This window comes from Culex quinquefasciatus, chromosome 1 (genome assembly GCF_015732765.1).
Source record: "Culex quinquefasciatus strain JHB chromosome 1, VPISU_Cqui_1.0_pri_paternal, whole genome shotgun sequence".
Taxonomy (NCBI): domain Eukaryota; kingdom Metazoa; phylum Arthropoda; class Insecta; order Diptera; family Culicidae; genus Culex; species Culex quinquefasciatus.
Window position 1 is genome coordinate 70,329,780 of NC_051861.1, and position 72,089 is coordinate 70,401,868.

The 72,089-nt window shown below is 38.7% G+C and overlaps 3 protein-coding genes across 3 annotated transcripts; 2 read left to right on the forward strand and 1 right to left on the reverse strand.

The window, feature by feature from the left end:
* Positions 1 to 18,347: 18,347 nt before the first annotated feature.
* On the reverse strand, positions 18,348 to 40,613 carry LOC6041885 (fibrous sheath CABYR-binding protein). The gene is made up of 4 exons (XM_001851029.2): positions 40,125 to 40,613; positions 21,030 to 21,636; positions 20,162 to 20,955; positions 18,348 to 19,543 (listed from the first exon to the last, which is right to left on the reverse strand). The coding sequence occupies exons 1-4, from the start codon at positions 40,227 to 40,229 to the stop codon at positions 18,662 to 18,664; spliced, it is 2,388 nt and encodes a 795-aa protein (XP_001851081.2). The 5' UTR covers positions 40,230 to 40,613; the 3' UTR covers positions 18,348 to 18,661.
* A 4,385-nt stretch (positions 40,614 to 44,998) lies between these two features.
* LOC6041884 (probable 60S ribosomal protein L37-A) lies at positions 44,999 to 50,215 on the forward strand. Its single transcript, XM_001851028.2, has 3 exons — positions 44,999 to 45,122; positions 45,539 to 45,674; positions 49,864 to 50,215. The coding sequence occupies exons 1-3, from the start codon at positions 45,120 to 45,122 to the stop codon at positions 49,998 to 50,000; spliced, it is 276 nt and encodes a 91-aa protein (XP_001851080.1). The 5' UTR covers positions 44,999 to 45,119; the 3' UTR covers positions 50,001 to 50,215.
* A 5,611-nt stretch (positions 50,216 to 55,826) lies between these two features.
* LOC119770316 (vegetative cell wall protein gp1-like) lies at positions 55,827 to 68,026 on the forward strand. Its single transcript, XM_038264980.1, has 12 exons — positions 55,827 to 55,965; positions 61,723 to 61,809; positions 61,868 to 61,981; positions 62,040 to 62,153; positions 62,212 to 62,325; positions 62,384 to 62,497; positions 62,556 to 62,669; positions 62,728 to 62,841; positions 62,900 to 63,012; positions 63,071 to 63,184; positions 63,243 to 63,329; positions 66,258 to 68,026. The coding sequence occupies exons 1-12, from the start codon at positions 55,827 to 55,829 to the stop codon at positions 66,261 to 66,263; spliced, it is 1,230 nt and encodes a 409-aa protein (XP_038120908.1). The 3' UTR covers positions 66,264 to 68,026.
* The last annotated feature ends 4,063 nt before the right edge of the window (positions 68,027 to 72,089 follow it).

Consider the following 72,089-nt stretch of genomic DNA (forward strand, 5'->3'; position numbering starts at 1 on the left):
CTGGATATTAGCTCCTGAAAAGTGCTAAAAAGTGCAAAAAATGCCTAACGGCAAGAAAAAGAGGCGGTCCTCACCAGCAGGATCGGCAGATTTGAAGAAGCTAAAGAATGCCGAAGCGCTACCTGCAAAGCCAGGCAGTTTGAGCAAGGACGCTCAAAATTCGTCTGGAAACCAGTTTGCTACCCTCCCTGTGGACGTGAGCGAGAAGGAAGAATTTGAACGACGGGAAAAGTTGCCACCCATTTTTGTGAAAACATCGTCATCGGATTCGGTGCGAAAGTGGTTGACCGGGTTTATCAAATCTGGTGCTTTACGAGCTTCCATTTGCTTGTGTGCTGATGGACTCAACATTCTGCTACCTACCAGAAAGGATTACAACTGCGTTCGGGATTTCCTGAACAACACAAAGATTGAATACTACAGCCATGACGATCCAGGTAAACGCCCCATGAAACAGGTCCTCCGAGACCTGTACGACATGGATGTGAGTGTGCTGAAAGAAGAGCTCAAAACTCTTAAGTTGAACGTGATCGAAGTCTTCAAGATGACGAGACACAACAAGGACATCAAGTATCGTGATCAACTGTACCTGGTTCATCTCGAAAAAGGTTCGACAACGCCGTCTGACCTGAAGACAGTTCGGGCAATTTTCAACATCATCGTGACTTGGGAACGTTATCGTCCAGTGCACCGTGACGTGAATGCTTGCAGTTTGGACATGGTGGAAGGAACTGTTTCATCAAGAGTCGTTGTGCAACCTGCGGAGGTGAGCACAAAACTCAAGCTTGTAACACAATCAACGAGAACATTGAAGCCAAATGCTTCAATTGCGGTGGCGACCATTCGACTAAGAATCGAAGCTGCCCAAAACGAGCTGAGTTTGTAAAAATTCGGCAGCAAGCGACGACGAGGCACCAACCAAATCGTCGCAAAACACCACCAACTTTCACGGACGTGGATTTTCCTGCTTTGGCGTCACCTGGAGCGGGATCTGTTCGAGTGGTTCCAAATCTGCAGCCATTGCCGTTGAATCAGCGACAAAAAGATGCAGAGAATACAACACCTCCAGGCTTCAGTCAGCAACCGAGGGAAAACCAACCAGCATCAACGGATGAAGGCAGTAATGACCTGTTTTCACCACAAGAACTTTTGAACATTTTCATCGAGATGACAATAACACTGCGTGGTTGCAAAACTCGTGCGGAACAAGTAAGAACGCTTGGAGGAGTTATCTTAAAATACAGTTCGTAGTTTACTCGTTCTAATGATTTTGAATATTTCAATGAATTTACTTTTTGCCTTCCTCACTTTACTGAGGAAAGGCTATAAAATCACTCGAAAAACGAACTTTTAAGTTAGACCTCCTAGACCTACCTTCATTTGTACATATCGACTCAGAATCACCAGCTGAGCAAATGTCTGCGTGTTTGGCTGTATGTAGACATGTGTACCGAATCAATGTCACTGGAATATCTCGTCACATGCTTAACTGATTTTGGCCGGAACGGTTTTAATCGATCCGTCTTAACGTCCCCTAAGTTGCTATTTAAATTCATGCATTTTGATCATGTATTTAAAAAGTTATGCTAAAAAAACTGTTTCATATTAAATTAAAATTATGGTAAAAAAGGGTGGTTTTTTCATGAAACCCTCACATGTTATATATTTTCAGAAAGCACCTTTCTTGTGGATTAAGAATTTTCAAGATCTGACTTACCTATTTAAAATAACAAGCAGTTTAAAAAATTGTCTGAATTTACATAACCTCAAATGGTCCCGTCTGATCGCCACGAAAAATACTTGTAGAGGGATGCCATTTTCCTGAAAGGCGGTGTCTGTATAATCTTGAAAAAAGGTCTGTAGGGAGTCTGTTTGTTTTGTTACTCGTCACTTATTTTTATTAGGTCCTCTTAGGTGCTGCGATCACGTTAGGGGAGATCCATAAACCATGTGGACACTTTAGGGGATTGTAATCACTCTATAAATGAGAGGAAGGCATTAACTACCTAAAGGTGGATTAAGTTACGTTTTTTAGTTTTAAGTTAGGATTAGTTGTAAAAGTGATTTTTTTCTTTTTACCCAAATGTATTCGATTCAATGCAACAATGTAAAACAATTTGAAGTAAATAAATTATATGTGATCAGTTAATAATAAAACGAAAAATACAACAAAGATGAAGAGCATTAGGCCATACCACTTAGCATGTAGAAGAAATGTAATTATTATAAGAAAATGCAATAAAGACATATTTAATTTCAAAAAGAACATTTCCTGCAGTTGACTCCATTTCTCAGACTCCACGAGAAATCCACGGGAAACATCAATCAAAAGACCTCCTTTAGCGGTATCTTGTACAACCTGATATGAATAAAATGAACTAAAAACTTGTAATCCAGAGATATGCATAAGAGTGACAAGAAAAAAAAGTTCTATATATTGCTGAATATGCGTGACTGCTTTTTAAGAAATAAAAATCCAATTGATATTAACTTACATGTTCAGTTCTGTTACCTCTTCGTAGTTTTCCAGCTAATGTAAGGTATGCACTTCTTAAGAAACCGGTCAAGAAAAAAATCAAATGGGCAGCAGCGGTAGCCAAAGCAAGCCAGAGAGGGTGAAGAAAAGCCCCAAGAAAACGTTCCCTCTCTTTTGTCCTGCCATTCGTAAAGCTGTTTCTTGACCCCGTTCCTTCCGATCTGCAGACTAGCCTTAAAACGAGAAAAGTGTCTCCAAATTTCGTACATCAATGTTGTTTACGATCGAATAAATAAAGCGTTCGCGTTTCACCAGCGCTTCCTGCAGTTCTTTGATTCTGGCCACTTCGGCTGGCAGTTCCAATTCTCTGAATATCTACAAATGAATGGTTAAATATTTTTTATAAAGTTAACCCTCTAACGCCCAGAGCTGTTTGCTTATCGCAAACATAGTAAATGGCAAAATTTTGGTACAATAATGCAGGAAATACTCTACTTTGACCCACAAACATCGAATTGGTGCAAAAAAGTTGAATTTGAAGTGGTGCACCATCAGGAAGATGAGCAACTTTTTTTTTAAATCAGAATATTTTGTTTGAAGAAAATCTATTGGTTCAGTTGTTTGAAAATGCTTCGAAATGTGTTCAAACCTACTTATCCTTTGCTGTAAGACCATATATCTGTAGTATGAATTACAAGATTTCTTTGATTGGCTCATTAAAAACTCACAAACAACCATTTTCATGAAAAATAAGGAAAATAATAAAACCATCGATCTAATAACAATGTTTTGTTTTGTTTATGAATAGTCAAAACGTTTATAAACTTTTGTTACGATAAAAATAAGCTTTTTATGTAATTTAGGAAAAAGTGCTCCTGAAAATTTAGTTGCTCATATGCCTAGGTGGTGCTCTGGTGCACCAAATGAAAAAGACTGAAAAACACTCAAAACCGGTCCAAACTCACAATGTTATTCACAGGGGTTCTTGTCCAAGGATTTTTTTCTAAAACATCCTTTATTTTTCTATTGCATTGTAACTTTACAAAATGCAGGCACCACACACGACGACATCTACTCCCTACGCTTTTTAACAAATGTTCAAATAATCCTCAAAATACTTCTTCACTAAACCTTTCGAATTCCATCTAAACCCTCTTATGCTCCTCTGGAAAATAAACAAATTGAAACCGGGAAATTTATCCACACAGTAAGCGACACAGCAAGCCACATCGCAGCCCTTTGGGGGGAAACTTTCAGTATCAATACGCCAGAAAAAAGATCATCTATTTGCTTAGCCGAAACTGCACACCTTTTTCGAAAAATTCCAAAAACCCAATCGTGAATTTCTTTCCCGGCTACACAACTACGAACTCGATGCAGATTAGTGTCTATCTCACCACAAACTTCACAAATTTCATTTTCCACTCTTCCTATATTATAATGTAATAATTTGCGCTTGTTTGGTACAATATCGTTGAAAAGTAAATAAAGTTTAGATTTATCATGTGATAAAAGATATGGTTTATTCATTAAATTCCAAAGTATGTTCCAGTTAATTAAAGGAAACTCCGAGGGAAACTCTGTTTCAATGCGTGGGGTGAATTTGTATTGATCAATGAAAGTACGGTAAAGTTGTTTAGTACATTTTATTTGAATATTGTCGTTGATTAGCCTATTTGATTCTTCTACCCATTCCCTGCCATTTCTCGTCAGTCTTTGTAAATGATTAAAATTTAATAAGTATTTTTCATCTTGAGAGTTGTCATCTGTTTCTTTTAAAATATTTTTTATAAATAATGCTTTGCACTTGGTTTCTGGATCAATGAAACCCAATCCACCGCGGTCCATATCTAAATATAGTTGCCTTTTGTCAACTCTAAAAATACAACCTTTCCAAAGAAACATTCCCGATATTTTCCTAATTGAAGCAATGTGCTTATTTTTTGGTGGTAAAACTTGTGAGAGATATCACAATAAGAATAAATGTGTTTAAATATCAATTTTTTTGAATTAAATCCATTGTTCAAAATTTTTTAAGTTGATCCTATATTTTATCCCATTTATTAATTTTTCGTAGTTATAATCAATAGTATTGCTCCAATTGCTCTTAAAGGTCACCCCGAGCAAATTTAAATTTTCTGTTTCCTTAACCATAAAGGGACCTCCTATACATTTATTTATCCTCCAAAAACATGATTTATCTTTGTTTAACATTATTTTTGAACATTGAGAGAAAGAGTCAATAATATTGAGGACAATAATAAACTCTTCATTGTTTCTAAGAAACACATTTAAATCATCAGCGAAGGCAATCTCTGACTTTGAGGAATTTATTAAACGTAAGAACCCCGAGTATGGCCTGATTAATATTCCTAATAAGAGCTCTTAACCTAGGTTCTATATATAAAACAAATAAAATCATACTAAAAGTACAGCCTTGATGGACCGAACACCTAATTCTATTCTCCTCCGTAAGAAAGCCATTAAACAATATTTTAGAAGAAGCTTTTCCATATAAACACTTCAAGCAACTAATCAACTTATCTGAAAATCCAAACCTTTTTAAAACAATCCATAGAAAATTATGACTAACTTTATCAAAAGCTTTTTCGAGATCCACACTGTTGTGATATAAACGAGGTGAATTAATCACAACAAAACTATTAAAAACTTTATTAAAACTTGCTTCCAAAAAATGTAGAGAAAAACGTGGCCTGTTCGGGCAGTGGCCTCAAAGGAAGTGGTGATCGACGATGACTTGCTCCACGGGATTGAAACTCGTCTGAAAAACCTGTATCATTTTCTCAATCGAAACAGTGGCGCCACGTGGTGGTAGCTGCCCTGTTTATTACACTGTGAAATTATCCATAGCCAATCCAAGGAATTAGAAGGTGATAACAGAAATGTCTGTCCAAAAGAGGTGCTGCAAAAAAACTTATTATTTTCAACAAATTTTTGAACAAATCAGCAACGAATTACATGTTTGACAGTCGAACTACACTTGAAAGTTAGTTTTGTTATTTGTTTTTTCAAAACCGCATATTTTTAACGAAAGTGCCAAAAATATTCGTAATCACCTTTTGCCTCTTGGTGCTGCTTTGTGTTAGTATGTGTTTGGTCGATGTTTGCGGACGTGCACGCAGAACACAGAACAGTGAGAACTAGCGAAAATGCCTCACTTTCTTCTGATACAAGTCGCCATATTGAAATTGCTTGAAGATTCATACCCGTGCCCCACTGCTTTTAACACTATTTTACACCTCCTGATGACGCTGGGACTGAAGTAATGGACCGGTTTAAGGTCTACTATGTTAGGAATATATTTTGGGCACTAAGAATTGATATCTTGATGAAAATTTACATCTTTTTCTAGATTCTAGAGACCGAGATTTAAGACGTATTTTTGAGGTTTTAGCTGATATATTAGGTATTTTAACTTCAAATTGAGGTAAAATCAGTTTTCACCGACAGAATATTTTGGGATCGATTTTTCTGACTGAATCAAACAGTTGAATCTGAGAAATATTAATCGAGAATATACAAAAAAAAATTCAAATGTTTTTTTTTAAATAAGTTTGAACCAACTATATTTATGTTCAAAAATGACAAATGTTTATTCCAAATAATACGCTGAATTGGCAACTTTTTATTGGTACTGCAGTCAAAAAAAAAAAACTAGAGCAACACGAGAAAATGACGGAAAAACATTTTGTGTGTGTGGTCCAATCCAATACCCGCTGGCCGGCGGCAGAATTATGGAAAAGTAGGTATAGTTTGTATCAGACTTGGTTTATCTTGATACAACATATCTCAGTCCCATTTCAGAATTGCAGAGATCCTAGCGGCCCAATTCCGATGTCATTGGGCATTGTCTGGCCCCGCCTAAACATAGGACAAGAACCAGACGGGTCCTCGACCTATCTTTAAACTTCCAATCCCATTAGGCAAAACAGGGGGTTTTGTTAAATAGTTACCTGATGGATCTAATTTAGCAAAATAGTTCTGGCTATCAAAAGGCTTATGCGCTCTTTTCAAATCATGCTCCAGAAATATTTCTTATTCAAAGTTTGTTTAAAAATGGGAAAAAAATATATCAAACTAAATTAAGGCCGTTGCAAATATTTTTTGAAGTTTATGTCCCTCGACTCTGACCAAAGTCGAAGGGGGGCAAAATAATTAAAATTGAAATTACGAGCCATGGTTTCAACATTTGAATGAAAAAAGTGTTTTAAAATGCATCATACCCTGTCCAGTTGTTTTGCCGTCATTGTTTTCCAAAATCCTATCTGACCGATTCTTAGCGAAGCTACACCAAAATGTCACATTTTTCAATTTTCAATATGATTTTTAATATGAAAAAAAATCTTTTTTATTATCATGCAATAATTGCAATGTGCTTTAAATGCGTTTTCTTACCGTAAAAGCCAAGAACATTGACCAAAAGTGGTCTGCAAGCCATTGTACGGGAGAGGAGTTTTTTCATAAATCTGCTCCTTTCGTTGTCCCGTCACGAATAGAAATGGCTGGCAAAAACTCAAATTTCATCCAATTCTTTCAGTTCAAGGAGCAAAAGATTCGTTTTTAATTTGTGATAATGTGTAGAAGAGCAAAAGTTTTTAAAAATCAAACTGGCAAAACTGTAGCGATTTTTGTAGTGTGCCTTTTAAAAGTCCAATTTTACGATGTTGTCCCGTCACGCTACATTTTTATTTCAGGTGAAGCACAGGTACTATATGTTTCATTCTGCATGATATTTCTTTGTAGGAAAATTAATTATCTTTCCAAATATGTAATAACATTGGGGGGTTTCTTTTTTTTATTTTGCCACTACAGCCAAAACGCTGAAAAAAACTTGGAATTTTTTTGAAAAGGAGCCGAAGAATCGGTCATCTAAGTATTGACAAAAAAATTATTTTCTGCATTTTTTTTTTTGCGGTGCTGTAAATTGGAATTGCATAAAAATTCAAAACATTTTTAAACAAACCCAAACATGCTAAATATGATTATCAATGCAGAAAAATGCATTTTAGATTGTTTTCAGTTGATTAGACTTCTATTTTCATGGAAATTTTGAAGTTTTTTGGAAAATTATTTTTTTGCCCCCTGATTTTTCAGACCAATTTTGAAGGGGGGGGGGGAGGGCGACATAAACTTTGAAAAATATTTGCAACGGCCTAACTTCATGAACGGCACTTTACCAGTCATTGAACAATTTTCAAAAGACGTCGCGGGTCGGATGAAATTGTTACGCAGGCCGGAGGTTGGGAAGGCCTGAATCTAATCTTATCTAACCCTAGCGCAGCCAACCTTTCGGAAGCATCCTGGAGAATGTCAGGGTGATTACTTCCAGCATCCTTCTTTTCTAAACGGCCAACTGCGTAAAGTTAACCCAAAGATGGAGAAACCCAAAGAGGAAGAAACTTGGGGATCGTCCGCTCTCGTTCCTGTTTGTTAGAGCAATAAATCGTTGAGAACATCATTTAAAATCAATCAATAAGGCAATAATAGATATTGATAAATTTAATTCAACTAGTTGTTTATGCAACAAAGTAGTATATTTGTCCAACAAGTCTCTGCCGATATTTTCATGGCATATAGGGGAACAGCATCTAATTCCAGCGTGCCTCTAATGTTGGCAGGTCAGAACTTTGACATTCAATTAAAGCTCATTAAAAGCGATTTCAACAGAAATCGAGTGATAAATAGCTCAATAAGAAGTGAGCAAGCAAGTTTCTATCAAAAGTTTAGCAAAACTAGTTGTTTAAATAGTGAAAATCAGCAAATTGGATGGAGTTAGGAGCGAGTGCTTAACCTGCCAAAGATACGAGAATTTCCCCTATATTTTTTTTATGAATGTTCGAAGCCTTGCCTTGCGTTTACAATTATGGGCTGCCATATTCTCGACGCTGAAACAACGCAAGCCGTCCTATTTTTAGATCATTGAAGAACAAATAAGCATATCGTTTATTTTACAGTCACAGAAACAAATTGCCCTCAAACGGATGGGAGGTGGCACTATACGGGAATAGTGCATAAACACCGTGCTTCTTTATCGAATGATGGTTGATCAAGGTCCTTGAAGAAATGTGTGCATAGAAAGTCTTGAAACAAAATACTTTTAATAATTTTCAAATTTCACGAAAATTCAACAAATGGTCCCTAAGATGCCTTTTCTTATAACCTTTATTATCACATCTGATATGTACTTATGATAAAGAGGTAAAGACACTGAGCAGATAGAAAGAGAGAGAGGGTCGTTTACAATTATTTTTAGTTTTCCACACACCACTTGAAGCGAGTCAATTTGGTCGCCTTCTAAATGACTCACTTCCTTCAACGTTGCCTCCGGTGGCAGCGCGGAGGCCAATGCTGATCACCATAACCACGTTTTGCGTTCATTGACAAGATTGCTCTTTTCAAAAAAACAAACACATGTCGTGTACAGTGCAGATATTTGATACACATCGCACATGGAAAGACAACGGCATTTTGAACATTAGCATACTGTCTCGTGTACAGGGAAGGCCAGAGCATCGTCACGTATTTGTTTCGTAACTTTTTTTAGATTCTAGCGTTTATTTTGTAAACTGCCTTTCGTTAAAATTAAGTTAATAATTGCACCAATCCTCACTGAAATATTCAACTTATGTATGTCGAACGGCTGTTACCCTGATAAACTTAAAATTGCTAAAGTCACTCCCGTTTACAAATCTGGTTCTGCTTCATTGTTTAATAATTATAGACCTATATCAGTTTTATCCTTGCTCAATAAAGTTTTTGAAAAAATCCTGTTCACTAGACTAAATAACTTTTTGTGCTTAAATAAGTTCTTTTGTGCTCAGCAATACGGTTTCAGACATAAATCCTCTACCGTCAGTGGGGGTGACTATGGGTCAAAAAACGAAACACCTCTCGAAATTTCTTAATAACAAAAACAAATTAAATAACATCGAACATCTTTTAACGTAGATTTGTTCTTAGATAGTTTACTAACATTTTCCCAAAATATGGTCGATTTTGATGAACACTACCTTAAATGCCAATTGTTTGAAAATTGACCCAATCTCACCCCTTAGAGGGGGTGACATTGGGTCAAATGAAACTAAAATGATGCTGAAATACAAAGATATGGTAAAAACAAGTCATCCAACAGCGTTTCTTGTTCGAGGGAATCGTATTGACACGCTACAATGTTTGAAGTGGAGATTTTCAAACACTTGGGTAGTTTTCGAGCAATTCTAACAAAAATATTAGAAAAATGATTTTTCGAGAGGTCATTTTTGGCCAAAAACGTACCCCAACTTTAGACATCTGCCAAAATAACAGGATATGTTCTAGGAACGATTTTTTTTCAGCGAAGTCATCCCCTACACAACCCTTTTAACAGAATTCAGTTTCATTGAAAAGAATCTGAGAAATGGTAAAATCCGTAAAAAATCACTTTGACCCAATCTCACCCCCCAGACCCAATGTCACCCCCACTGACGGTACTAAAAATGCTGTCATTGATCTTGTTAACAAAATTCAAACTCACTTAGATCAGAAAGACGATGTTTTGGGGCTATTTTTAGACTTATCAAAAGCGTTCGACACTGTTGATCATACAATTTTGCTAACAAAACTTAACTTTGCAGGTGTAAGAGGGGTTGCATTAGAATTGTTCAAAAGTTATCTTTCTCATAGGGTCCAATTTGTTAGTTTAGATTGTATTGATAGTTTAATAGCTTTGATTAATGTAGGGGTTCCTCAGGGTTCCGTCTTGGGTCCACTTTTCTTCTTAGTTTACTTAAATGACTTAGCGTTACTGTCTCTTAAACGCGATTTAAAATTGTTTGCTGATGATTCATCTCTTTTCTACTCGATTGATTGATTGTTTGTTTATTTGATCAATTTTCCTTGGACAGGAAAAGCCACTAGAATGCTGGCATAAAAACCTGCTTCTTTTCGGTTAAAAAAATACAATAAATAAATACAATTATGAAGTAAATAATAAACTGCGGCTGAAGACAGAACTCCATCGGTGGAAACCTTTACAGGAGTTCGGAACTGGCTGTTACGGGCTGGAAAGAAAATAAAAGAAAAATAGAACCTACGAGATGAATGTGGCAAATGAAAATATAGAATGGACAACTGTATCGGAACAATAAAGGAAACATGAAGTAATAATTATAAAATATTGTTTAACTTAAAATGTCAATGGATTTAATAAGTTTCTCAACTATTTCAGGTTGAGCTAGATACAATTTCAAACGATCTTTGAAAATGCTTAGGGATGAACATAAGCCAAATTTATTAAAAAAGAAATTGAAGTAATTAGCACCTTTGAAGGTTCGCCAGACAAAGTGGAAACATTTGGACGTTTAAGCAGATTATGATTTCTTGTACCATGTTGGTGAGAAGAAAGTTCGAATTTTGTATTTGTATGAGTTTGGTTAGATAAACTTTTATATATAAAAGAACAAACTTGAATAATGTAAATTCCTCTGACAGGCATAATGTTTTCTCTTTAGTATATAGATCAACGGTATGACTTCTAAGTGGAAGGTTGAAAATCGATTTAAGAAATTTGTTTTGTACTATTTGAAGTTTATTTAGAAGATAATCGTAAGTATTCCCCCAGACGGCAGTTAAGTAAGACAGTAAAGAGTTGAATAAAGAATGATAGATCAGAATAAGAACATTTCTTGGAAGCTTATGCTTTATTTTAAAAACAATACCGGTTATTTTATTAAGTTTTAGAATTAACGAGTTAACATGTGAAGACCAATTAAGCCTGCTGTCCAAAAGAATACCCAAATATTTAAATTCAGATACAATATCAATATCTGGAAACTCAATTTTAGTTTGAATTAATGGGTTAGGTGTAGAAAGGCTGGAATTTTTGATATTGATGATATTTGTTTTATTAATGTTCAATGTAAGTTTATTTATTCTAAAATATTCAGAAACAATCAAAAGGTCATGTTTCAAATTTAAATCATTTACAGAATTTAGTCTACTGTTATAAAATAAAGAAGAATCGTCGGCAAATAATCTAAGATCCCCTTTAAGAGGTAAACGAGAAAAGTCATTAAGATAAATAATAAAAAACAAAGGACCAAGTACAGAACCTTGAGGGACTCCAACATCAATTAAATTCATTAAACTACTTATTCCATTAAAACAAACAAATTGAGAACGATTTGTAAGATAACTTTTGAATAAGTCTAAAGCAACACCGTGAATACCTGCAAATTTAAGTTTTTCAAACAAAATACGTCTATCTACCGTGACGAACGCTTTGGACAAGTCCAAAAACAGTCCCAACACGTCGTCACGATTATCAAGATCATGTTGAATTTTATTAACAAGATCAACAACAGCATTAAAAGTTGATGATCTTTCCCTAAATCCATATTGCTGATGGCAGAAAAAATTATTACTATTTAAAAAGGTAGTTAAACGGTTGAATAATAATTTTTCGAAAACTTTGTTTATTGCAGAGAGCACAGAAATAGGTCTATAGTTGTTGAATGAGGAAGTGAAACCAGATTTATGAATTGGGGTCACTTTCGCAACTTTTAGTTTGTCAGGGTAAACACCAAGGATAATACATAAATTAAAAATTTCAGCAAAGACAGGAGAAATGATATGATTTATTTTTTTTAATGTAAAAGCATTAATATGATCATTACCGCAAGCAGTGTTATTTTTAAGTGAATTGATAATGTCAAAGATTTCAGTTTGACTAATGGGTGTAAGAAAGAAAGTAGAATTAGGACGTTTTAAAGTTTTGAATTTATTGATATTGTCATTAGGAAAGGAAGGAATTTTGTTTGCCATTTTTCTCCAATAGAGGAAAAATAATTGTTGAATTCATTAGATATTAATTGAGCATTATTTATTTTTCATCATTTCCAAAAGCATCAGTAATAAGCATTTCGGTTGGAAGTTTGGAATGAATTTTTCGTCCAAGAATATCATTAATGTTTTTCCAAGTATCTTTCGCATTAGTAGCGTTAGCAAATTTATTAGTGTAATATTGAGTCTGTAATGTTTTTGAGTAAGTGCGAATTTTGTTAGTTAAATCATGAATTTTTGAATCAATTTCGGAAGTACTTTTACCTGCAGCAAAGAGCTTATTTCTTTTTTTGCGCAAATTTTTTGAAGAATTTAATAATGTTTTGAGACCGTCCGAAAACCATGGACAAATATGTTTAGATTTCGATTTTAATTCAGTTATAATGGTACTCTCCTGAATAGATTTAGTTAAAGTAGAAATAAAATAGTTGTAAAATTCATTGGGATCATCAAAATTTCCCATATAAACAGGATTAAATCTCATTTCAAGTAACTGTTCTAAACGGACATAGTTGGTTTGATGTTTGTATGAAATTTTAGCTGATGTTGAAATGGGAGTAATGTCGAATAAAGATAAGAGGGCTTTTGTTAATTTGATTTGGTTAACCGCGGTGGATTTTCTTGAAATAATTCGAACTGTCAAAAATCCACCAAAGCATCTACCGGTGGATACTTTTCTACCACAGATTTTTGTGCGATCAATGTGGTAGATGCTTTGGTGGATTTTTGACAGTTCGAATTATTTCAAGAAAATCCACCGCGGTTAACCAAATCAAATTAACAAAAGCCCTAAGATAAAATTATGATCACTGTCAGGATTAGTTATAGTTTGTCTTGACAGCTCGCCCGTCTTCTCTCAGTGTGTGTGATGTGTGTTTTTAAATTGAGCGTGAGCACGTGTGAGGCAGCAAATGAAAACAAAACAATTATGATGGAATTCAGGAATTCTAACGATGATCCACAATCCAGGCTTTAGGCTAGTTTGCAGATCGGAAGGAAAGGGGTCAAGAAACAGCTTTACGAACAGCAGAACAAAGGAGAGGGAGCGATTTCTTGGGGCTTTTCTTCACCCTCTCTGACTTGCTTGCGTTGCCACTGCTGCCCATTTGTTTTTTTCTTGACCGCTTCCTTCCGAAGTGCGTATACCGCTTTTGCTGGACAAGATTGGGGCAGTCTTGGTCAGGGTCATTTGAGCGGCTGACTAACGAGGACATACCTTTTGCCCCACTATTAACCCGGGAGGCCTCCTCAACAGCCCGCCGATGTTGAGGAGCCCGATACTGCGGAGGAAGCCGGATCCTATGGTGGAGTCATCTTCTTCGGAGCAACCTGATGCTTATCCCTCGTGGACTGCTGCTCAGATTGCTGCTGCTGGTCGTCCTTTTGGCGAGGTTGCGTCGATCGTGGGCGCCGCTCAATCTTCTTCTACAGTTGAGTTTCTTTGATTCTGTTTCGATGTATGATTTTGTGGTAGCGTTTTTAGGAATCTTTGCGACTTTTGTTGTTTGGGGCAACTTAACTGCTCCGTGGACACGTTCCCCGCGGATGTTTCCAAACGCTCATCACGGGGACCAATTCTGGTAGATTTGAATTGGATTTTTCCACTACTGGTGTTTTCGTGACCAGGGGTATCGAGATTTCGGAGGAGGAGGAATCTTCGACAGAACTTGGAAGCAACGGGAGGACCAGTTTTTTAGTCTCTGTCGTTGCGGTTGTGGTGCGTCGTTGCTGATGCTGCCGCATGATTTGGCACATGAAGTTCTGCCATTGGAAACAGAACCAACCGTGGAACCGACCCACCGTCATCTTCGGCCATCGGTGTTGATTTTTATGTTTTTCATCGGGTACTGACTGGACGATCAGCAACAACAAAATTATTTCGATCAGCTGATTATGTTTACAATCGTTATGGCTTGATTGTCTCACGCATACATTGACATGATACATGACAGTGATGGGTTTGTATAGAGGTTTCTACGTGGCCATGTATTGCGTGTACGTACACAAAAAAGATTGAGGTTAAATTTTGTCCGGCCAGCAAAATCAGATGGTGCGCTAGTGTGCGTACGCGAAACGTCATAAAGCTCTATAGAGATCTCCACGGATTCTGTCACGCACACCATGTTTCTGTGTTAGTATTTGTATTTAAAGTATTGTTTTGGTTTTGATCGATTGTGATTGGCTGAATTCCAAGCAGCTGATTTTGTTTACACTATTTTCACGCAGACATAGGCAAATCGAGTAGACAACCCGCCTGTAAAAACCAGCTGTTTTCCACGTGCTCGTGGTATAACAAAGGACACAGCTGATTTTGACAGACGAATCATTCTACTCGATTTGCCTATGTCTGCGTGTAACTAAACTCCAAACTAACACACTCTCGCGCGTGGATATCTCTATTGGTATGTTTGGGCTGCGCTTCGGCATCAGCTCACTAGGCAGCGCTGGCGTCGCCGTGATTTGGTGGTTTGATGAAGGACGATGAATTTCAATAATAATTTGTATGGAGAGTCACGTCTGTTTGTCTGTGTTAAAACTTTTAAATGAGTTAGCAATGAGATTTTCAAAAACTGTAGCAGTAAAAGTTTTCATTTTCAAAACAAGAAAAAAACTTTTAATGTAGAAAATTTTAACCACTTATTAATTCAAAAGTAAGTTACTTTTGTCATTACCATAATATTTTTTTGTGTGAATTGATTATACTTTTCTTGTTGAATGAGATTCGCCTGAGAATTTTAGATGGCCATTAGTAATGCAATTTCTTCGGTTCTCCGTGACAGAACGATTCGCGGTAACCAACCACGATGGAGGAACAAACCTGTACACGGCCAACTCTTCCTTTTGTTTGCAATACCGGACACACCGGTGAACTATTTTCCAGAGCTGCAGGAGGAAGAGTTCGCTGTTCTTGTCCAGGAATGTTCGAAAATAAGCCGGAACATGCCGGAATCGTAATCAAATGCTTGTACCGTTCGCCAACTCCTTTTGTTTTCAAATTTAGTTTTGATCCGCCAAAAATTAGCTTTGTTGTTTACCATCTGTCACCTCAAGGTTGAAAATACACGGTGGGAATGCTTACTTCAATTTTCGTTAAAGTATTGACCAGTATATTGATTTCAGCGTCAATAGATTAACGAAAAGTAAAAACTTTAACTCTGTACACCCCCTAGGAATAAAGATAATTGTGTCGGAAAACTAACTTTTTAAACTGAGTTTTAGAAGGAAGCAAAAGTGAAAAAAGAAAGAAAAAAAGAAAAAAAAAGATTGGAAAACAAAATAGTCTACTATGTAACAAGAAAATCAAATGATTTAAGGATGTGTTCAATGATAGTGGGTTCATTCAAAAAAGAGAGCAATTTGTTTTTAAATATTGATACGCTTTGACAGTCACCAAATCTATTCCAAAAATAATTATATACCTAATTGAGCACCTTTGAAAGATATGCATCTTTCGCCGGCTAATGTTGAAATATTGGGTCGGTCTAATAAATTATGGCTTCTGGTAAAGTGTTGATGGTTAGATAATTTGAATTTTGTATTACTGTGAGTTTGTTCATGTAAACATAAATAAATGAAGCAACATGTTTGAATTACGTAAATAGCTCTGACAGGAATGATGTTTTTGTTAATGTTGTACAAATCGGCAGAGTGACTTCGCAGTGGTTTTTTATACATTATTCTTACGATTTTATTTTGGGCTATTTGAAGTTTGTTAATCAAAATACTACAGGAGTTTCCCCAAACTGAAGTTATGTAAGATAAGTGAGAATTAAATAGTGAATGATAAATTATCAAACGTACATTAGCAGTTAATTTGTGTTTAATTTTATAGATAATTCCAATAATCTGGTTGAGTTTGTACAATAAATAATTAATATGTGACGACCAATTCAATTTATTGTCTAAAATGACACAAAGATATTTACATTCGTCTACTATTTTTATATCAGCAAAATTAGTTCTAGTTAAAGTTAATGGATTCACCGTTGAGCGATTCGAATTTTTAATATTGATTATGTTGGATTTATTTATGTTTATGAGCTTGTTTAATCGAAAATAGTCAGTTAACAATCGAAGATCATTATTCAAATTTATATCATTGATTACCATAGATTTGTTAAAGACAGCAGCGCCATCAGCGCCGGGTGAGTGGATGCCGAAACAAAATTGCATTTGAAATAACCGTTTTAGAAGGACGATGGTTCGGCATTCGAGTGTCCCGTCTGTTTGTCTGTGACATCATAATGATTAGGCATGTTTGTCGACCGAATTTGTGTGGCTGTGCTGTATATATACAGTATACTAGATGGGGCTGAAAAGTTTGCCACGTGCTTTGAGATTTCAATCAATCAGAAGGTAGGCCGAAAATAGGCACAAAGAAGTTTGTATCCCAGGAGCAATATCCCCAAAATAGGGACAAATGTTTTAGTTTCTCGGGCTCAAACAGCGATATAATCGAGTCTGTGACCAGCAGAGCAGCGAGTCAGACGTGCGTCCCTCACACACCAGAAAAATGCAAAAAAAAATGCCTCACGGCTAGAAAAAGAGGCGGTCCTCACCAGCAGGATCGGCAGATTTGAAGAAGCTAAAGAATGCCGAAGCGCTACCTGCAAAGCCAGGCAGTTTGAGCAAGGACGCTCAAAATTCGTCTGGAAACCAGTTCGCTACCCTCCCTGTGGACGTGAGCGAGAAGGAAGAATTTGAACGACGGGAAAAGTTACCACCCATTTTTGTGAAAACATCGTCATCGGATTCGATGACCGGGTTTATCAAATCTGGTGCTTTACGCGCTTCCATTCGCTTGTGTGCTGATGGACTCAACATTCTGTTACCTATCAGAAAGGATTACAACTACGTTCGGGATTTCCTGAACAACACAAAGATTGAATACTACAGCCATGACGATCCAGGTAAACGCCCCATGAAACAGGTCCTCCGAGGCCTGTACGACATGGATGTGAGTGTGCTGAAAGAAGAGCTCAAAACTCTTAAGTTGAACGTGATCGAAGTCTTCAAGATGACGAGACACAACAAGGACATCAAGTATCGTGATCAACTGTACCTGGTTCATCTCGAAAAAGGTTCGACAACGCCGTCTGAGCTGAAAGCAGTTCGGGCAATTTTCAACATCATCGTGACTTGGGAACGTTATCGTCCAGTGCACCGTGACGTGACGCAATGTTCGAACTGCTTACAGTTTGGACACGGTGGAAGGAACTGTTTCATCAAGAGTCGTTGTGCAACCTGCGGAGGTGAGCACAATACTCAAGCTTACGAAACAATTAACGAGAACATCGAAGCGAAATTCTTCAATTGCGGCGGCGACCATTCTACCAAGAATCGGAGCTGCCCAAAACGTGCTGAGTTTGTAAAAATTCGGCAGCAAGCGACGACGAGGCACCAACCAAACCGCTGCAAAACACCACCAGCATACACGAAAGTGGATTTTCCTGCTTTGGCGTCACCAGGATCAGGATCTGTTCGAGTGGTTCCAAATCTGCAGCCATTGCCGTTGAATCAACGGCAAAGAGTTGCAGAGAATACAACACCAGGCTTCAGTCAGCAACCGAGGGAAAACCAACCTGTATCAACGGGTGAAGGCAGTAGTGACCTGTTTTCACCACAAGAACTTTTGAACATTTTCATCGAGATGACAACAACACTGCGTGGGTGCAAAACTCGCCAGGAACAAGTAAGAACGCTTGGAGCATTTATCTTATAATACAGTTCGTAGTTTACTCGTTCTAGTAATTTCGAATATTTCAATGTTTTTTTTAGTTTTAAGTTAGGATTAGATGTTAAAGCGATTTTTTCTTTTTTACCCAAATGTATTTGATTCAATGCAATAATGTAAAACAATTTGAAGTAAATATAATAAATGTGAACAGTTAATAATAAAACGAAAAATACAACAAAGTTGTTGTTCAAATATTTAGATTCCGCTCATTCCGCTTCTACGGTATGTCGTTTGTTCGCTAGCAATGGAAAAGAAAAGTTAGATCTTTCAAAGATAAAAAAAAGTATAGAAGAATTGCTGTTTGTTGTCCAAACTTAATTCAATATATATTTCCGTTCATATTGTTTGTCTGCTACAATAGATCTGAAATTTTACATTTCACATAAAAAGTTGTACACGCTTTTCTGCATTTGAAAAGCAATTTTGAGGATTTACATCAAAATCGCACTCCATACTTGTAGTTTTGTTTAATTTCATGATTATTTTTTTAAAAGAAAAGTTTCAGTGCAGCAAAATATCTCGCACCCTTCGGCATCGTTAAACGGGCGGTCATAGTTTGTAAAACAACTCAAATGGACACAAAGTTACTAGTACACATGGCCGGCCACCTAGAGACTGTCCTCTCCTAGCGGTGGAAGATCGGGCGATCGTTTGCGGTTGTGTCGCCCATCTTCCTCGCCATCTTGGTCCAGTTGGTCCAGAATGCCATCGTCGTCGGAAATGTCGTCGACATCGTCCAGCGAGGAGAACGTCTGATCCTTCCTTTCAGGCGTTTCTGGCGGCGGTAGTGGTGGTGGTGGAGGAGATTTTTCGACTTGGGATGATTCTGGTTCCGTTTCCGGATCTGCTTTCGCGGTTAATTCCTGTGGCTGTTCCGCTTCCGGCTCAGTTTCCACTTCTGGTGGTTCGTGTTTCTCGTTAGGCACCGATTCGACTTTTTCCTTCTCCTGATTGCTTTGTTCATCCGTTTGGCTCGGCTCAGAATCGGAAATTTGCTCTCCCAGAATGTTGTTGAGGCATTGCTTCACCTGTTCGATTTCATCTTCCTTGTCCGACGCTTCAAACTCTGTTGTGGCCGCCTCTTGTGGGATGTCTTCCCTTGCAATTTCTGGTTCCGAGTGTGGTTCGGTGTGGTTCGTGACCACTTCAGTTGGGCTTTCTTCCTTCATGTCAACATCCTCCAGCGCTACTTCCGGAGGTGTGCGGGACTCGGCCATTTCAACGTCTTCGGGTGATTTCTCCGGTTCCGGTGTGGCTTTCATTTCCGCGTCGTCCGTTTCCGCCGGTTGGATTTCGTCTTCTTTCGGTGCTTCATCGATCGCCATTGGGGGCGCTTGTTCTTCAGTCGTGTCCATTGGAGCGTCTTCCGTGCCGGTTTCGCATATATCCGCATCCAGCGAACTAATGGCAGCTTCGACAGATTGCAACGTATCTGATAAATCGAGCTTCTCCGCTTCGTTTGCGCTGCCATTCTCGAGCACGGCTTCTTCCTACAAGTAATAGACAAAAAAAAAAGGTGCAGGTGGTTATGTTCTACATGACCAATATGACAAAGAACTTTGTACAAAGCTCTAAAAAATCATTCTATTTTTATTTATTTTTTTAAATTCTTAAATTCAATTTTTTTTTTTCAATCATTGGCAACTCTGTGGAAGTAAATTGCCAAAACACGAAAATATTGCCAAAACAAGTATGGTTCGGAAAATGTACCCCCGGTAGAACCTTCCCCAGGGCCATGGCCACTCCGGCCATGATCCTACAGTTTGCTCCCAACCCCCTTGCCCCGAATCATTTCTGTATTCCGGTGACCGTCCTGGCAATCGTTAATAACTTCTTGGAACTGCTCTCAAGTTCGTGCACTAACTGTGTCTTTCAACGTGTGTGTGTGTGTGTGTGTGTGTGTGTGTGTGTGTGTGGCTTAAATAGTTGGCACGGCATGTTGCAGCTTCCACGCAACAGAAACAGAATGTCACGCCGAGGGCATGCGACGGTAACGCTACATTTTTGAAATTTTTAGCATTGACACCGCAGATAGAGCTTTAAGACAAAGTCCTTTGTCAAACAAATTGTAGGCAATAACAGTTTTCGAAGTTCCGGACTGATATTACCTTGTCCTTTTCAGGTTGCTCCTCGGATTTTTCTCCGTCACTGGTCCTAGGTTCATCATCCTTTTCGTCGTTTTGTACGACTTCGGCATTTGTCGAACACGCATCCGTTACATCATCTTTCTTTTCACTCGAATCAGTGTTGCCCTCTTTCATCGGCAAGCCGTCCTCGTCCTTTTTCTCCTCCTCCGCTGTAAAGTCCTTCACCTTCTTGGGTCTGCCCCGGCGCGGTTTGCCGTTCTCCGGCGTTGCACCGCCATTTTGCGCTTTCGGGCTCTTCTTCTTGGCCGGTTTGCTGCCTTCGTAATCGGCATCCTCGCTGTCGTCATCGTCGTCGTCGCTAAAGTTCACCTTTTCCACGTATTTGATGCTGGGTGAGTCGGAAAATTTGACCTTCTTTTTGGCCGAGTTGGGACTTTCGATGCGGTCCGTCACCAGAATGCTCTTCCGCTTCCCGACCGAGCAGATGCTGGTGTTGTTTTGCTGCAGTTCGACCACGTCTTCCTCGTCCAACCCGATAAACTCCTCCTTCTTGGGCTTTCGTGGATGTCGCGAGGTTTTGTCGTGCGAAATCGTCCGGTTCAAGTAGCTCGACAGATCCACGTGCTCTATCCGAACAGATAGCGGACGCAGCTCGACATTGAAGATTCGGTTCAACTCGTTCATGGACGGATCGCTCGGAATGGATATGCTCGGCGAATGGGGAGCTTCATACGTGATGCGGTTGGTGCGGTTTTTTTTCCAGCGCTGCTTTCGCGGGCCCGGAAGCTTGATGAATATTTTGCTGTTGGGTTTGCCTGAAAGAAATGAATTTCAAACAAACGCTAAGTAAACATCTCAACAGTTCAAACCAAAATATTTGATTCCTTACCCTTTCCGCCCTTCTTGCTGGAGCTCGCGTCCGGCGAAAGGCTCTTCTTGCCGGGTCGTCCTGCTGGCGTCATTGTCGGAGTCAGCTTTGTCAGCATGACCGGCATAACGGAACCGTCCTCTTTCTTGGACCTCTTGGAAGCATTCTCCTCGCGACCGCCCCACGATCCTCGGCCCCGCTTTTTGCCTTTTTTGCCACGCCCTCGGTTGCCCTCAAAGGTGGCACAAATGTCCCCCAGCGAATCCAGATCGATCTTGCCCAGTGCAACGTTGCAATCCCGAATGGTGGCAAAATGCTTGCAGAAGCGCTGGCCGTTGGCGTAGTTTCGTGCAAGCTTTTCGTACTTAATGGAAATCTCCAATAGGTACAGACACGTCGTGCATGCTCTGACGGTGTCCGTGTTACCAATATCGATGGTCGTACATTGCTTGAGCAGATAGTCGACGACACGGTCCACGCCCGGTTCGCTTACGGTGTTTTCCGACTTGCAAACGAAGCAACTGTCCACGTCAAAGTCGGAACACCGGTCGATGCTTTGCTTAAACTCCCGGATGCGGCCAACGTTAAAATGACACTCGATGCAGATGCGGCATTCGTCGGTCGGAAGCTGTGGGAAAAAAAGAAGATATTGTAATCTTACGTTAGCAACACTGAATAAAATGCGAAAAAATAAATCTGTGAAACGTCAATAATTCAGTGACAAACCTATTCCTGCAAGCGGACATGCGATTATTTTTGCCTTCCTCACCTCGATGAGGAAAGGCTATAAAATCACTCGAAAAATGAACTTCCTTATTCGACCTCGTAGACCCACCTTCACCTATACCTATCGACTCAGAATCAAATTCTGAACAAATGTCTGTGCGTGTGTCTGGATGCACCCAAAAAAATGCACTCGATTATCTCCGCACTGGCTGAACCGATTTGGACCGTTTTGGTCTCATTCGATCCGTCTTGGGGTCCCACAAGACCCTAGTTAATATTATGAAATTTATTTTGATGGAAAAGTTGTCCGGATAGGTCGTTGGATTGGTAATCAAGAAACCCTTCCAACGAGCTCAAAAGATTGAAAATCTGACAACCCTATCAAAAGTTATAAGTTCTTTAGTGTTTTTAATACATTTTTTCAGGCCGGATTCCAGATATTTTGTTAAAAATAAGTGTTATTTATACACTTTTTTGAAGCTTTGTAGTGTATTTACTTTATGAATGCGAGAAAGGAACTAACCACCTAAAGGTGGAATAAGTAACGTTTTTCTGGAGGCGTAAGATTCAATAACCTAACTCGTAGCCGATTTTACCAACTATTCTAATCTAATAACCCTAGCTGCTAATCTTTCTAAAGCATCCTTAGGTTGATTAATGCCTAGCATTATTCTTGTCATTCTTAAAATTAGCAGTGCAATGCATTGGGACATCACAAACAAGCCGAGTGCGTAAAGTTACCCGCAAAGATGATTCGTTAAATTGGATTGTGTTTTAACACGGAATGTTCAAACAGAAACACAGTTCTGAATCTACAGAAGAGGAAGAAATAATAAGTGTTGGTTCTCCGGGATCCTTCCGGTAGGTACATGCCAAAAAGCCCTGAACAATTTGATTTTTTAAATAATTAAATAAAACATTTTTGAAAAAAAAAAGTTAGATTTTGTTTACCCTGTGATCAATACGTCAATTGCTGTATCAAGTAGGCCAATATCTGTTTTACCCCTAATCCGACAAAATGTTAAAATGTTGTTCTAAATGGGATTTTTGCCTTCCTCACTTTACTGAGGAAAGGCTATAAAATCACTCGAAAAATGAACTTCTCAATTAGACCTCCTAGACCCACCTTCATGTATACCTATCGACTCAGAATCAAATTCTGAGCAAATGTCTGTGTGTGTGGTGGGATGTTGATCAAAAAATTGTCCCTCGATTATCTCGAGACTGGCTGAATCGATTTTGTCCGTTTTGGCATTCGATCCGTCTTAGGGTCCCATAAGTCGCTATTAAAAATTATGCAGTTTAGTTAAGTACTTCAAAAGTTATGCTAAAAAAACCATTTTAACAAAAGTCCGGAAGATTGTAAAAAGTTTTTGTAAGAAAACCCGTCATGCTATACATTTTCAGAAAGGTTTTTAAAAGACCAGGACCAGAAGGCCAGGAGGAAAAAGCGGGAATCGAACCCGCGCCTTATAGCAACTTAGGGATCGGCAGCCGAAGCCGCTAACCACCGCGCCACGAGGCCCACCAATTTTGAGTTTGAAAATTTACCCGATATCACCTCTTAGAGGGGGTGACATTGAGTCAAATGAAACTAAAATTATGCTCAAATACAACGATATGGTAAAAACAAGTCATCCAACAGTGTTTCTTGTTCGAGGGAATCGTATTGACATGCTACAATGTTTGAAGTGGAGATTTTCAAATATTTGGGTAGTTTTCGAGCAATTCCAACAAAAATGTTAGAAAAATGATTTATCGAGGCCAAAAACGTACCTCAACTTTAGACAGCAGCCAAAATAACAGGGTTTGCTCTAGGAACGAGATTTTTTCAGCGAAGTCATCTTAAGATGTCCCCAACACAACCCTTTTAACAGAATCCAGTTTCATTGAGAAGAACCTGAGAAATGGTAAAATCCGTAAAAAATCACTTTGACCCAATGTCACCCCCACTGACGGTTGTAAAAAGTTTGTTAGAGAAAAATCGTAAATCTATGAGAAAAACTGCGATTGGCCAAAAAGTTAATTCCGTAGGCTTATACTGCTGTTCTACGCATAATTGTCTCATGTTTAAAAAAGGCCAACTGAGAAAAACGCGGTTGAAATTTTTTAAACGATTTCTGTGTTTCTACGCATAATTGTCCCGTTGGTCCCTATTCGCCCTATATGTCCCTAATCACCCCGGTTAAAATTTTATCATCCTTATTTGTAATCCTCTTGCTATACAACAGGTAAACAAGGTACAATGCGTCGTAAAAGTAATGATTTCGTGATAGAAAATGCTTGGTGGGACAAATATGCGTAGAAGTTCAACGATGGGACAAACAGACTTGGTGTTGTTTTCAATGAGTTTCTGAACAAAGTACTAGATTTTATGTGTTTTTCTGAAAGTATACGGCAAACTAAACCTAAAGATTATAAAAGTCAAAATCGTCCAAAAATGACTTGGGACAATTATGCGTAGAACGGCAGTCCATGAAATTACCTAACTTTTGACCTAGAGGAGTATGGGTTTTGGAGGCTGTTGCAAAAAAAAAAATATCAAGGTTAAAAAAAAACATTTTAACAGTAATTTGCAAAAGCTATAAAAACCCATCTTAGATTTACAGTATGTAAAAAAAGTATTTACACCCCTTGGGCACTATGCACATTTTGTGATGAAACATGTAAACAATTTAAAGTTTGACAGAAACCCAGTTCTACGTTTTGTTCAGAAACTCATGCCGAACATTTTCGCAATTCGCAATTTTCAGTGTAAGAACGGGCCATGACCGATCTTATGCACTAGGTTCCCGACGAACACGCACTGCCCTTACACCTACATCTCACCCTTGCTCTGAGTCAGTACGAGCAACACGCTAGAACACGCTTTGAGTGTTCGTGCCAGGCATGCACACCTTCTTTTCCGGTTACGCATTTTAACTCGGCCGGGGGTGGTACATTACGTAGGGTTCGATGTACAGTATGTAAAAAAAGTATTTACACCCCTTGGGCACTATGCACATTTTGTGATGAAACATGTAAAAAATTTAAAGTTTGACAGGAACCTAGTACTACGTTTTGTTCAAAAACTCATGCCAAACATTTTGCTAAAAAAAAGCTCATGAAAAGATGATTTCTATAAAAAGTTATATAACAAATACTATTACGAAAATAAAAAAGGTACAAAAAAAGTTTGTACACCTTTCGAAAAATTAACATAAATAATGTTATTTGTTGACAAATCACCATAAATCCAGTCTCCCAACTCCAAATAGGCATCCTTGACTGATTGAAAAAATAATTTGGATTGAATATAAAGTTTACTAACTACTTAGTATAAAAGTTTATATAACTCTGGAAATTCTATATAAAACTTATCTAAACTTAATTTTGCAAACTTTTAATTCAAATAAATGTCAATTAATTACCATAGAATTGCTAAATAAACATTTTGGAGTGGGTATAACACCGTTTTGGGGTATTTGTATCGATAGAATAGATTTTCGTTGGAATTTCGTACCAACCCGGAATTACGTCGTCGGAAAATCCGCCGGCATCTGAACCGATCCTCAATTCACAAGTCAACCTATGTGGCATCAGAAAGGGCATAAAATTTCCGATCTTTTGATACCCATACATCCAGGTTTTCTATAAAACCCACGTTTTTAAATACCTAAGCAAAAACGTTGTTATGGTTTCGTTTGAGCAACCTGCCAAAAATGTATGGAATTTCGTAATTTTTGTTCTCGTGGATCAAACTTACTTTTGCCCAGGTATTTAAAAACGTAGGTTTTAAAGAAAACCTAGATGTATGGGTATCAAAAGATCGGAAATTTTATGCCCTTTCCGATTCCACATAGGTTGACTTGTGAATCGTGGACCGGTTCGGATGCCGGCGGATTTTCCTACGACGTAATTCCGGGTTGGTACGAAATTCCAACGAAAAATCTATTCTATCGATACAAATACCCCAAAACGGTGTTATACCCACTCCAAAATGTTTATTTAGCAATTCTATGGTAATATATTGACATTTAGTTGAATTAAAAGTTTGCAAAATTAAGTTTAGATAAGTTTTATATAGAATTTCCAGAGTTATATAAACTTTTATACTAAGTAGTTAGTAAACTTTATATTCAATCCAAATTATTTTTAATCAGTCAGGATGCCTATTTGGAGTTGGGAGACTGGATTTATGGTGATTTGTCAACAAATAACATTATTTATGTTAATTTTTCGAAAGGTGTACAAACTTTTTGCACCTTTTATTTTCGTAATAGTATTTGTTATATAACTTTTTATAGAAATCATCTTTTCATGAGCTTTTTGTAGCAAAATGTTTGGCATGAGTTTCTGAACAAAACGTAGTACTAGGTTCCTGTCAAACTTTAAATTTTTTATATGTTTCATCACAAAATGTGCATAGTGCCCAAGGGGTGTAAATACTTTTTTTACATACTGTAAGTATAAGCGCCTAACCATTTATAGTGTGCCAATCAACTTTCATTAAAGCAAAAAGTGTTATATTTTTAGTTTGAATTCAAAAACTAATTGTTATTTACTGTGTATTGTTTTCTCCTGAAATCTTCCCTATTGTTGAGTCGTGTTTATCTGTTGCTATTTCTTTTGTCGCGGTGTTTTGTTACAATATTTTGGTCCTAAGCACTTTAGAAAAGTTTTTCAAAAGTACAATAATAATATTTGTGTTAATTCTTTAATCGTTCCATAAATTAAGTAAGGGCTCGAACCTCACTTGTTTAAGAAAAAGGTGAAGTTTCAAAACGATGGACAGTGAAGGAAATATACTATGTAAAGAATCAATAGTACACAGAAAAAAAAGTTGATTTTTGGAATGTTGAAAATTTGGTAGGTTGAATATTACCTCTTTATTTGTGTAATATTACATAAAAAATGTGTAAAAATGTGAACCTGATGAATATTCATCAAAAACTGATGAAAATTCATCATTTTCTGGGGAAAAATTTATCATTTATTTTGCCACAAAATCTGTCACCATTTCCTGATGAATATTACCATCATTTTTTTCTGTGCAGGGATGGAATAATCGCGAAAAAATCAATTTCGCTTGCGAACCTTTTTCACCCGCGAAAGAGAGAGGAGGCAAATCACGCAAAAGAAAATCGCTCCCGGAATTCTTAAAGAAAATCAATCTGCTGATGATTTTTTGTGAATTTCCTTGTCAGCACCACTCAATAATATTTATTTCACTTTGTTTACACACATTGCCCATCTACAAAATGTGACAGGTCATTTTTCGACGTGTGACGTTACACTTGCAAGTGCAGTAGTGAAAAAGATGTTCTGCCGAATAATCAAGATGATGATTTTTTTAGATTCTTTTTACAGATCTTTCGTGCGCGAGAGAGGAGAGCCATGCTCCATTCGGATTTTTTCTCTTGATGAACATCCAAAGAGTTTCTTTTGATGATGATTATTCCATCGCTGTTTCTGTGTAAAAGAATGATAGTAATTTATGAAGTAGATAAAGAAATTAACAATAGTTAATAAATAGAGGTAACACACAAGCTTAGATTGTATTGAGGGCAATTTACAGGGAAGATGAGAAATTATTCAAATAGATAAATAAAGAAAAGGCACATGATAAACAAAATTGACATCGCTGCCAAATTAAGGGAAAGCAGACAGTTTGTTACAGCTGCATCAATTGGTAAAATAGAGTGAAAAAGCGTTGAGAAATAAGAGAATCAAATGAGTAAAATTGAAATCAAATGAAGGATAGTAAACAGAAGCCGTTTTAGAAAATCAGTGAAACAAAATAAACAGAAGATAGCTGTTAGCTGAAATGGAAAGAAGAGAAACCCCGTTCTGCGATGCTCAGGTACATCCACAGCAGTTGACTGAACATACTGCGAATCAAAACAATACCGTCTACAATCACAAATTACTTCCCTTTCCCACATTGAAGCGCCCCTTTCTTCCAGCCGTCTAAACTCTGACCCTCGCTGGTCAAAGGTTTACGAGTCGTTTCCACAGGCCACCAGCTAGGTTACACATTGCCATCATGATGACTAAACCAAGCTAACGTGGAGGTAAGAAAATAGGACACTTGCAAGGAACCAGAGCCGTGCTGTTTTGTCCAAACAGCACTACGGATGTAGTTGGGCTCCTTCAGGGATGTTCCTCGCCCAAGTGTCAACCGACGAGTATCATCAGTATCATGCACCCTTGGCCTGCAGAAACTCATGCCGAACATTTTGCTATAAAAAGCTCATGAAAAGATGATTTCCCTAAAAAGTGATTTAACAAATACTAGATTTCGATTTTCAATTTCCCGGTTTTTTCGGGTTTTAACCGATACTAGAAGAAAATTTCTAGAATGTTTTTAAGCCAAATTTCAATGATTTTAGGCTAGCGTTAGTATCAACATACTTTTTGAACGCATAAATTTCGTTCAAAGTTTGAATTCCTAAAGCAAGCATTCAAATATCTTGAAAACAAAGTAAGTAGGGGAAATTCTAGTATGGATGGCAGGTTAAGCACTCTCTCCTAATTCCATCCAATTTGCTGATTTTCACTGTTAAACAACTAATTTTGCAAAACTTTTGATAGAAACTAGCTTGCTCACTTCTTATGGAGCTATTTATCACTCGATTTCAATTAAAAACACTTTTACTTAAATTTAATTGAATGTCAAAGTTCTGACCTGCCAACATTAGAGGCACGCTGGAATTAGATGCTGTTCCCCTAAGTTGTAAACGCCGTTTTTATCTGTTTCCAATCCAAACCTCTAATTTCCCTAATGATTGGGATTTTACAAACTCAAAATAAATAAAAACGTAACTTAATCCACCCTAGGGTGGTTGATGCCTTCCTTACATTTAAAGGGTGCTATCCAAAATAAACACAAAAGCGAGATGTTTTCAGTGTTTTATCAACTTGACTCATTATTCATACCACTAGATTGGATAGTCTTCATATTGCAGGGCACTTATATGCTTACAACTTATGATAGGGTAGCCAGATCCCCAATCCAATTCGTGCTTGTTGAAAAGGTCTTTTGATTACCTATCCAACGATATGTCGCATGAGAGATCCGGATAACGGTTTCATCAACATATCTGAGATCCGGCCTCCAAAAAGTGCATAAATAACACTTAAGTCTATGTGCTTATAACTTTTGATAGGGTTGCCAGATCTTCAGTGTCTTGGACGCATTGGTAAGGTCTTTCAAATACCTTTCTGAAAATGTATAACATGACGGGCTTTCTTACAAAAACCACCCTTTTTACAATCTTCCGAACTTTAGTCAACATTGTTCTTTTATCATAACTTTTGAAGTACTTAACTAAACTGCATAATTTTTGATAGCGACTTATGGGACCCCAACATTTATCAACATTTATGTAAATGCTCGTAAATATTCTTTGAAAAAAGGTTTTGTGAATTCAAGAAGAACGATTCTTATAAGAATCATCAATTCCTGTGAATTATTAATTTTTAGCTTAAATTATGTGAGTACTTTCTTTTTTAAAGTCTTTTTGCATAATTAGTCCAAACACACATTTATACACTTTGGCAGCAGTGCAGGAAAAGTGCCATACAAATGTAAAAAAATCGGGACCTTGAAACTTTGTTTTATCGATTTATTATCTTCGGTAAGTTATATTATGTATGTATGCACATTGATGGAATAAATTTGGAATTTTTCGAAAATATTTTTTAATTAAAAAAAAAATTCTATAAAACCCAAAACACAAAATGGTAAAAATCGTAAAAATACCGTTCTGCAATTTTTCAACAACACATATGTCAAATGGTGCTATTTTGCATCATTAGAGCTCCAACAAAGCACCATACATTTTTGCCCATACAAAATGGGAATGTGAATATTCGTAAACATACATACATTATCTTATCAATTCGGTGTCTTGAAAAAAATTGTTTGAACCCTTCAAAATTGGTTCAGGGACTTTTGAAATTGATATTAGAAGTTGATTTTCGAAACCCCTTTTTTTCTGAAAATTTGTTATATTTTTATTTGTTAGTAAACATCTTTCAGGCTAGTGTTCAGGTTGCGTGCACCATTCGTAACGCCATTTTCGCTTAAAAATCTGAATATACCAAAAGATGCGCAAGGATCTGGCCTACACGCCAATGATGTTGAAAATTAACGCATTAATGGCCAAAATGCCTCAAAAAGTGACATTTTTGAAAAAAAAAATCTTTTTTACGGGTTCAATCCCATTTAAAAGCTCCTGTTACGTCCAATCAAGCTCATATTTGGGATTTGGGTTCAATATGTCTACCGGAACAAACCCCTGAATGCCCGCCAAAAAGTCATTTTTGTTACACTCTACACCCTATTCAACCAAAAAGGAACATAACGTTTTTTTTGCTGGAATATTAGTTAAAATTGTATGTAGTTTCTTTTCTGACCGTGGTTATCTCTTGTATGTGGAAAAAAGGCAGAACAGGTATCAAAAATATATAATAAGATAATTATAATAATAATAAGATCCAGCTTGTGATGATAAACTAACTTCCCTTTACTAACCAATCGAATCCAGAAGGAAAAAGATATGGGAAATATACCCTTTCTAATCAAACACCTATCTTCGTCATATGAAGCGTTTGATGCTCGATTAAAGCTCCAAAAATACTATTTAGGCTATACACTTTTACAAGCAACAGCACCGCCTCAAGTAAGCACGCAAATTTATGCCATTTACTGGCCAAAAAGATCAAACGATTTCAAAGCGCTTAAGATATAAATTGCACAGAAAAAAATATTCCTGTAATTTTACATTATTTATCATGTACCTTGATAATGGCTTCATCCATAAAGTACGTCACGCTAAAATCAGCCAAAATTTACCTCCCCTCCCCCCCCCTTTGTCACGCTTTTCCTATACTTATAACACGCAATGCCACACTTTCTCAGAACCCCCTCCCCCTAGAGCGTGACATACTTTATGGATGACGCCTAAATGATGTATATTTACATTAGGTTCATCGGAAATTTACATTAGATTCATTGGAAATTTACATTAGTTTTGAAAATTTACATTAGTTTTGGAAATTTACATTAGTTCAAATCAACTAATTCTGATTGGCCAATGGGAATGAGAAGCTCGACTTGGATTGCAGTAGTCGGATAGTCGACGGCTAAGTGGAATAACTCTGGACTGGAATCGAACGGACGACGGGTAGGATGTTCGGTGTTACTGCTGCTACCCGCTGCCGACTGAGCCAACTTTGCATTTTATAAACGAGCGGCTGAAGCATCAACTTGTTCAGGTCGAGGCTCAGGCAGTGGGCCAGCGGAGTATGAGAGCGATAGAAAGAGAACCAAATATAACTATTTTTAGTTTGGGTAGTTTTGAAGTCAACGTTTGGCAGAAATACATTGGATATATGATTAAATTAAATAGACATTAAACAGGAATTTACAGGAAGCCAAATACGGGTAGAAAATCATTACATTTGAGATTCCATGTTCAACGTTTCCTTAGATTTATAATTTACATTAGATTTAGATTTACATTGAAGTAATTTCCATGACTTTTTACTCTTCACATCGTGTTTCAACATTACATTGTGTGAGTTTACATAAGAAACAATAATTACGTGCTGTGTAAATTTATCTTAGCAGAGTGTAGTTAAAATGCGACTGTTCAGTTTGAATGTTCAGTCCAGAATGTATTTCGTTTCCCAAATAGTTAAAAGGTAACTTCGATTGTCTTCAATCTTCAAATATTCCAGGCTTCTTCGATTCGGTATTTCTTCACTCCTCCACACAAATCGTTCCATTGGCATTCAGGTCTCGAACGTAGTTGTATCTAGTGTCGATGTGTTTGGTTCGTCTGTTCTCACCTTCCTTGTGTAGTATGCTGATACAGCTTTGATTATCTTCGTTAATGACAACCGGAAGCTTGACCTCCTCTCCAACATCAGCCATCAGCTTCAGCAACCACTGCAGTTCCTTGCACGCCTCCGCAAGTGCCACGTATTCCGCTTCCGTTGATGACAGCGTGACACACTGCTGCTTCCGTGACGTCCAGCTGATAGTTCCAGTCCCCAACTGGAAGATGAAGCCTGAGTTGGATTTCCTGTCCGACTTGTCGCCAGCCCAGTCAGCATCTGCAAAACCGATCAGATTTCCATCTCCACCAAGCTTCAATTTCATCTCCGTGGTTGTGATCAGGTACCGCAGAGTTCTTTTGGCCTCAGTCCAGTCAGCTTCTGTTGGGTTGCTTACTTTACGACCGAGTATGGAAGTCGTGATCGCGATGTCCGGCCTGGTACATACTGCAACATAGAGAAAAGCACCTACGAGACTATGGTACTTCTCGTTGTTCTTCATCGGTTTCTCCTCCTTTTGCGACATGTTCGGGTACCCAGGATCCATCGGAATTGCAGACGGTTTTGCATTCTGTTGACCAAAACGTTCAGCGATCTTTTTGATGTAGCAGGACTGGTTCAACATAAATGTTCCATCCTTGTTGCGTTCGACCTGTAGTCCCAGGTAGTGCTTCACGTCACCGAGGCAGGTCACTTTGAAATTCTCCGATAGATGCTTCCGAACACGCTCGTACTCATCCTCTCCTTTGGTGACGACCAGCATATCATCGACGTAGAGCAGGACAAACGACCGATCTCCACCATCGTCTCGCACAAACAGGCATGCATCGGCTACTGCCGACTTGTAACCGAGTGTCTGCAACACCTCGGTAATTTTCTTGTTCCAGATCCTACCTGCCTGTTTCAGTCCATACAGGCTCCTCCTCAAGCGGCACACATCCTCAGGATTCCCGTTCTCGTAGCCCTTCGGTTGACGCATATATATGATCTCGTCTAGTTCTCCGTATAGGTATGCCGTCTTGATGTCGATCTGCTTAACGTCCATCTTCCTACGTGCAGCCACAGTCAGGAGAGTTCGAAGCGTCGTCTGCTTTGCCACGGGAGCGAATACCTCGTCGTAGTCAGTTCCAAACTTCTGACTGAATCCTTGCGCCACAAGTCTTGCCTTGTAGCGTGCCACGTTGCCATGTTCGTCGAACTTCTTCTTGAAGATCCATTTGCATCCAATCGGTTTGCGGTCCGGAGGCCTGGCCACAATTTCCCAAGTACGGTTTTCTTGAATCGAAGCAAACTCCTCCTCCATTGCACGAATCCACAGATCTCGATCAGAGCGTCGAAGCACCTCCTCGTATGTGGTTGGGTCATCCAGTTCCGCGACGTTGTTGGAAGGCTGAGGAAAACAACACGGCCAGAATTCGTATTGTAACATTCAAAATCTTGGTACTTGCCTGGGACATGGCGCTCCCGACCGCTGCGCCTCGACTTTTGCTGCTCAACAGCTGGTCTGTTTAGTTGCGGTGGGAGCGCAACTTCGATGTGGTCCACCAAGGCTTCAACAGGTGCCGCCAGTGGAGCGTTCTCATCTAGAACTTCCACATCGTCACGCACGAACTCCATCCGTGCAACTGGTTCCTCTGTGACTTCGATTGGTCCAAACTGCAGTTCCATGAACTCAACCGGTTTTTTCACGAGTTCGCAGGTCCCGTTCGATCTCGGTGCGCCCTCGCCGACAACGATGACATCTCGGCTGATCAAGAAATCGTTCGTCTCTCGATCGTACACTCGATACCCCTTTGTGTCCTCACAGTATCCGACGAAAATTCCCTTGCGTGATTTTGGATCGAACTTGTGGCGTCTCACCTTAGGGATGTGGACCATGACACTAGAGCCAAATACCTTCAAATGCTTCAGATTCGGCTTTCTTCCAGACCATGCTTCTTCCGGAACAATCTTTCCAAGTGCTCGTGTAGGACATCGATTCATCAGATAAGCTGCAGTCGAGATTGCCTCCGCCCAGAACTCCTTGCCCAGCTTGGCCTCGTTCAACATGCACCGAGCCTTCTCAACCGCCGAACGATTGAACCGCTCCGATGCTCCGTTCTGCTCCGGAGTGTATGGGCACGTAGTTTGATGCCGAATCCCAAACTGCTCCAGCACCTTACGGAAGTCTGCGTTTACGTACTCCCTTCCGTTGTCCGTACGCAAGATACGCAACTTCTTACCCGTTTGCCGCTCAGACAATGCCTTGAATTTCTTGAACGCATCTAACGCCTGGCTTTTCCTTTCCAGGAAGTAGACCTTGACCCTCCGACTAGCGTCATCCAAGAACGTCATGAAGTAACGGCTTCCTCCAAGCGAAGACACTTCCATCGGTCCACACAAGTCAGAATGAACCAGCTCCAGTAGTTCGGTGGCCCTTGAACTGCTACACGAAAAAGGTTGTCGAGTTTGTTTGCCTTCCAGACACGGGACACAATCTGGCAGCTCGCCGTCCTGGAACTCGATTCCGTCAGCCATTTTCTTCAGTTTCCGCAGGCTTCCCACGTTCAAATGGCCAAGTCGTTTGTGCCACAGCTCCATCTTGCTCACCAGCAACGATTTCTCCGGTCTGTCCAACCGGTACAGCCCACCGCCTTCGACTCCAGTGACCACCAGCTCACCGTCCGTCGACCAGACTTCGCACTTGTCCGCCGTGAACACCATTTTGTTCCCTCTTTTACAAATTGCGCTTACCGACAACAGATTTGTTGCAAGTTCCGGGATCTTCAGAACTTCGTCAACGTTGACCTCACCTTCGCTTGTATTTAGTAGAACCGACCCTTTCGCTACGGTCATCATACTGCTGCTGTTCGCTGTTCCAACTCCATGGTTCATCGGCACCTCATTCGAAAAATGTTGGTCCGACCGTGCCATATGACTAGTTGCACCCGAGTCAAAGTACCACTCCTTCGTCATCACGTCACCCATGGCAAAAATACAGCACAGCCCTTTCTGCTTCCGTCCTTTCTGGTTCACGTTCTCTGGACATTTGTTAGCGAAGTGTCCAACCTTGTTGCACTTAAAGCAAGCTTTTGGTCCTTTCGATTTCCTGGCATCGTCCTTGGCCCGGAAATTCCTCGACGAGCTGTAGAAAGCTCCGTCCTCGTTCGAGCATCTCGGACCCCGTTCGACCTTCACGTCCTGAAGGATTTTCGCCTTGACAGCATCCGCCGACATCGCCTTCCCGGACGCCTCGAGTCCCATGATCATTGGCTCGTAATGCTCCGGCAGCCCCATCAGCAGGATACCCGCCAGCCAAGAATCGTCAACCTTGAATCCGATCGCCGCCAAACGTTGACTCGCCGACATCACTTCATCGACGTAGGCCTCGACGCTGGCACAGTTGACCAGTCTCACGGATGTGAACTGTCGCAGCAGACCGATTCTTCGGGTTGAACCGTTATCTTGAAAAGCGTTCTCAAGATTCTCCCATGCCTTTGCGGCGGTGCCCGCATCCACCACATGACTGTAGTTGTAGGTCTCAAGACTGAGGCAGATTGCTGACAACGCACGCAAAGACATATCTTCATCTACAACTTGACCTTCCCGCGGCTTGACCGCGGACCAGGTTCCCTCACGAATCAGCGACATCTTCATCGCGAACGACCAGGTAATGTAGTTCTCACGGCCTCGCAACTTCTCAATTGCAGGAAGCGAGATTGAACCACCGTAGTTTCGTCCGCCTCTGCCGGCTTGATTTCCAGCAACACCGTTCTGGTCTTCAAGTCCCGGTTCGGAGTTCTTCTCAAAGACATCTCTTGAACTTCGTTAAACTTCTTGAAACTTCTTCAATCTCTGGGTTAGGGCAGGCCCATAACCTCTTAGCAGAGTGTAGTTAAAATGCGACTGTTCAGTTTGAATGTTCAGTCCAGAATGTATTTCGTTTCCCAAATAGTTAAAAGGTAACTTCGATTGTCTTCAATCTTCAAATATTCCAGGCTTCTTAGATTCGGTATTTCTTCAATTTACATATTTTTTTCTGTGCGGCAACCTGTTCCTTTGCACATTAGTTAGTCACTCACTTGAAAAATAATCCCAAAACATGTAAATAATTAGCAAGCGCCATTTTGACGTTTGAATTTTGACGACCCATTCCAATCGTAGGCTGAAGAAAACCGAGCGAGAAGCAAAGGCAAATAAAGAACAAAGGGTGGCTACCAACACCACCAGCAGCGCCTGTTGGAGTGAGCCAGTGATGCCAGGAAATTTTCTCTATAAATGTTACTTTTCGTGAGTGTTCGCTTAAAATTTCAGCACTAGGCAGATCCAAAAGAGAGCTGAAGAAAAAAAGAGCTAAGCTGAAAATAGGAAAATGGGCGTGGCCCAATGCACTCGACTGATTAGAAGGCGTTTGGGTTTTTTTTTAAATGCTTGTAAAAGGAATAGCAAAAAAAATTCGCAATTCGCAATTTTCAGTGTAAGAACGGGCCTTGACCGATCTTATGCACTAGGTTCCCGTCGAACACGCACTGCCCTTACACCTACATCTCACCCTTGCTCTGAGTCAGTACGAGCAACACGCTAGAACACGCTTTGAGTGTTCGTGCCAGGCATGCACACCTTCTTTTCCGGTTACGCATTTTAACTCGGCCGGGGGTGGTACATTACGTAGGGTTTGATGTAAGTATAAGCGCCTAACCATTTATAGTGTGCCTATCAACTTTCATTAAAGCAAAAACTGTTATATTTTTAGTTTGAGTTCAAAAACTAGTTGTTATTTTACTGTGTATTGTTTTCTCATGAAATATTCCCTAATGTTAAGTCGTGTTTATCTGTTGCTATTTCTTTTGTCGCGGTGTTTTGTTACAATTTTGGTCCTAAGCATGTTATAAAAGTTTATCAAAAGTACAATAGTAATGTTTGTGTTAATCCTTTAATCATTCCATAAATTGAGTAAGGGCTCCAACCTTGCTTAAGAAAAGGTGAAGTTTCAAAACAATGGACAGTGAAGAAAATATACTATGTAAAGAATCAATAGTAAAAGAAAGATAGTAATTTATGACGTAGATAAAGAAATTAACAATAGTTAATAAAGAGAGGTAACAAACAAGCTTAGATTGTGTTGAGGGCAATTTACAGGGAAGATGAGAAATTATTCAAATAGATAAATAAAGAAAAGGCACATGATAAACAAAATTGACATCGCTGCCAAATTAAGGGAAAGCAGACAGTTTGTTACAGCAGCATCAATTGGTAAAATAGAGTGGAAAAGCGTTGAGAAATAAGAGAATCAAATAAGTAAAATCGAAATCAAACGGAGGATAGTAAACAGAAGCCGTTTTAGAAAATCATTGAAACAAAATAAACAGAAGATAGCTGGGAAGAAGAGAAACCCCGTTCTGCGATGCTCAAGTACATCCACAGCAGTTGACTCAACATACTGCGAATCAAAACAATACCGTCTACAATCACAAATTACTTCCCTTTCCCACATTGACGCGCCCCTTTCTTCTAGCCGTCTCTACTCTGACCCTCGCTGGTCAAAGGTTTACGAGTCGTTTCCACAGGCCACCAGCTAGGTTACACCTTGTCATCATGATGACTAAACCAAGCCAACGTGGAGGTAAGAAAATAGGACACTTGCAAGGAACCAGAGCCATGCTGTTTTGTCCAAACAGCACTACGGATGTAGTTGGGCTTTTTCCGGGATGTTCCTCGCCTAGGTGTGTCAACCGACGAGTATCATCAGTATCATGCACCCTTGGCCTGCTAAAAGGAATAGCAAAAAAAAAGTGAAAATAAACCAAGGGGAAAACCACTCTCATCAAAGAGCCCTGGGCACCATCGGGCACGCTCTCGGGCACCTTCAGGCACTTTCAGGCACATGCTCGGGCACCTTTCATTTTGACTTTGACGGTTGAAAAATTCTATCCCAAACATTTGAAGTTGTCAGAAGAACTGTTTCTTGTTGCAAGTGCATTTTGTTTAATTAAAATTATTTGTGAGCTAAACAATTGTATATTGTCATGAAATCCTTTTGTTGACACTGATAAAGGAAGGAAAGGAAGGAGTAATTTTAAATAATGACTTCATGAATAACAAACTCGTTTATTTGTAGATGTTGAAAAATCATTCTTTAGGATATATCGATTGAAGCTAAATTTCAAGAGAACAAATAATACGGCATGCAAGAGCTTCATTTTTATATTTAATAATATTTTGTTATGTATTTCAATAGTTCAGGAATAAAAGCAGTGGCATATGCTTCTGGTGAACATTCTTAGGAAAACCGAAGAACAGAACGTGGTTTATGGTTTTTTGAACTTCGATGTATGTTCATTCAATAGGCTTGAATGTGATTGTTGTTGATTGCACCGAGTGTTTGTTTCAGATTAGTGATAATTGTAGTATTCATAATCGGACTTTACAAAAATGTGACGTGTAAAATCGTTGTTTCTAGAAGCACCTCAATATTATGCCTAATAAAAACTGTATTTTTCATATTTCGTAAAATTTTATTGAATTTGTGTCGATGATGTTAATTTTGTTAAAACACACAATAAACATGGTTTGCTATTCGGCCACATGCAACAGCTCTTGAACCAGCTAGGGACATCGCCGAGATTTTTAAAAACAGGGGGAGCTGGGTGGGACCACTTCCTTCAGAGGTTTAGTTTCCTCAGTGTTCGGTGATGACCCCGGGACCCCTCCCTACTACAACCCTGGATCTCTCTTATCTCGTGGAGACGATTGCCGCAGCTCTTCGTGCTCACAGAAAAAAAATCAATTCTCGAAACCGTGAAGTCAGTTCACGATTATGAGAACCACGAAGGAATATATTCACGTTTATGGTGCAAATGCACCATACTCATGAATAAATTCCTTCGTGGATCTCACATTCGTGAACTTAATTCACGATTACGGGAATTGATTTTTTTTCTGTGCTGAACTCGAGCTGGTGGCTGTGGGGAAAGCGAGAGGTCATAGGTCATCACCGAGGATCGCAAGGATCGTACTGCTGCAACGTCAACTCGAAGGCCCCACATTCATCATCCCTTCACTCTGTTCAGATTGGTTTACAACATTTTCCAATGGGTTCATTCCTAAAAGATAAAAGTATATGACCAAACTACATTCTATAGTTGATACAATGCATCTTATCATCAATCAAATGAGAAGACTCTGCAACAATAGATTGCATCCAGCAGAATAAGAAATCTAAATTTATTCTTTGCAAAACCGAAAACTGAACGCTGACAGGATTGTGAAAACATTATAAACAAATATTGTAACACGGTTGCTATGTACCGTCCTGTTTTTTTTTTCTTGGCTTCAGGGCACTTGGGCAACTTTAGGACACAGCCTACTAGAGGGCAATGAGCAGAGTGGTTTTCCCCTTGAAATAAACAGAAATGTTCACAAAAAAATTGTTCTACTCTTTGGTGTAATTGGTTTTAGTAAATTTCAAGGAACGCTCCAGATTATCCAGCACCATTCAAACACGGCCAGTAGCGTGCCCAGCTTCTCGAGGAAGGTGTGGCAATTATATGGATAATTTGAAAATTACTTCGTTTATAGACGCCCCTGGTCAAACTTAGAACAAATTTCTGAGGATGGTTTGGCAGTTGCCTCACCCTGTGCTCGCTCGTGAACACGACCAATTATTAGGCTTAAAATGGGTATATTTCCCCTAACCAGTTTGTGTTGGTCCGAGCCGAGATTTGAACTCCGATCTACCGCTTACGAGGCGGAAGCGTTACCACTATGATACGTGGCTCGGTAAAGGCTGGACAAAGATGTCCTGATTCTCAACTAATTCAGCCAGTTTATTTGCGTTCCTGACGACATTGGCTGATGCCTGAAAAGATTTGTTTTCATTTTTCGACTCTCTCCGCAAACGTTAAACCATACAAAATTACTGTCGGATGTTTCCTGGAAGAGATCCGGAAAAAAATCCGGCAACAATTTGTGAAGGTATGTAGATTAGTAAGGTAAGGCGGGTTTTCCACCTGTCAAAATCGTTAGCACCGGTTTAGTTTATATGGAGATTCGGAAAAGTGAAAATTTGTCCATTTCCCGGCCAAATTTGACCGGATTTTTTGTCTGAGGGGTTGTTAAGCATGCCAAACTGAACCGAAATACGCAAAAATATTCTTTTAAAAACGCGTTTTTATTGAAAATGTGGTTTGAATAGCAGAAAACAACAAAATTTATGAGAATAGGCTTGGTGTGGCGAAAATTGTTATTTTTCCCCTAAGTGGTCCATTTGCAAACTAACTCGTATTTTTTCTTAGAGTATAGGTTTCATCACTGAGAAAGTGATAAATACAACACAAAGTAAATTGTTTGCATTTTACTCTGGGTCCAGCATTCCCATTTCTGTTTAGCACTTGCAATCCTTGCATACCCTTGAAATTTTGCGCATGTCCATGTCCGCTCCACAAGAAAGGACAATTTCGCGGAAGCCATTTTTACCGCCGAATTGCTTTTTTCAGAAAAGGTAAAAAACGCATTCCAGAATTCTTCCGGTATCGACTCTGGACGAATCTGTGCAGATGTTTGTGAAATAGATTTATTTTTGCGTACCGTGATGCTGTAGATCTTCTGGATAGCCTTCGCCGTGCAGGAATCGTCCACCAGGATTTGCCGCTGCTTGAGGCAAAACAGGCAGGTCTTATTTTTCACATTCATTACGTGACGAATCGCACCGAATCGCCGTTTTGGAGTCCGTTTATCCGCGGGGCTACTGGACTGGACCGGGAACGCGGGCGGCGACAAACAAGCGAACGAAATCCGTCTCAAGCTTCCGCTCTGTTGTCAAACATTGTTTGCCCGCTTGCAACGGAATGCGACGGAACGAAAATGCCACAAAGATGCTCCCGCAATCGGAATCGCTTCTTTTCAGTGAAGTAGCTGCGAACCGTCGTCGAAACTGATTTTTTTTTTCGCGAGTAGTTTTTCGCGCAATTTCCGCCACTAATCACTGCTCCGCAAAATGTTTTTCAGCGCCGCTGCTTTTCTTCTTCACTTTTTTTCTCTCTTTACTTTTCGCTGTTTGACGTTTTCAGAGTGGCATTTTCGAAAAAAGTTATGGACTCGAACACAGCAATGCCCAACCTACACTGAAATAAATATCATGATGTATGCTATTAGTTTCGCATATAGATTTTTGCAGAATGCCTTTACATTTGACCGGTATATGCGCTGCACATGAACTGTGTAAGCACTGCATATAAATGGATAAGGAACAGAAATATGCCAACGCACATAAAAAATATGCTCACGGCATATGAATGTTATATGCAATGCTCACAGATTGAATTATGCGGCTATTTGCAGCCACATATAACATGTAAGTGCAGCACCCACAATTTATAATGAATTTTCAATTGATTTTTGATAGTCATGCATTTTATTATTATGTATTACTTCTAATACTAATATTTTCTTTCTAAATCATAAAAAAAGTTTTTGATTCATTTTTTTTTAACTTTTATTAAGCTACGATTGCGGACTTGGAGCACTTGCGGTGGTTCCTGAAACGGGAGCGGCTCCATCGGTTTCTTCGAGGAGATCGCTTTGAGAGGGACCGTTTCCGGCAGGAGAGACTTCTTGAGCGGCTGCTCTTTGTTTCACCGAACGTCCTTGACCTTACCGGCTGCTTGATGTGGTCCATCAAATTCTCGAAGCACATGTCCGACTTGACGTCCAGCTCGATGTTTTTTGTGTCAAGGTCGACAGCAGCACTGGAAGATTGTTCTTGTGCAGTTTTCGATCGATGGTTCTCACGATCTGTGAAATGAAAAAACGTTTAGCATCTCCTCACCACACTATACATATCTTCTCTACAAACCTGGTTGGGAACCAATCCGATGCGGTTCACCACCTCCAGAAGCAATCTGCACGGACCGGCGCTGTTCTGCAGTCCCAGAACGAGCGTCAATTGGCGGCCATCTCCATCTGCTGCTTTCAAATTAATTGACGTGAAACCCCGGGACACCACCGAACAGGACACGCTCCAGATCGTCAGATACAGCCGGATCTCGTGAATCTTACCGATGTGGCCAAACAGGCTCTGAATCTGGTCTGGTCGGCCTCAACACCGTTTGAGCGCAGTTTCACAATAGACAAATTCTGGGACAAAATGAACCTCGAGGCTGTTGCTACTGGCTCAACTTCCGGACCCACCAAGCCGACGCTCTCCTCTTCGACGGCGGAGGATTCCGGTGCCTACTGCAGGTTTTCCCAGTTCCCAGAGTTCGCGGGACCGCGAGCGAGGTTACCGGACGCCGGACATTATCGTCGAAGCTGGAAGAAAAGTAAAATGTGAAATCTTGCCGAAACAAGGAAAACCCGAGATTAACGTTTGCTTACCTTTGCTAGAAGATTTAATTAATCAGACCAACCGATTATGCACAAAAAAACTACTTTTTAAAGAAAACTTTTCAAAAGAAAACCCGAGACCGAACTCGTTTTATTCCACCGTGGCCATCTTGTTCAATTATGCACGTTTATGCACATCGCATACACTCGCATACGCGCACATCGAGCATGCACTCATAAATGTTGTGAGCATTGCATATACTTTTTATGAGTAAAAGCATTCTGCAAAAATCTATAGTATTGCGCATATAAAACTTATATGCGATGCTCACAAGGGTTATTTGCGTAAACAATATTTTTTATCTAACAGTATGCAAGCTCGGTTATGTGCAGTAAGCATATAAAATCTATGAAGATGTTTATTCAAATTTATATGGGGAGCATATGAGGTTCAATATGAAAGATCATAGTTATTATTACGCTGATTTGAGATACAGTTATGTGCAGTTGACATTTAGAATCAATCATGATTTTAGTTTCAGTGTACTAAGTTTTTGACTGATCAGTTATTTAAAATTTTATTTAAATAAATAAAGAATGTTATGAAGTAAAATTAAACCAGACGTTTTATCCAGCGTTTTATTGTAAAAAATGAATTCAATAAATTTATTACAAAATCCCGAATTTGCACAATACATGGGGATTTAGACACTAGTCAAAGGTTTTGATATGTACAAATTTGAGGTTAATTAGGTTTTACAGCGTGACGTCACGAGTGCACACGCACACACATTTTTACCACAGTTACTGACACGTGCAAACAATGTAAACAGTGCAGCCAAGCTGTCAAATTTCTAACCTCAAAACCGAGTCGGCGTAAAATCTGACGCGCTGTTTTCTTTTTGCGTAAATTTATTTTTCGTCGTGCGAATGACATTTCGAAAGCATTTTCGAAAAATAAGGACGCACTTTGGGAGCTTTCTTTTATTACGTAACGCAATAAGGGGTGGGGGGAAGGCTGTGTTACGCTGGTTACACTCAGGGAGTAGACTTAGGAACCCTAAATCGTGCTTTCCATTTCATTAGGGCACAAAACTTTTGTAAACAAGTGTGTATCCCTCTCATACCTTATGCAAACTGTCATTAGAGTGAAAGGGATACACTATTGTTTACAAAAGTTTTGTGTCCTTTTGAAATGTTAGGCTCCAAATGGTCGATGTGAATTTGACGTACCCAAACAGACGCAAGTTTGACGTATCCAAACCATGATGCATCCAAACGAGCATTTGCCTTTACGCCCAGCAAAACTTTTCAGTGTTGGCAAGCACAAAACATACGTTGCCAGATCGATTTAGCCAGCTTAGACCAGTCTCCTATTTATGGTCTCTAGAGTAGACGACAGACGACATCCCAAGTAACCTTACAGCACTAACACAAAAACTTAAACAGCACTAATCCATGTTAGTCGTGCACCGGCACGTCTTAATGCAGGTCAGCACAAAGATTGTAGCACTCAGTATTGCTGAATAAGTGCTGCTTAAGTGCTGGTGCTGGCAACTATGCTCATCGGTTTTCTAAAAACTGGCAACTAGGCCTTTCTCACGTAGGAAGAGGGAGTGAGACTAGGAGTGAGACAGCATGTCTTCTTACAGAAATGTCAACATTTTCTCACCATCATTTGTTTGAGTTTGCTGGCTTAAAGATATATCGTGAGTATCAAATTTATATGTAAATTCTTCTACTTTTACTAAAATCCTATGTTTTTTTTCAGAAAACATGTTCTTGGTAACTTATTTTTCTCTCTGGCAAGGATCTAGATATGTAGAAGGTCGACTTACAACAGATCCAGCGATGGAAATTTCCCATCATTCTGGGAGACGTGACGACGTTAGGGCCAGAAACCCGTATTTGATAGAATCAGATGGTACAGTGGACATGCATTTCCTGGATGTGTGCCATCATTGGCAAAAAAATAAACTCCAAGGCACCCGGGTACCATCGTGATGGTTACTTGGGTTGTCGCTGAATTCTTTGGTATGAATTATTCAAACGAATCGAAATAATTTTGCTCCTTTTTCCCCTCTTAACTTGTTTGCTGTTTATAGAGCTTAATGACGTTTCGCGTACGCACACTAGCGCACCATTTGGTTTTGCTGGCTGAGAAAATTTAACCTCACTTTATTTTCGTGTACGTACACGCAATACATGCGCACGTAGAATGCTCTATATACAAACCCCCATTGTTTATAAACACACGACGCGATCTTGGAAATGATGTGCGGTAGGCTGAAATCCCCATCTGTCATTCCCCTGGATCAAAATTAGCCAATCTGTTATTTTACAGTCTGCAGTACCGACCATTGATTATCGCAGGGGGGCGACATCTATATCTCACTACAGGCATCTCGCCCGTAGCCAACACAAGCTGTCAACTTCGGCACCAGAACAAAAGGGAAATGTCAACTTCGGCTCCAACACAAAAGAACAGCTGTTCGTTACGGAACCAAAACAAAGCAATTGCGCACTGTAACAAAAAAGTACAAATACTGCAGGCATAAAATGGAAATAGAATAATTATTGTTTTTATGTAAAATTTTACCGCAATGTACGTTTAAAAGTAAGTGTATGTCTGTGAGGTGATTTTTATCAATTTATTTGCCAAATAAACTACTAAAGTAGGGATTTTCAAGCACACATAGGGCCAATGACCTCATTTAAAGTTGTACTTTTATCACATGAAACGTTTAACTTAACTACGGTGTAATTTGACTTTTACTACAGTAATTTTTATAACAAAAATTGAATTATTAATAAAGGAAATCTGGAGTTTTTTTTTTATAAAGGTCCAATAAACCAAATTTTCATTTTTTGCTTTTTGGGTGTTTTTGAATACCCCTGACTCAAGGCGGTTCTAAAAACACCCAAAAAGCAAAAATTGAAAATTTGGTTTATTGACCTTTCAAAAAAAAACTCAGAAATATTTTGTTTTCACTGTGCGTAGTTTGCGCGCGTTATCAATCTCAATCACCCAAGATGGCGGCCTTTAGCATCCCCCTGATGGATTATCGACGAAAAAACTCGACGAAAGAAAATTAGTCGCTGCGTTACGTAATAAGCGAATGCCCCCGCGTGATCTCCGACTAGCTTGAAAAAAATTGCTTTCTTGATTTCCGGCTGTTTGACAAAAGCTCTTTCCGTTTTGTTGTAGAAAAGTGTTCGCACTTAAATTTGTTACCGCTTGGCATTTGAGGTTTCAAAATGGTTAATATCTGTCGATTTTAGTAATATAAATGAGTTCAATCTTTTGTATGTGGTACAATCGACACTGGAGGCTAAGTTTCTAGTGGATATTGTGTGAAATGAGCGAATTACAGCAATTTGGGTTTTGTTTGCCATCTTCGTGTTTTGAGTTGTGGCGTTCCGGATTACATGTGCGGCGACGACGGTGGGTGGGCCCAGCCGACGGCTAGTTTTGTGATTCTACAGTGGTCGAACGCTAGGGAAAAGCACGCTCAAACGCAGGACTTTTCGTCAAGGTGTCCGGAACGCCGACTTGTGGGATGTAAACAAACCTAGGTTATGTTTGTAATTCGCTAGGGCTTTAGCTGGACCACTATCAAAGGGCATCGGAGTCTCGATGGATTGTTCATCTATCTTCCTCTCTCTCCTTCTTTCAGACCAAGGGTACCTCCAGCTTTGGTAAACGTCGTAATAAGACCCATACGCTGTGCCGTCGGTGCGGCCGGTCTTCTTACCACATCCAGAAGCACACTTGCTCCCAATGTGGATATCCGTCCGCTAAGATCCGTACCTGTAAGTATAGTAGACTACACTTTCTAACCGCTTACGAGTCCATTTTGTCGTTTCTTCCGATTAATTCATAGAAGAAATTTTCAGTTTTCTTCGTATCCGGAACAAACGTAGAGAAATGCTTTTCTCTCTTGCCGATCAAAATGAAATGCACTTTTGGTGGCGTTTCGTTAAAGAGCAAGAAAACAATCAAAATTTTAGAGTTTGTTTATTTTGGTGGCTTATGAAGGTAACACACCCATTATGGTGTGGTATGACCCATTTACTTTATTTTGCTGGACTTGTTTTCTCGAAATTTGGCAAATAGGTTAAGCAGTTGTTCTACTGACCGATTGTTTGACTCCTTTTTAGAAAATCTTTCAATTTTACGAGTTTTTGCCTCACCTCACTGATGCAAGGCTATAAAATCACTCAAAAATTGAACTTGTTAAATTCTCGTCCTCCAAGATATACCTTTACGTATACATATCGGCTCAGAATAAAATTCTGAGCAAATGTCTGTGCGTGTGGATGGACGTAGAATTTTTTTTTCTCACTCACCTTTCTCGGAACTGGCTCGACCGATTTTGTCCGAATCTGTTTTTGGATTCGTCTTCAGGTTCGTCTTCAGGTGTTTTTTTTTAATTTCATCCGGTTTGGTGCAGTATATTAAAAGTTATAAACGAAAAACTGTTTTGGTTGATACAAAAAAAGGTCATTATTTACATAATTTGAAAGCTCTGGAAGATAGCTGTCGGAACTTTTCGCTCAGTGCACGCACACAAACACTGCAGTGCTTTCAAATGGTTTATTAAATTTATCATAGATGGATAGATCTCAGATGTATAGTGTCTTAACTAAGTAAAGCTAAGAACAAGATTGTCCGTTCGACGCAGTGGTGAACGCAGAACGCTGTGCCCTTAGAATTCATTTGTAAAGCCATACATTCCTATGTAGGTTTTTATAAATAGGCCGTGACAGCCGTTTGCTGAGGTCCGTTTGGGTTTTAACAGAGGTTTATCTGGGTTTTGGGGAGGTTGTTACGACTAACTGGTTTTAATATCGGTTTTGGCTGATAGGTTTTATAGCGGTTGTGACAGCTTTGATAAAGCCTAAAATGTAACTTGGGTGGAGAAACCCGGGCAAACTGCACAATATTTTGTATAAAAAAAAAATAAATGTAAAGGTAACTCCAAAACATTTGCAAAGCATACTTTTCAATTAGAATTTTGTTGAGGATACGCATAAGTATGTCTTGAATTGGGTACTAAAGCCCTATGTCAATTTTTATGTACAACGGTAAAAAACACGATTAAAAACCATTTCTAATCACTTTTTTTCATTTTAACGCAAAAATTTTTTTTGACAAGACAACATTTTTTCGATGGATCAACTATGGTCCCCTTGGAACGAGCTGTCAAGTAGGAGCTTTTCTGTCAAGAAGGACCGCGCGGTTAATTTTTCAAAATTGATTTAAAAATCGATTTTCAACTCTTTGTGGTCAAACAAAGGGTCATTGTACTTAGAAAAGTAAGCTTTATCGCTGTAAACAATAATATCAGCAATCTAAGCTTCATTTTAGGACCCAATTGATGTTGACTTGATGTAATTTGTTGAATAATTCATTCTTTTTCTGTTCGTTGCCCCTGCAAGACGTGTTCTGCCAGTAAATTGGAATTCGACACGATATTTCATAAGAAATAAAAAAAAAATATTTGCAGATGTTAACCTTTGCATCCACTGGCGCGGATTTGCTGACTAATTTTGGTCAGGCGCGGATTTCGCGCGGATAGCAATTTTGATAAACAAAATTATTGCGAACGATAGAATTTATTTCAATTTACAAAAGAAAATATTATTAGGAATTAAATAAATTCAATCTTTTCCGTTGAGTGCAAAAACATCAATTTCTAAAAAGTCGTTAATGAAGAAAATTTTCTTCTAAAAATTATTGATTTTTTTCATAATACGAAACATCGAAATAATCTTCAAGGAGCGATTTTTTTTAAGTGTATCGAGATTTGTTATATAAATTTAACATAACATTACAACTCATTAATTTTAAAATATCTGCTTAACAATTCATATTAATTTTTTTTTATTATTATCAAAATAACAAAATTTGAAAAATTACAGAATTTAAAAAAATTTAAGCTATGAAACTTTTTAGATTTTCTAAGTTCCATTTTATAGTTTCCATATAAAAATTGAAATTTTTAAATTTTTGGTTTATTGAAAAAATGGAAAATTCTGTTGCCAATCTGATTCAGGCAGAATTTATTCTACTCCCAATTATCACAACATGACGAAATTCACTTAGCAATCTGATAAAATCTCCGTCTAAAAGAGAAATGTAATGTCAACATTAAAAAAAAAAAAAAAAATAGAAATCTGGAATTCAACAATTTGAAATTTCAGAATAAATTTACATATTCAAATAATAAATAAAATAGAATTCATAATTTGAAAAAAAAGAACCTCAAAAGTACGAATTATTAAATTGAAAATTGCGAAAATTTTACTATTGTTTTTTTTTTATTTTGATTTTTTTAAGAAAGTGGTTAAGTTATGAAATTATGAAATTATTAAATGATTAAATTATTAAATTATTAAATTATTTAATTATTTAATTTTTAAATTTTATGTTTTTGCCCTTTTCGTAGTTCGGATTATTTTCGGAGTCATATTTTAGTTTAGAGAAATTTAGAGAAGAAAATAATAGAAATTTCGTGTTTCGATTTTCCAGAGTAAAATTTTGGCGAGAATTATCAAGTACAAAATCGCTAGATTTTATAATTTGGTAATCTGTTTTATGGTTTTAAATTTTTAAATTTAGGTTTTTTTCCTGAATTTGTTTTTAAGTGCTACAAAAAAAAATGCTAATTTTGTTTCAGAAATGGCAAAAAAGTTTCCACTTGGTGCAGGTGGGATATGAATCCACATCTGATCAACGGTACTGATCGAAATGCTTTCTGTATTATTCTTTTTTCGTTTGAAATTTCATTCATTATGTTACCCTCTTCTATGTTTGTCGCGAATTTTTTATATGGCGCGGATTTCGCGCGGATTGGGTTTTGGGGTCGGCGCGGATTTTTTTCGACTTTTCCGTAACAACCCTGATTGTCGCAAAAAGAACGATACACGCCTGTGGATCCGTTGACGAAACCTCAAGGTTTAAGAGGGCCACATTATAAGGTGTTACGTCGATTCCGTTTGCATATTGTTTTTGGAAGTTCTACAGTTCTGTACTAGTAATATCAAGTCTATTTATCATTTGCCTAATCTTTTTTGATTTTATTGCGAATTTATTTATTTGAATAATTGTTTATCTGTCCTATAAATTATCATTATTATAATCTAAGCTTGTTTTAGATCTCTAATTATTAACTATTGTCTAATTTTACATCTAATAATACATCCAGCTTCTCATTTTTATTCTTTAAAATACGCTCATCATTCTCTTACTATTGATTCATGATTTTTATAAAATATATTTTCTTTTAATGTCTATTGTTTTCAATCTATACCCTTTTTCCAAACAAGTGAGGTTTGAGCCCTTACTCAATTTATGGAATGGTTAAAGGATTAACACAAATATTACTATTGTACTTTTGGTAAACTTTTATTAACATGCTTAAGACCAAAAATTGTCACAAAACACCGCGACAAAAGAAATATCAACATATAAACACGACTCAACACTAGTAAAGATTTCAGGAGAAAACAATACACAGTAAAATAACACCTAGTTTTTGAATTCAAACTAAAAATAAAACAGTTTTTGCTTTAGTGAAAGTTAATAGGCACACTTTAAATGGTTAGGTGCTTATACTTACATCAAACCCTACGCAACGTACCACCCCCGGCCGAGTTAAAATGCGTAACAGGAAAAGAAGGTGTGCATGCCTGGCACGAACACTCAAAGCGTGTTCTAGCGTGTTGCTCGTACTGACTCAGAGCAAGGGTGAGATGTAGATGTAAGAGCATTGCGTGTTCGTCGGGAACCTAGAAAATTGCGAATTGTTTAAAGTTTAAACTTCGTTCAGCTAAATTTATAGTTAATTCATTATTGAATTGGCATTTTTTTCCTGTCACCACATGCACTATCAAAACATCAAACCTACGATAGACAAAGTTATTGCTAGGGCATAATTTAACAGATATTAATTAAATATGATTTTAATCTGATTCCCTCTTTCTTAATTCCTTCCAGACAACTGGTCGATCAAGGCCAAGAGGAGGAAGACCACCGGAACTGGCCGCATGCGCTACCTGAAGATTGTGCGTCGCAAGTTCCGCAACGGTTTCCGCGAGGGACAGGTCGCCAAGCCCCGCAAGGCTGCCGCATAAACACAACAACAACAAGAGCGAATACACATAAACAAACATCAAGATCCATTGTCTTTGCTGCGACTGTGTAAGAAAGACAATTGAAGCGTGAACCGGCCCGGATGTCGGTTTGCTTTTCTATTTGCTTTCTTTTATTTTCCACGGCACATGTGTAACAGGAACTTCTTGTGAGAAATGTTAAGAACATAAAATACAATTTTCTCAAAGACACGTAACCATCTGACTAGAATGACAATTTCATCCGAAATTCCTGTTTTGCCTTTCTCGCAGGCCAAGGGCGAATGATGCTGATCGTCGCCATCGTGCTAACTTGTCGTACGTGCATTTTGGGCCAAATTGAGTTAAGAACGCCATTTTGTGCAGCTCACAATGCCTCACCTTTTGACCTTCACAGATCCCCAAAATTCGATTTCAATCCTGAGATATTCAACAAAAACCGAAAAAACTCCGTGCATTTTTGTCACTTTACATATGAAAGTAGTTTCAATCTTGTCGTGTTATCTTGTCACTCCATGAAAATTGATGTAAGTGCGACAAAAGGCCAAAGGGATTTCAGGCCAGGAAAGTCAGGATGCTTTTGTCGCACGTACAAGCTAGACTACCGTAAACATTTGTAATTATAACTCGGGACTCCAGCAACCAACTTCAACCAAACTTTGGGACAATGCACAGAACGGTGAGCTAAACAAAACGTGTTTGTTATTGTTTACATTGCGTGCTCTCGTTTTTGAATATTCAAGGTCAAACATTATAACGCGTTTTTCTCGGAACGTCAAAATGGCGTGTGCGACAAGATAGCACGACGACGTCGTGATGATACCTCTTCAGTTGACGCTCAGGCGAGGAACATCCTGGAAGGAGCGTCACTGACTATGTCCGCACTATGGTACATTGGGTGACCAAGTTTCAAAAAAGTGACCTTCTCCAAATATTTTTTGGTATTTTTTTCTCGAAAGTAAACATTCTTACTAAGAAAAATCCAAATTTTCAAAGCTCTAAGTTTGTTCATTACGGAGATACGCAAGCTGAAACTCAAAAAATGGAGTAAAAAACTAGCGTTTTTCGTAAAAAAGGCTGATTGTTTAATTTTAACATAGCTCAGCCATTTTAAATGTTTTATTAGGACAACTATACATCGTTGGAAAGGTAATGAGATAAGCTTTGAAACTATTAATAGATAAAATGTTGTTTCCAAACCAAAAACTGAAGTTTTCATCGAATAACTGGAGCATTTTTTGACAAAACATATTTTTGTGTTTGTTAATCGAGTACTTTTTTTGCTAACCGATGCTAAACATGAAACTAAGATCACTTGAAAGATTGGATTATAATCTAACATTGCTGAAATTTCCAGCCTGCGATTTTTTGCGTTTTCGGAGATATACCATTTTGAACATTTACGTTTTATCAAAATTTGCTGCAATCTACATATGCGCCCGTTTATTTCTCTTGCTTTGCTACCTACTTCGTGGGCATCGTCGTTTCGTTTTCGTTTTACGGAGCAAGGTGGGGGACGCGGCCTCAAGTCAGTCCAAGTCCGGTTTCTTGTGGAAAATAGGGTAGTGGCCGAACTAGTATTGCATACCAAATGAACACCACCGGAAGATATAGAGGATCAGGAGGGGGAAGGTGAAAGAAAATTAGTGTTGGTGTGAGTAGTAAGAACTTGGATGACATGAGCAGTTACGGTAATCTAAGTTTAACACTGAATAAAGGAAATCTGAAATTATGATTCAATTAAAAACTAAATTGAGATTTATACAAAAGGAACCTAGGATATATTACTAATTTAATGGAAATCAAATAAATTTACTGGAAAATTAAAGATTTTTTTTTGTTGCGGAGCGAGGTGGGACAGCTAGGATCAAGTCAGTCCAAGTCCGGTTGTGTCAAGGAAAGGTAATGAATGTGTTAGCCTGTGAAGTGCCACTTACACCCCATGGGGAGCAGGGAAAGAGGACATGATTGGGTAGGTTATAATGAGATTGTGTATGTGAGAGTGTGTATTGTTGTAAATATTCTAATTTGATATTTCGTTCTCTATCGCCGCTCCCCACAGTGTCATAAAAACCCCGTCTGCAAGAGCAACCCAAAACTAGTTTTGAAGGTTCTAACTGTTTAAAGTAAAACTGTTAAAACTCCCAAAACCAGGATCAAGTAGCACGTGCACGTGTAGTTTCTCATTGTCCTTTTAGTGTTCGTCTTCCTTCCTTCTGGTGTAAGCTGCTTTCTTTGGTTGTTCTGGTTTTATTTCTCGATCTTGATCTGGAACTGGTTCGAAAAGAACAGAAGAAAAAGGACAGCAGTATCTTCGTTTTCGTTTCGTTTTACGGAGCAAGGTGGGGGACGCGGCCTCAAGTCAGTCCAAGTCCGGTTTCTTGTGGAAAAAGGGTAGTGGCCGAACTAGCATTGCATACAAAATGAACAACACCGGAAGATATAGGGGATCGGGAGGGGGAAGGTGACAGAAAATTAGTGTAGGTGTGAGTAGTAAGAACTTGGATGACTTGAGCAGTTACGTTAATCTAAGTTTAAAACTGAATAAAGAAAATCTTAAATTGTGATTCAAAGTAAAAAGGCCCGGAATAAATTAAATTATTAGTTAATTAAATAAAAAAATGTAACTTATCGGAGATCTATACTAAAGAAACCTATGATGTATTCCAAATCTAAAGGAAATAAAAAAATACTAGAGAGCAAAAGATGAAAACTAACTGCCGACCTGTCGCGTCTGTCAGTAGTCCTGTCGTACATTACAAATAGAAACAGACACTTCGACCAAATCAACCAATAATTTAAATCCAATTATTCATCTACGGAAACCTAACTAATTTTAATCAACAACCTAAACTAAACTGCCTGAATGTAAATTTAATCTCAAATCCTCAAATGTTTTATTACAACGCCAAATAAGGTAAAGGACCTTTTTAAACCAGCCTTGCCGCTTCCAAAAACCAATAAACATAAATGAACAGTTCATAAGTTGAACACTCGTCATTAAGACGACTATTTCGTGCATTCCAGTTCATTAGGGCACACAAGCTTTGCAAACAAGAGTGTATCTCTATAATACCTTATGTAAACTGTCATTTAAGTGAAGGAGACACACTCTTGTTCACAAAACCCATGCGCCCTTTTGAAATGTTAGGCTCTGTTTGATCGTCAATGCTCCAGTAGATCCTCGATTCGCAACAATGGTAGATACAACCATAATCCGTCAACCGTTAGTTCAACAGATTAACGAATTTTGTCCGATGTCATTACATTATTGATTGACCGAGACTCTATGGAAATTTTAACATATCAAAATAATACACAGCTTATAATATACTTATATATCTATGTTTTCTGCAGCCCTACCAGGCCTAGAAGAGGCATCTGTTTATTGTGAGTAAGCGCTTGTTTTCAGAGTTCATTTTTTCAATTTAAAAGGGAGGGGAGACTATTTGCTTCAATGAACTCCTACTTAAGCCCTGGGACCATCTCTAACACTGATCACTCCTAGCTAGGAATTTACACCTAGACACAATGTAGAGATCCGATCGCAAGTGTTGGCCGGATAATTGGGTAATATTATCAATATTTAATTTTATAATTGAGCCAACCCGCTAGCAGCGACAAGATCCTTACTCATGCCCAAGGGCTACCTACTTCGTGGGCATCGTCGCTTCAAAAATCAATACCTGGTTTCAAGAAGATCGAAATGACTTTATTAGAATTTTCTGTTGCCTACATTTAAAATTGAGTAGCTTAGTCAAAATAAGGTATTCGTACCGAAGTTTCTCAAGCGAAACTGGAGAATCTCAGTTTGATACCGAAAAAAGTATTCAGCAAAATGTTTACTTAGCATGATGAATTTCTGCGATCAATCCATGAAACTGATCCACATTTAAGTTCTATGTTGGTTAGTACAAAACATCATAAAAAGTACCTTTAACATATCCTGAAGCTGTCACAAACTCTATAATCAAATGAATTTTAAGAATATGGTTTGTATTTTATCGTTTTACTTCATAATTAATATTTTGAATAAAATTAATTTTACTGTTATTTGATTTAACAATTAAAATTTTCGCAATTTATGTCCGTAAGGGTGGAGGGTGGGGTCTCAAGTTATATGGCATGGACTCACAAAAAGAAACACACAGCGGTAAATAATAAATTTTTGACTTAAAATGAATTTATTACGCTTAACCAAATTTTGTTGGTGGGGAGGAGGAGAGGAAAGGGGGGGTGAAAGAAAGAGGAGGGAGGGGTTGTGTCCTTAAAGTGGGGATGTATTAGCTTATCCATAATTTAATAATATAAACTTGCAATACAATATATACGCAATTCTGTTGCACTTGCAAATGTATGAAAAGACTATTTATTATAAACAATCAACTATTGAAAAACATAAAAAGTCATAAAAATCAACGTATATCACTTCAATACCATACAACTACCCAAATTTGTATGAAAAAACATTTAAAAAGCAAAAAATAATTTGGCCGCCTGTTTGTATGGAGATGGCCCATAGTGGTCCGTAGTCCTGTTAGATCATTCTTGATCAAGAGAGTATAATGGCCAGCATTTCGCTTCGCGTTGCCTCGAAGCGAGGGCAGCCGAACACCACGTGCTCCGGTGTTTCCTCGCAATCGACGCAGTCCGGGCAGAGAGGAGACTCTGCATGTCCGAACCTGTGCAGGTACTTCCTGAAGCAGCCATGGCCCGACATGAACTGTGTAAGATCTCCGTGCCTTCTGCTCTTCCACGCGGATACCGACGGGATCAGCCGATGCCTCCGTCTGCCTTTCTCCGTAGTGTCCCACTCGCGTTGCCACCTTGTCAGTGATTCGGCTCTCGCGGCTTCCCGGATACCTCTCGTGCCTTTTCGGGTGTAGCACACGGTGTCCTCCTCCAGTGTGATTCCGATGGTGATCATTCCGGCTATGACACCAACTGCTTCCGACGAGATGGTCTTGTACGCGGGTGCATGGCCATGAGTCTCTGCGTTCTGTCGAGCAGCGCTCGATTTCGCTTCGTCCCCAGAGCCGTCCACCATACCGGTCCGCCGTACCTAAGTATGGACGTCGCGACATTTGCCAAGAGACGGCGCCTACTGCTTCTAGGTCCAGCGTTGTTCGGCATGATCCTCGACAGTGCCATGATCGCCTTAGCCGCCTTCTCGCAGGCGTAATCGACGTGGCTGTTGAAGTTCAGCCGGTCATCCACCATCACCCCGAGGTACTTGAGCGCTCTCTTCGAGTGCACTACGTGTTCCCCAACGTGTATCTGGGCCTGCTGCACCTTTTGTGGTTATACTAACCAGTATCATCTCCGTATTGTGGTGAGCGATCCGCAGCATCACCTCGAGCATCCAGTTCTTGATCATTGCGATTGCCTCCATAGCCAGCATTTCGACCTCCTCGACATTTTCGCCGGTTACCGTCAGCACTATGTCGTCTGCAAAGCCAACAATCTCTACGCCGTTGGGTAGCCCCAATGTCAACACTCTGTCATACATTCCGTTCCACAGTGCTGAACCCAGAATGGATTCCTGCGGAACTCCTGGTAACGACAACGGTTTTTGTCCATCGGCAGTGTCGTAGACCAGCACGCGGTGGAGGACGCCAGGTACGCCAATGGCCTTCCCCGAGTACTCAAACGACCCCCCTATACCAAACCCCAAAACCCAATCGTCACGATATCCCTAACCTCAAACGTTCCCCATCAGGACCCCTTGTGCTTTGGCATAGCCATTACGGCCAAGTGCACCAACCGGAGATTCGCGCTACATCCGAGTCACCGCAGCCTTAGTTCGGGAATCTGGATACCCTCGACGGTATGCCGAAGGCCACTGCCGTAACCATCGGTGGTGGAGGACAGGACGAGACGGTTAACGGGTCCATCGACGATCGCGCCGGAGCGCCAGTACCACCCCGTGCGAGGGCAAGCGGCCACGCCGCACGCCAATTGAGGAAGAGTTGGTAGCAGAAGTTAGAGCAGAGGTTGAAGAGGAAGGTGAAGTACCGACGTCGCTGGAATGCTGCGGTCGACGACGGGGCCCCGAAGAGAGGAGAAGAAGAAGAAGTGAAAGGTCAGGTCAGTGTAGGATTAAGAAAGTGTGAGGAATAAAGCACTGTACTGCCGTTATACGCATAATTGTCCCATGTTCAAAAAAGTGCAACTGAGAAAAACGCGATTGAAATTTTTCGATCGATTTCTGTGTTTCTACGCATAATTGTACCGTGGGTCCTTTGGGTCCCCAATCGCCCCAGTTAATAGTTTATCACTCTTTTCTATGATCCTCTTGCTATACAGTATGTAACAAGACTCAATGCTTCGTATAACTAATGATTCCGTGAAAGAAAATACTTGGTGGGACAATTATGCGTAGAAGTGTAACGACAGGACAAACATACTTGCTTGGTGTTGTTTTTGATGTTTTTTTTGAACGATACTTGATTGGTGTTGTTTTTGATGTTTTTTTTTTAAATTAAATATGTCTTTATTGAACTTTCTCATAATAATTCCATTTCATTTACATTCTAAGTGGTATGGCTAAATGCTCTTCATCTTTGTTATATTTTTCGTTTTCTTATTAACTGTTCACATCCATTTATTTATTTCAAATTGTTTCACATGTTTGCATTGAATCGAATACATTTGGGTAAAAAATGAAAAAAATAACCTAAAAAACATTTCAATTTCAATTTCATTTCAAAGCATTTTAATTGGTTGTAAGGGCTTACAGATATAAGCTTAATTACATTGGTTATAACTGAAAATAGAATATTTTTTTCAGTGTGGTAGAAACCAGGATAGTAAATTTGATTACGTAAATATAAAAACGATATAAATCAAAAAGCTGTCAAAGGCAAACTTATGGGAAATTGGACGAGCTTTCCGGTAAAAATATTTACGAGACTGAAAAACCAAGTCTGTCATATAGAAAATGCCAAAAACCACAAAAAATCCAGTTTTTTCAACATTTTTATTTTTAAAACCGCTGTATCTTCCCAAGGATTGGACATAGGACAATGGTCAATATGGAGACTTTTATGTAAAATTATCTGGGAATCGATTCCCACTACCGGTTTTTAAAAATGTTGACGTTTAGACCACTTTTCAAAAAAACAGTTTTAGTAAATATTTTTTGTATTTTTTTAGGAGAGACATACCATCCTGCATTTTTCGTCAGTCTTTTGGTAACATCTTAGGGTATTTCCTCAAAAATTTTGAGCGAAAAAAATCGTGACATCACCTTCAAATTTAACTTTTAAACTTAAAAATTGAAAAATGACATAAAAGTGGGGTGTATTTTTGTTTCAGTGTATTTTTATCAGAAAGCCCATCCAATTTCCTACAAGTTTGTCTTTGACCACTTTTTGATACGATGCAACGGCTTCGAGATACAGTAATTTTAAAATTGCAAAATACTAAAATATTTAAATACCTTACGCCCTTCTCAAATGTTATTCTCGAGTACTATTGGCTCCATATACACAAAAATGACTTATATAGGCCTAGGATAACATGTCTACAAAGTTTCATTGAAATCGGAGAGGGTCGGGTACAAAAGTACTAGAAAATCCTGATTTGAGCTGGAATTGCTCAGTTGTAATCCTTTCTGGTAGGTAGCAGAATTTTGAGCTCATCAGCACACAAGCGAATGGAAGCTGTAAAGCACCAGATTTTATAAATCCGGTCAGCCACTTTCGCACCGAATCCGATGACGATGTTTTCACAAAAATGGGTTGCAACTTTTCCCGTCGTTAAAATTCTTCCTTCTCGCTTACGTCCACAGGGAGGGTAGCGAACTGGTTTCGAGACGAATCTTGAGCGTCCTTGCTTAAACTGCCTTGCTTTGCAGGTAGCGCTTCGGCATTCTTTAACATCTTCAAATCTACCGATCCTGCTGGTGACGACCGACTCTTTTTCTTGCCGTGAGGCATTTTTTGCACTTTTTAGCACTTTTTGGTGTGTGAGGGACGCACGTCTGACTCGCTTCTCTGCAGTTCGCAGTCAATTGTTTTTTTTGAGTTTCCGAACAAAGTACTAGATTTTATGGGGTTTTCGAAAAGTATACGACAAACTAAACTTAAAAATGTCGTAACGTAAGTTACACGATATTATGGGAAAGTATTGAAGAATTCGACGACGTCCGCTAGGTTCGCTGTTGTTCCAGCGGTGTTCGGAATGACAGCCCCCGTACAGTTTGAGCAGTTTTAAGGGTTAAATGCTTTTAAAATGAAAAATCAAACATTTTCAGAAATGTTTTATATTGCAAAGTGTGGCAATTTTGCTAACGATCATAATGCGTGGTGATTTGTAGTGATTAATTGTGACTGGTATTTTATTTAAACGATTTTTCTAAAAAGATGATCGATATTTTGGATAACTTGAGTTAAATGTTGCAAAAGTTGAAGGTAATGTAAATGTTGGTGAAGGTGGGCGTTTACCTTTTTTTTTATTGATTTTTTTTTTGGTAGGTTAATCAAACGCCTCTAACTCCAGAACCAAATTATGAATCTTGATGAAAATTTGGGAGGTTGTAGAGCTGAGATAAATAAAAGATATGAAAATGGAAAAAATGACCATATTTTCTTTTGAAAACTGTGTAATTTGTTGAAAAGTCTTGCCACATCCGAAAAAATGATGGATATTTTAAAATTCGACCTCAAAATGGTCCGGGTTCAGCATACCAGCTTTCAAATGCACTTGGAATAAACAAAATCGAAAATAGGGGAGCCGAGGACTTCGCGATACAACATTTTGCGAAATTTTACCACACACGGACATCACTCGAACTCCACGGAATATATTTTCTCAAAATTCGAGGGTTGGAGACGAGTTCTGTTAAATTGAATCGATAGAGTGTCGAAAATCGATGCCGTGTGATTTTTGAGATAAAAATTCATGCTGTATCGTAATATTTACGAAGATGGAAATGACGTCCAGCCATAAACTAAAACCTATACCTTTATTTAGTAAGAAAGGCAAAACCTTATAATTATACCAAATAACTTTATAAATTTGGTTAAATGAATTTAAATCTCGTTAAATGTGCCAAAAATAACTTCCAATGCATGTTTTGGAATATTGAATCGATAGAGTGTCGAAAATCGATGCAGTGTGATTTTTGAGATAAAAAGGTGCAGGTGGTTATATTCTACATTACCAATATGACAAAGAACTTTGTACAAAACTCCTTAAAAACTATTTTATTTTATTTTTTTATTTTATATTTTTAAATCATTGCCTATTTATTTAATCCTAAATTAATTATTCCAAATAAATGTTTCCAATCTTTGGCATCTCTGTGGAAATAAATCGCCAAAACACGAACATGTTGCCAACACAATTATGGTTCGGACCGGGAGGACCTCCCAGAGGGAACCGGCCACTCTAGGTTGTGGCCATCACAATCAAAATGGTAATTTTCATGTCCTGTATCATCCATGAATTTTGATACCCATATTGCCTCAAGTCGTATGGTTCGGAAAATGTACCCCCGGTAGAAACTTCCCGAGGGCACTGGCCACTTCGGGTGTGGCCAATATCCTATAAATGTGGTCCCAAACCCCATTGCCCCAAATCATTCTGGTTTTCCGGTGACCGTCCTAACAATCTTCATTTGAACAGAATTCCTCTTGAATTTTGATACCCATATTGCCCCAAGTCGTATGGTTCGATTAATGTCCCCCCGGTAGAACCTTCCCGAGAGCACTGGCCATTCCGGGTGTGGTCAATCCGGTTAAAAGGCCATTTTCATTACCAGTTTCAAAAACCATGAATTTTGATACCAATATTGCCCCAAGTGGCAGTGCGTGGCCGAATGGTTACGCTGTCCGCTTTGTAAGCGGATGATTCTGGGTTCGATTCCCATCTGCTGCAACCTTCCATCGGATGAGGAAGTAAAATGTCGGTCCCGGCCTTGGTTGTTAGGCTGTTAAGTCATTCCAGGTGTAGGAGTCGTCTCCATGCCATAAGTACAAACAACACACCAAACCAAGCCTACTCCGGTGGAATCGCTGGCAGCGGTTGGACTCACAATCCAAAGGTCGTCAGTTCAAACACTGGTGTGGAAGGTTCCTTGGAGTAAAAGAGGTTTGGGTGCTCTCCCCATTCAAGCCTTCGGACTCCTAGGTTCGAGCAGAAACTTGCAATAGAGACCACAAAAGACCCGGGGGTCGTTAATGTGGATGGTTTGATTTGCCCCAAGTCGTATGGTTCGATTAATGTCCTCCTGGTAAAACCTTCCCCAGGGCACTGGCCACTCCGGGTGTGGCCAATATCCTATAAATGTGGTCCCAACCCCATTGCCTCAAATCATTCTGGTTGTCCGGTGACCGTCCTAACAATCTTCATTAGAACAGAATTCCTCCCAATTTAGTGCACAAACTGCACGGTTACTGAAAATCGCACTTTTGGGAGTTCAGAAATCGCACTTTTGACAGTTCGCTTAAGCGAACTCAAAAAAGTGCGAAACCCCCAACTTGTAAAAGTGTAAAAATCACCAAAAAAGAAGTTCATATCAGCGAACTCCCAAAAGTGTGATTTTAGACTTAGCAAAATTTTCACAAACGTTTTGAAATGTTTCGTGTCAAATGTTGAACTGTCATTTTACATTGAACGAACCTGAAAGTCGGATCGGAGCCGGAATTCCGGATTGCAATTTAGGTAAGAGACGATCTTTTTTGGGGAAACATAAATACAGCACACGGTTACTGAAAATCGCACTTTTGGGAGTTCAGAAATCGCACTTTTGACAGTTCGCTTAAGCGAACTCAAAAAAGTGCGAAACCCCCAACTTGTAAAAGTGTAAAAATCACCAAAAAAGAAGTTCATATCAGCGAACTCCCAAAAGTGTGATTTTAGACTTAGCAAAATTTTCACAAACGTTTTGAAATGTTTCGTGTCAAATGTTGAACTGTCATTTTACATTGAACGAACCTGAAAGTCGGATCGGAGCCGGAATTCCGGATTGCAATTTCGGTAAGAGACGGTCTTTTTTTGGGGAAACATAAATACAGCAGCGGACGGATTGTCAATCCCTAAAGAGGTGACCGAAAATAATCGGTTCGCGGTTGGACGGATTGCCCACTAAGATCAAAAAGGCAAGATCTTGGCAAGTTTTTGCAGAAGAAAACGGTTTACCGGTGGACGGATTGCACGCAAAGTTGGAATGCGGAACTGATCCACCGGTGGAAGGATTCCTTCTGTAAAACATGGCCAAGAAATTCGTCCAAAGGGGGATCAGTTCCGCATGCTATCTTTGCGGGGAATCGGTCCACCGGTGGACAGATTGTTGGCCAAAGTTGAGAAGACTTATAAAACTTTTTTCTTAATTAGGAGACTAACACGCTGCATTTCAACAAAGATTTGGCCGCCCGCACGTCGGAATCGTTCGCCATCTGCGTTGGACTCAACCCAATCGTAGTCCGCTGAATCATCCATTGCTTTCATATCGATTTTATCACCATCTACGAGAGACCTCCTGCGCGATCTGCCCTGACCCGGTGCCCACGTCGAAATCGTCCATCATCTGCGAGAGACCCCGATCGTTGTTCCATTCCGGTATGACCTATTCTGGGATGTATGAACTATTCTGGAATTTATTTTTTTCTATTTCTAGGCGGTCTACGATCTGCGAAAGTTCCGTCAACCCCGTGCGTGGTCGCCCTCCTGCGCGATCTGCCCTGACCCGGTGCGTACGTCGAAATCGTCCATCTGTGAGAGACCTCCTGCGCGATCTGCCCTGACCCGGTGCGTACGTCGAAATCGTCCATCATCTGCGAGAGACCCCGATCGCTGTCCCATTCCGGTATGACCTATTCTGGGATGTATGAACTATTCTGAAACTTGATTTGTTCTATTTCTAGGCGGTCCACGATCTGCGAAAGTTTCGTCAACTCCGTGCGCGATCTGCCCTGACCCGGTGCCCACGTCGAAATCGTCCATCATCTGCGAGAGACCCCGATCGCTGTCCCATTCCGGTATGACCTATTCTGGGATGTATGAACTATTCTGGAACTTGATTTGTTCTATTTCTAGGCGGTCCACGATCTGCGAAAGTTCCGTCAACTCCGTGCGCGATCTGCCCTGACCCGGTGCCCACGTCGAAATCGTCCATCATCTGCGAGAGACCCCGATCGCTGTCCCATTCCGGTATGACCTATTCTGGGATGTATGAACTATTCTGGAACTTGATTTGTTCTATTTCTAGGCGGTCCACGATCTGCGAAAGTTCCGTCAACTCCGTGCGCGATCTGCCCTGACCCGGTGCCCACGTCGAAATCGTACATCATCTGCGAGAGACCCCGATCGCTGTCCCATTCCGGTATGACCTATTCTGGGATGTATGAACTATTCTGGAACATGATTTGTTCTATTTCTAGGCGGTCCACGATCTGCGAAAGTTCCGTCAACTCCGTGCGCGATCTGCCCTGACCCGGTGCCCACGTCGAAATCGTCCATCATCTGCGAGAGACCCCGATCGCTGTCCCATTCCGGTATGACCTATTCTGGGATGTATGAACTATTCTGGAACTTGATTTGTTCTATTTCTAGGCGGTCCACGATCTGCGAAAGTTCCGTCAACTCCGTGCGCGATCTGCCCTGACCCGGTGCCCACGTCGAAATCGTCCATCATCTGCGAGAGACCCCGATCGCTGTCCCATTCCGGTATGACCTATTCTGGGATGTATGAACTATTCTGGAACTTGATTTGTTCTATTTCTAGGCGGTCCACGATCTGCGAAAGTTTCGTCAACTCCGTGCGCGATCTGCCCTGACCCGGTGCCCACGTCGAAATCGTCCATCATCTGCGAGAGACCCCGATCGCTGTCCCATTCTGGTATGACCTATTCTGGGATGTATGAACTATTCTGGAACTTGATTTGTTCTATTTCTAGGCGGTCCACGATCTGCGAAAGTTCCGTCAACTCCGTGCGCGATCTGCCCTGACCCGGTGCCCACGTCGAAATCGTACATCATCTGCGAGAGACCCGATCGCTGTCCCATTCTGGTATGACCTATTCTGGGATGTATGAACTATTCTGGAACTTGATTTGTTCTATTTCTAGGCGGTCCACGATCTGCGAAAGTTCCGTCAACTCCGTGCGCGATCTGCCCTGACCCGGTGCCCACGTCGAAATCGTACATCATCTGCGAGAGACCCCGATCGCTGTCCCATTCCGGTATGACCTATTCTGGGATGTATGAACTATTCTGGAACTTATTTTGTTCTATTTTTAGACTATCTCTAGAGATCCCTCACCCAATTGTACAAAATGCAAGAACTGGCAAGAAATGTGGACGCTGAAACGATGGCGAAATTCGTTGGTAAGTTAAAATATTTCTGATAGTTTGCATGTTAATCATTGGCACGTGAATGTAACATGTAACTTCTGGAGATGCTGGAATGTATTGTATGCCAAACTAACGTTGTTGGAATGTACATTAACAATGTAACAGCTGTAACATGAGTAATAAGAATAAGGTTAGGTACTTAGTAAACTTAAGGGCCGCGGCCTCAGGGTGGCCACTCAAGTCGTGAAACCGGTGAAAAGTCGGGAATTCGCCAAAATCCGCCTAAAAGTCGAGTATTTGTGATTTTTTGTCAATAAGTCCGGAAAAGTCGGGAATCCCAAGCATACCTGTTAGAACATTATTTTCTAACTCTTGAATAATTTTGTATAAATTAAATTAAATTCACTCAATTCTTTTTTAGTTACTTAATTAAAATTTTAGTACTTCTTTTTGAGAATAAAGGCTATTATTAGTGCCTTAGTGAAAAACGTAAATAATATTGAATGCATTTGACACAGATCTGAAACAAAAGATTTTTTATTATTTTTTGTTTATCAAACATTGCGTAGCATCTAACTCAAAACAACAACAAAGGTAATGAAATACTTATTTAAAAAAAATTGATAGAATTTTTGATAAAAGAATTCAACTTTAGTTTGGCAATGTTTTTTTTTTGTAGCAAATATTTTTGATTGTTTAACTTAGTTGTTTAAGTCATATCTTTTTTTCAAATGTTTTTCTAGAACTTTTTTTTTGTAAGTATGTGAGTATGAGTAATTATTTCATATAAAACTTGATTTTCAGTCATCGGAAAAGTTAAATAAGCGTTCGTTCTCGAAAAATATGTTTGCGATTTGAAAACATGAAAAAATCTTTAAATTGCAAAAAAAAAATCCAAAAAGTGTTGAAGTATTGCAAATATGTTTAAATTGTCTCTCCAAACATTTCGTTCAAAATAAGTAGGATAATTTATCAAAATTTACAAAAATTGTGAATTGCGAATAAGTAGGATAATGTACCAAAATGTACAAAAATTAAAATGGTTACTAAGTTTTATTTCAACACTTTTTAAACGATTTTTTTTAAATTCAGATATTTTTAACTTTTTCCATTTCCAGTATAAACAAAGTAACAAAAGCAATACGTTTGCAAAGTTTTTTTTTAAGCTTTCGAATATTTTTCAAAGACTTATTGATAATGTTTCTAATCTGCATCAAAATAATGAGTGCTTTCATTCTGAAAGCATTTTTGTTTTAAGTTTGTTGTTATGTTTGTTTTTTTTTTTACGGAAATAGTTTATGGTTTTATTTTTTTAAATTCTTTTAATTTATTTTTTCTATGGCTGATATTTACTTTTATTATTAAGACATTTTTGTTTGAAATCATTCTTGAGATAACAAATGCCTATTATTTGAGTTTCTGGAAAAGTCGGGAATTTGAAAATGGGATTTGAATGGTCACCCTGGGCCTCGAAAAACCGGCCGTGTGCAAAAAGGTAAACATAACAACGCCGTGTCGACCGACATTGCGCAGGGGAGCGTGAGCGCAGAAGGAATCGACAAAAAGTTACTACATCCCGGATATGTTCCGAGATCACCAGTGCAAACCCGCCAACATCCCCAGCAGGAACAAGTTCCAGATGCTGAGCGACGATGAAAGCAATAACAATAACACCGACGGTAGCACAACCGACGACGACGGACGTGCACGGAAAAAAGTGTCGACGTCAAAAAAGAACAATTCTCCAACGGAACGATGACCACCTCAAATTTTTGTTTTGGACACGTTGGCGGAGGATGTTGACGAATTGCTGAAAGGCCTCTTATATTGTCTGAAAAGTGGTAAGTCGTTAGTGCAAGTGATCACACTGAACAGAAAGGATTTCGACCTGGTGCTTGAAGAATTGAATCGTAGCAACTTCAACTTCTACACATTCAACCCCGAGAAGCCCCCTGTTAAGGTCGTCTTGCAGGGTTATCAAGACCGTCCGGTCTCCGATCTGAGGAAACACCTTCCGGACGCCGGAATAAAGCCGCGAGATATAAAAGTGCTCTCGCGAAAGACAACTGTCACGAGTACGCACACCCTATACCTGTTGTACTTCGACCGCGACACCGTCAAGATCCAAGACCTGCGGCGGACTAAGACGTTGGACGGTTTTTGGGTAAACTGGCGGTTTTACTCGCGGAACTGCAACCTCCGGCCACGCTGCATGAAATGCGGTGAGTCACATCTATCGGAGGCGTGCGCACTGCCACGAAAGGCGGACTTGGGGAAAACGCAGAACAAACTAAGTCGCGCGTAAAGTGCGCGAACTGTGACGGCTACCATACCGGTAATTACCGCGGATGCGTCGCGTGCAAGTCCTACCTCGAGGAGCAGGAAAAGAGTAAGAAGAAAGCAGCAGAGTCCCACCCTCCTCAGCGAAGTACGAGCGCAGCCGTAAGTTTTTTTTCTTACTATTGTTAGTGACTTAGTGAAAGTAATATTTGTTCCAAAATGGATTATGATGCAACACACAGCTGAAAGGAACTCCAGAACTCTGTTATGAACTGTAAAAATACTTATTGTATCTTGATTATTCACCAATAACACCGATTTGAATTGAATTGCAACCACCCAAGCTAAAAAAACAAACTGCATGGAAACCTTACCCCGCCAACTAATAACAATAATAATGTGAATGAAAAGTTTTCGCGTCAGTATTAAAACTGTAAACTGATTCGTTGTTTTGCATGGGAAAGGAAATACAAATTAAAAAAAAATATGGCATGTGTTGGCTAATATGCAAATCTATCAATTAAAATGTGAATTGTTTTCTAAAGTCTTTTAATGATTTGGCTAGTTGGGCGCATGAGCTTATGTATAAAGTTTGATTATATTTTACTAAACTGGTTACTGGTTAACTGGAACGTTACTAAATCAAATAGATTTACGTCTGTATTTTATTGCTTTATACAGGACTGAAATGTGGTATTCAAGGATGTGAAAAACAAATAGATGGCTATGTTGATGAACTGAAGGAACACCACGTAAAAGATCATAGAATGCCTTCTAGCTCAAAGCTTCCGTCGCAGATTCAATGTTCTATTTGTGGGCAACAGTATTGGTTTTTTAGTGCTCTGAAAACGCACATAAAACAAAATCATCCTCGAAGAGACCTCCAGCCTGCACAACAAAATGAAAATATCATCGAAGATCCTTCAGTTGATGAGCTCAATGCAAACGAAGCCGACATGGAAATAGCTATAACGGGATTGACAAACCCGCATTTCTATGATTGCGAAAACGTTTCCCTCGAACAAACCTCCAGCATCATTTCAGAACTTATAACAAACTTAAGATGCGATGTCTCGCTGCCTGAAAGTAAGCTGCAAGCTTTCATAGGTGGGTTTTCAAAAATTTTGAACAATAGTCAAAAGCACACCATGTGTCTGGTTAAAAATTTCTTATTGAAAAAACATTCCATTCAGCGATGAAACAGTCGATTTTATTAATTCTCTATATATACCTGACCTGTCAACAGCTGTGAGCGAAGCAACCACCAACGTAACATATTTAGCTGTAAAATCAGATTGTTGCATACCAGAACCTGAAACAATAATCCTAGGAAAACGTACAAAAACGCAGAACGTTTTAGTCAATGCAAGTGGTAAGAGAAAATTTTATCAGATGTTCAAAGACGATTTGAGAGCAAAAAAAACTGTTACTGAAACGGATAGTATCCACTATTTGTCGATTATAGATACATTAAAGCTTATATTCTCAAATTCTGAGGCGCGCAATATGGTAGCGGAGGAGCAGCGTAGGTCAGATGGGATAAATCAATCTTATAAAGATGCTAATCAATTTTTAGTACATCCATTTTTGCAACGTTTCCCAAACGCTATCCGTTTGTCAATTCATTTAGACGAGGGAGAATATTGCAACCCTCTAGGGTCTAGGAAGTCTAAAAACAAGCTCACAAATGTTTACTTTAAAGTGCAAAATTTTAACTCAAAGATTAATTCTTCTCTTGATCGAATTTATTTGCTGATGATGATAAATTCAAAATATGTTAAATCGTACGGATACACAAAATTGTTGGAACCGTTAATAAGCGACTTGAAAAAGTTAGAAAGTGCAGACGGGGTACGTATGAGTTTAGGACAAAATATATTTACTTTACGAGCTGTTTTGGTCAGTATTTTGGGTGACACTGCCGCAGTACACGATATTTTTGGATTACTTTCGGCTTCAGCGAATAAATTTTGTAGGATCTGTGAGATTAGTCGGCCGCAAATGCATTCCGGGATGTTAGGTGAACAAGAGCTTAGGAGTGTGGAAACTGTAGAGCGTGAATTAGGTCAGGTACAAAGTAAAGTGATCACTGCAAAATCATGTGGAATCAAAGAAAAATGTGCTCTGCATGCGTTAGAATATTTTAGATGGCCAGTCAATTTCGGAATGGATCCAATGCACGATCTTTTGGAGGGCGTGGTCCCACTGGTAATTAAACTAATTTTGAAGTCAGCAATAAGTGCAACTTTCAGCGATACCGATATTAATAAGCGTATTTCTGAATTCAACTATGGTCCAACTGAAGTCGCAGACAAACCAACGTCAAATTTCTCTACAAGCCATTTAAATGGCAAAGCAAAACTTGTCCAGAGTGCCTCACAGAACTGGTTGTTGCTGAGGATTTTTCCATTTTTATTTGCTGATGTTTTAAATGCTGAAACTAGCGAATTAATTGGATCACTTCTTCAAATTTGTTTTTTATCTTTTTCTAATAAGATGACCAATACTTTGGTGTCAGACTTTAAAAAAGTTTTGTTAGATTTCCATGAAGCATTCAAAAAATGTTTTCCTTCGCTAAAAGCAATTAACAAAGTCCACCACATTGCCCACTATGCTCGCATTTGTGAGGAAAGTGGACCAGTTTGTAACAATAGTTGCTTACTGTTTGAAGCGAAGTTTAAAGATTCAAAAGCACAGGCAAAAACAATGCGAAATTTTAAGAATCCAACATACAGTCTAACAAAGAGAGAATCTCTTAAACAAGCAAATTCAATTATAAATCATAGTTATGAAATAGACATTCCAGTTATACTGAAAGAATCTAAAATTAGAAAAGATATAATTGATACTGCCTTAATTTTGCTCGATCAGCCGGAAATGGTTACAGTAGTAGAAAATTTGACGATAAATAGCACACGTTTCCGACCAGGATATGTTCTTAAATACCAAAAACCAAATGGAAATTATTATGGAATTTTATTGTATGTAATACGAAACACAGAAGGTTTACTTTTTGTTATACAGGAGCTAAATGTTGTAGATTTTGACAGATTATTATTTGCTTACAAAGTTACTAAATCGATCAATGTAATACGAGTGTCAGAAGATAAAATTCTTACTAGGAAAACATATACTTTGTGGACATTAGATAATACTGACAGTGAATACTACTATATAAGTCTTAAGTACAACGACGACTAAAATTTGTCTTTTGAATTAAATCAATTGTTTTGTCATATTTCAACAAAACCACAAGTTTTTATTTGCATCACGGAGCACCAAAACTACATGCATGTTACCATGGTTTTCCCAACGATTTACACTCAACCCCCGGTGGTTGGTCACTTTTTCGTTTGACACTTTTTTAGTTTGTACCTCGTTGGTTGGTCAAAGTTTGGTAGTATGTGTGAACTCCGTGTAAAAGAGGTGTCAAACTAAAAGTGACTCCGTTCGTTTGACAATACACAGAAAAAAATGTTGAATTTTGGAATGTTGAAAATTTGGTAGGTTGAATATTACCTCTTTATTTGTGTAATATTACATAAAAAATGTGTAAAAATGTGAACCTGATGAATATTCATCAAAAACTGATGAAAATTCATCATTTTCTGGGTTAAAATTAATCATATTTTTTGCTACAAAATCTGTCACCATTTTCTGATGAATATTACCCTCATTTTTTTTCTGTGTAGTTGACATTAGTTTGACAACGGGGTTTGAGTGTGTTAACCCTGTACTACCTAACTGTTTTCGAAGATTTTTATTTTTCCCAGGTAACTTTTGTTCTCAAGCTCTTATAGCTTGTCTAAACAAACTACAAACTACAAAACAAACAAAAGCAACGTGTGTGGTGACTGTACGAAGATTTTGTATCTATTCAGGTTACATAAATTCTAATCCATAGAGTTAGCTAGGTACTCTAAAAAGATTGAGGTTAAATTTTGTATCGGCCTTCAAAACAATTCGCGTGCTAATGTGAGTGAGATCGGCCTCAGATAACTCTTTGTTACCGTGCCATATCCTAATTTCTATGAATCTTTCTACGTATAGAAGAGTAAATGAAGTATTAATAAAATAAGTTTTCATGTTTTAATCAGCTCACAAATGGACAGATGAGCTCCTGCTTGAATTTGACGAATCTGATTGTATCAAAATGGGTATCATCGAAGCTGGACTTCAAAAAAAAATTTTAAAAATAATTAAAAAAATGAATGACGATCTGGGCGAGACGTCTCGTCAGGATTTAGACCAGTCATCGAGCCGAGCATTAGACGAAACTTTAAGCCCGGATTGCTCAATGAATGTGTCATGCGGAGAGGTAAAAAAAGTGTTGTTAGTAAAACGGTGATCATTATTGTACTTTGTTCTTTATTTATAGACATCAAACCCTCACAAAGCGGAATGTCGTTCAATTTTACTTGCAAATTCATGCAACTCCATTGTAAAAATTTTGGACAAACTTGAAATTCCGGACTCGAATAAATTACGTACCATGAACCGACGTTTGGTTGAACATTTTTTTTCTAACAATCTGTAAGTACGCATTATTGTTATTAGTCTATTGTCCAGATTGTTTACAAAAGGCGCTTAGGACCTATTGCAAACTAACCCGAGATTTAATGGAGATTTAAGATATTTGCTTTTTTTCTCTATATAAAAAATTCTCGCTCATACCATCTCAAGTTAATTTTACACATAATTGTTTTAGGTACCCTACTGTGAACGACAAGCAAGAATTGGCCAGGAAATTTATCAAAGCCTTTCCTTTTTTGGCGAGTTTGCGTCAGAATGAAAATGAACCACCTGAGGTATGATATTATAAGTTGAAAAATATTATGACTTAGATTGACTTGATTGCACAAAATCAACACCAAATTTGACAATTTTCTTATTTTACATTTATGAGTTCATGCTAAGTAAAAAAGTTCCAAAAATGTTCTTTTTTTAGGCTTATTTCTTTAACAAAAACGGGGGTAGTGATCGTGGTTGCCATACGGGTTTAATTCAATCGCATTGTCACTACTTGCAAACAAAGATTGACGACGATGACCGGAAGCAGAAAAAACGGAAGCTAAAAAATGTTGCCGATGAGCCGACAGATTTGATTCAACCGGCTAGAGAGATAGCTAGTATGCGAGCCTGCAACGCAAACTGTGACGAGATCCAAAGCGGCATGGAACAATGCGAAGAATTGTTCTTATTCCTTGTGAACAAACAAGGTCCCAATCGTGTGTCTAATATCTTGCAAATGTTTCCCCATTTGTTGAGTTTTCAAGGAATTGTTGTGAGTATTTTGTTGTACAGTAGTTGTTCGGTAACTGGGCGCTCGATAACTGGGCAATAGCAGACAAACGCCAAAAAACCAAAACAAACCGAAATGACCGAGGGGTTAATGGATGCATAAATCATTTTCAATAAATACAAACACATTTTTCAAACATTTAATTAATTTCTAGTCACAATTTAAGAAATATGAAAAGCAAGCATTGTAAATTAAATTGAGTAACTTTTGTTTTTATGTTTTATCAGGAAAATATTATGCATCGGTGGTCCCCTCGTAATTTTTCGTTCAGCCCAGTTGGCGAACAAGTACTGTAGATGTTTTTCAACAGCCAACTAATTGATATTTTTATGTTTTCAGATTCGTCACATTTTCGATCGGCTTAACCCGGAACAATCAAATGCAAGAAGCATTGAAAAGTTGCTTTGTTGTGGGCTTTTGCTGGATAATACCAGCTTTGGTAGTTTCGATGACAGTACGTAAACAAACATGTTTAAATTATAATCGACTCTCATGTTGTCAATCTCTGATTTCTGGTTATTCCTTTTTCTCTGATCTCTCGTGGAGAATGTCTTCGATATAAAAAAAAAAGTAAATCGATACACAGGGTTGTTACGGACGGCGCGGATGGCGCGTATCGCGCGGATCTGGCGCGGATTTGCTGACTAATTTTGCTCAGGCGCGGATTTCGCGCGGATAGCAATTTTGATATACAAAATAATTGAGAACAATAGAAATTCTTTCAAATTACAAAGGAAAATATATTAACTTACCGACTCAAAACACTTAAAAAAGTACGAATTATTCAATTGAAAAATTACGAAAATATTACAATTGATTTTTTTGTTAATTTTTAATGTTTTAAGAAAGTTCTTAAGTTATCAAATTATGAAATTATGAAATTATGAAATTATGAAATAATGAAATTATGAAATTATGAAATTATGAAATTATTAAATTATTAAATTATTAAATTATTAAATTATTAAATTATTAAATTATTAAATTATTAAATTATTAAATTATTAAATTATTAAATTATCAAATTATTAAATTATTTAATTATTAAATTATTAAATTATTAAATTATTAAATTATTAAATTATTAAATTATTAAATTATTAAATTATTAAATTATTAAATTATTAAATTATTAAATTATTAAATTATTAAATTATTAAATTATTAAATTATTAAATTATTAAATTATTAAATTATTAAATTATTAAATT

Excerpts from the sequence above, each read along its gene's own strand:
- LOC6041884 (XM_001851028.2), top strand. Across the intron at positions 45,675-49,863 it reads GTCCGCTAAGATCCGTACCT|ACAACTGGTCGATCAAGGCC; the intron begins GTAAGTATAGTA and ends AATTCCTTCCAG.
- LOC6041885 (XM_001851029.2), bottom strand. The coding sequence starts at position 40,229 with ATGAATGTGAAAAATAAGACCTGCCTGTTTTGCCTCAAGCAGCGGCAA. Across the intron at positions 20,956-21,029 it reads CAGCAAGAAGGGCGGAAAGG|GCAAACCCAACAGCAAAATA; the intron begins GTAAGGAATCAA and ends CATTTCTTTCAG. Across the intron at positions 19,544-20,161 it reads AGCAACCTGAAAAGGACAAG|GAAGAAGCCGTGCTCGAGAA; the intron begins GTAATATCAGTC and ends TATTACTTGTAG.
- LOC119770316 (XM_038264980.1), top strand. The coding sequence starts at position 55,827 with ATGCCGAAGGCCACTGCCGTAACCATCGGTGGTGGAGGACAGGACGAG. Across the intron at positions 62,154-62,211 it reads CCGATCGCTGTCCCATTCCG|GCGGTCCACGATCTGCGAAA; the intron begins GTATGACCTATT and ends TTCTATTTCTAG. Across the intron at positions 63,185-63,242 it reads CCGATCGCTGTCCCATTCCG|ACTATCTCTAGAGATCCCTC; the intron begins GTATGACCTATT and ends TTCTATTTTTAG.